General features: G+C 46.8%; 1 protein-coding gene and 1 long non-coding RNA gene across 18 annotated transcripts; one reads left to right on the top strand and one right to left on the bottom strand.

Moving 5' to 3' along the window:
- Window positions 1-654: 654 nt before the first annotated feature.
- On the bottom strand, window positions 655-48,929 carry LOC146357909 (secretoglobin family 1D member 2-like). 16 transcript variants are annotated; one of them, XR_014792332.1, is made up of 7 exons: window positions 48,882-48,929; window positions 44,421-44,489; window positions 37,569-37,655; window positions 31,734-31,900; window positions 28,577-28,893; window positions 25,303-25,493; window positions 24,264-24,521 (listed from the first exon to the last, which is right to left on the bottom strand). XR_014792332.1 is itself a non-coding variant. In XM_084858362.1 (4 exons), the coding sequence occupies exons 2-4, from the start codon at window positions 17,602-17,604 to the stop codon at window positions 877-879; spliced, it is 297 nt and encodes a 98-aa protein (XP_084714488.1). In that variant the 5' UTR covers window positions 17,605-17,622; window positions 48,882-48,929; the 3' UTR covers window positions 656-876. The 16 variants fall into 16 exon arrangements, 2 of the variants coding, with proteins under 2 accessions (XP_084714477.1, XP_084714488.1); XR_014792330.1 differs by lacking the exon at window positions 44,421-44,489; XR_014792335.1 differs by lacking the exon at window positions 44,421-44,489 and having other exon boundaries at window positions 37,538-37,655.
- LOC146357910 (uncharacterized) lies at window positions 43,811-48,564 on the top strand. 2 transcript variants are annotated; one of them, XR_014792341.1, is made up of 3 exons: window positions 43,811-43,917; window positions 47,072-47,250; window positions 48,294-48,564. It is a non-coding gene; the product is annotated as an uncharacterized LOC146357910 (long non-coding RNA). The 2 variants fall into 2 exon arrangements; XR_014792342.1 differs by lacking the exon at window positions 43,811-43,917 and adding an exon at window positions 44,094-44,405.
- Window positions 48,930-52,863: the final 3,934 nt, after the last annotated feature.

Genomic DNA, 52,863 nt, shown 5'->3' on the forward strand with positions numbered 1-52,863 from the left:
AAACAAGAGGTAAAACATGAGCCTTCTTAAGCCATGTGCCTGTCTTCTGTCACTTCGAGGTGTATACTTTTCCTCTGTTTGCTTTGGCTTGTCATCTGATAAATTGTCACACTTGCTCTGTGTGTGTGTGTGTGTGTGTGCGCGCGCGTGCGTGCATGTGTGCGTGTGTGTGTGTGTGGGGACGGAATATAGAAAAGTTGTCCAACATTAGATCCTCTGCTTTCCCTTCCTGCTGAAATCTTGTATGGCCGTACATGCTTGAACACTGAGGTGTCCTTGGGGGGACAGGCGGCAGCTCAGTGGGAGGGCACATGCCCTGCATGCCGAAGGTCCCAGCTTCCATCGCTGGCCCTGCCAGGTAGGGCTGGAAAAAAGCTCCTGCCTAAAACTGCAGAGGCCCTGCCAGTCAGTCCTGCCAGTACAGGGCGAGATGGTCTGACTCCGTATAAGTCTCCTTCCTTCCTTGTTCCTTCCTTCCTTCCTTCCTTCCTTCCTTTTCTGGCAGGCAGAATTCTCTTACTCTCTAGTTTGATGCTTTACTCCACACGTGGGCAACCTGTGGCATGCTGTGCCCCACCCACTTTTCCCATCTCGGGCAGCAGGGGAAGATGAATCACTGTTTCCCCACTGCTAAATCCACTGGGAACCATAAAAAGCCATTGATTTGCTTTTTCTTTATTAAGAAAACAGGAAGTGAATTTAAAGAAGCATCTGAAGATTTGAGATCTTGAAGAAGAGCATCATTTTTAAAAGCGGCGACTCAGCAACGACTCTTGACGCAAATGATCAGACATATTTCTGCAGAACGAAGATCAGCGAAAGGGAACCGCAAGGAGCCAACAGCTTAGATGATCACCTTGGATGATTTCTCAAGCTTCAGGCTATCTGAACTTGTGGTTCCTCTGCACACCTTGCCAGGATATTTTTCTAGAACAGAGATTCCCAGTATACAAGTATGAGTTGTATTATCTCAGTAAATATAAAGGGCTGGATGCAAACCTAAATGGTATGCGTATGTCAAGCCTTGCCCTGTCAGGGACTGGATGGGTTTCTTCAGCTCTAGCATAGAAGATGGTTCACTCTATGCTGCCCCCCCCCCCCGCCATGCCCAGTGGTCCAAATGGGTCAGGGGGGCAGAACCTCTTTCAGCCCAAGGGCCAAATTCCATTTCCAAGGAGCTGTTGGGGGCCACATTCCAGGGTGGGGGGCGGCCAAAGGTATAAGGGGTGAGGCCAGAAATACAAAAAATATCAGCATATTTTAGCTTAAAGCTCCTTCTGCCAGTAACTAAGGCTTAGGAGGGGTGTTTCAAGCTTTTAGAATGGGGGGGGGAAGTTGCACAAATGGTGGGAACCCACCGAATGATTGTTGGTCAGGGGAAGGGGAGTGGGGCCAGGGGAAGAGGTGAGGCCATCTAGGGAACCCTGGAGGGCCAGAATGGGGCACCAGGTGGGATGGATTTGGCACCAGGCCTGAGGACCTGCACCCCTGATTTCAGGGATTGGTGACTGTCCTTCTCAGATTTCACGTGCGGTCTTGCAAAAGTGCAAAAGTCTTGCAAAAGTGCGCCTTTGGCACCCTGGCACCCTCTTCCTGCCAAGACACCCCCAGTGCTTCCTTTGCCAGCTGCTGTGTGCCAGGTGCAAATAGCTTTATTCTCCTGGTCCAGTGGTGGTTTTAGCTAGGCACATTGGGGGCTTTGGCTAAAAGGCTGGATAATGCCGTCCATTGTGCCATGCATGCATATGCTGGAGCCATGAAGTGATACACAGACATGTCTAAACAAGCCTCAGTGTGTGGCAGATGACCATGGGCCTGGCCTCTACTGAAACATACTGTGCTTGCAATGGTGTGAGGGGACCTGAGAATGACATAATGGGGCATTTGAGCTGTCCTGGTTTTTCGGACCTGCACATCTGAACCCAAGTTTCATGAGGAACCCTTGGGATCCTACGAGGAACAGGCTAGTTTAGCCTCGAGAAAAGAAGATGAAGGGGAGACGTGACAGCTGTCTCCAAATATCTGATGGGCAGTCATGCATACGATGGACTGGGCTTGTTCTCTGTAGCTCCAGAGGGGTGGAAATGGCAAGGAAGCAGATTTCAGCTAAAATTTAGGAGGAGCTTCCTAATGGTAGGAGCTCTACAACCCAGGAGGTAGCGGGCACTCCTTCGTTGGACTAGAGGGCCACCGAAGTCCCACCCACTTCCAAAACCTTGTGATTCTTTTCAGTCCTCAAGTGATAGAAAGGTGTGAATTCGCTGTGAGTTGACCCCAGGCTGTGATCTAAGTGTTGGGGTGTTGGGATGTGAAAGAACGTACCATCACTTCGCCTTTTGCCTCTAGGTACTTCTGTGGAAGTCCAAGTGTGCAGTGCTTCATCTGAGAAGCAGATTCTTTCATCAGAGGAGTGGTTGCAAAAGAAGCAATCGCCTTCATGTAGTCATCATGCGAGGCAAAAATGTACTTGGTGAGAATATCAATGAGAAGAGGGCAGGTATCAGCAGCAGTAGCTGGAATGCAATAGTTTGAAATAAGAGGTGAGCAGCAGCACATCCATATACGTGACTGCCTATGGCTAAGCATATTTCTTCCCCAGCCTGGTGCCCTCCAGATTTGACGGGCTACAGGCCTATGCTGGCTGGGGGATTCTTGGAGATATAGTCCAACATACTGCATTGCAAAACAGAATAAGCCCCAGGATGTCGCAAACAGTGCTCCTACACACACACACACACACACACACACACACGCTCACTCACACATACATCCTGCTGATTGCAATCCCCACTGCTACCACTAGGAGTCCAACTGGAACCTTTCAAGTAAACGCAGAGGCGCGGGGGCCAAATCCAGCCTTCCAGGTCTGGCAATCAGAATGTATCCAGAAGGCTTTGCCCCCTTTCCCTCAACCACTGATTGGTACTTTTCTAGCTTTTGTGCAGGTTTTCTTTCCACTTTGAAAGGTTGAGATGCCTTTCCTGGCAGTAAAATCTTCAAGCTAAAATATGATAGGATTTTAGGGGGGTTGGCCCCACTCTTTTTTACTTTGGCCCCACCCTCCACTGGAATGTGGCCCCTAAGAGCTTCTCCAAAATGGAATTTGGCCCTCAGGCTGAAGCTCTAATAACTCAATCACTTGCATTTTTACTCAAAAGCAAATCCCATTAGGTTCAAAGGGGTTTGCTCTCAAGTAAATGTATTATTTTATTGTTGATCCCTCTGTCCAGAACATTTATGTTTCAGTGGCCCCTGAGGCACCCTCTGCTTTTCTCTCCTAATATATCTGCAGGGGCAGAAGTAATGTTCCTGGGGTCCCTGCAAGCTTAGCAAAATTATACAAAAGCATCAAAGAATGGTATTTGCTCCCTACAAATGTTATCCTCACCCCTATATTTCCATGATTCTATATCTGTAGTATAGCTTAAACTGGTAAATTCAAGTTAGCAGAGACTAGAGACCACACAGCATGAATTTTTCTTTAAAAGACACAAGCTTTTGGAGACTTCCTTTGGGTAATGTGAGCTCCCGCCCTCTCCCTCAAGTAGATCCACTGAAATAACAAAAGACTGAAGCTATTTACATGCCTATGGACATCCTCTCTGCTTTGATTGAGATGATCTCTCCAAATAATCCAGTACAGCTGCTTTAGGCTAGCCTCTAAACATAAAGAGACCTGGTTTGCACATGGGTGGCAATTCCTGGATTGTTGTGTGGACAAAACTCAGGAATTGTGTGGACAAGCAGACATTTTTGCTTGTTGTTTCTGCTTTTAATTAACAACCCAGAAATGCCCCCTTCCTGTTAAACACCCCAGAGTTTCTGGGTTCACACTTCATGAAACAACCCAGGAACAAAGTGCATGTGGCTTGCACACTCTGCTCATCCCTGCAATTCCTGGGATAAAAAACCCAGGAATTGCAGCCATGATGTGTGAACTGATCACTGACTGTAAAACAAAACATTGCCAATAACAGTATTAGAATGGCTCAGATTTCTTGTGGGGTACAGTATATTTTACCATGGCAAGTACAGATAGAACAATCAAGAGTAGGTGCAAAAATGAACACATGTACAAATTCACACATGAGACTAGATTTAATATCCATTGTCCCAAACAGGTAATTAAGGGTGCAATCCTATGCATATTTAGACATAAAATTGTCCTACAACTCCCAGCATGCCCCAGACAGCTGTGTATGCTACCCAAGGGAATGGATGCAGGATCTAACAAGGGGTATTTATGTATTTTTATTTTAAAATGCAATGCCCTACCTAATTTTGGAAATTCGATGATGCAGATGTACTGCTACACCCAACAATTAAAAACATGTGTCAGATGTAACTTTGGCTGGATTGTACCCAATGTAATGTCATTGTGGTGTCTGTGAATGCAGGACATGGAATAATGGGCTCAAGTTACAGGAAGCCAGATTCTGGCTGAACATCAGGAAAAACGTCTTGTCTGAAGGATGCAGACAAGCTGGAGAGGGTTCAGAGGAGGGCAGCAAAGATGATCAGCGGACTGGAAACAAAGCACTATGAAGAGAGACTGAAAGAACTGGGCATATTTAGCCTTGAGAAGACTGAGGGGAGATATGATAGCGCTCTTCAAGTACTTGAAAGGTTGTCACAGAGAGGAAGGCCAGCATCTCTTTTTGATCATCCCAGAGCGCAGGACACGGAATAATGGGCTCAAGTTACAGGAAGCCAGATTCTGGCTGAACATCAGGAAAAACGTCCTGACTGTTAGAGCAATACGACAATGGAACCAATTACCTAGGGAGGTGGTGGGCTCTCCCACACTGGAGGCATTCAAGATGAGGCTGGACAGCCATCTGTCAGGGATGCTTTGACTTGGATTCCTGCACTGAGCAGGGGGTTGGACCCGATGGTCTTGTAGGCCCCTTCCACCCCTACTATTCTATGATTCTATGTCGGGGAAGCTCTGATGTGGATTCCTGCATTGAGCAGGGGGTTGGACTCAATGGTCTTATAGGCCCCTTCCAACCCTACTATTCTATGACTCTATCTTCATCCTTAGCTGCCTTGAGCACATTTGGTGGAAAGGTGGGATACAACTACACAAATAAATCAGTGAATGCATAAATAAAGATGTCAAGTGTCTTAATATTTCCTATTTGGGGTGGGTCCACAGTTCAATCATAGAGCATATACAGTGCCTGCTGAAGGTACTGGATTCGATGCCTAGCAAATCTAGTGAGAAGGGTTGTGTGGTAGCTGGTGGGAAAGACCTCTGCCTTGGGACCCTGGAGACCCTTTGCCAGTCAAGGTAGGCAGGAATTAGTAAGACGAAGAAGTAGACATGCCTGGAATGAGACAGCATCCTGCTTTCCTACTTGCTTAAAGCCACTTGTCTTATCATCAGGAAACATCTCAAATGAAAAGAATAACATTTGAAGGTCAAGTATATGCCTAGATTCTATGGGGCTCAAGGCAGTATCTATTGTCAAGCGCACACAGCCAATTTTATCATCTCAATAACCTCATGTGGGATGTTCAGCTGAGAGATACTGTTCACCATGGTCACCCAAATAGCTTCATGGGTGAGCAGGGATTTCAAGATGAGTCTCCCCACTTCTAGTCTGACACTTTATGCCCTACTCAAAGTGGTTCAGCAAATGATATTGAGAAGAAAACTGATAATGTTTCTCAAGCTAAATACATCTCAACCTATGTGCTGTTATTCTAATTTATTTTTAAAGAACTGGCAATTTTGTTTTTAATTTTTTTGGCAGAACTGGATAAACATATCTGTAATAGTTGCCCCTTCTATTCAGGTGGATCAGGCCTGCAAAATTTTAGAATGATATCCACAGGGGACTTTGTGCAAGGGGAACCTGTACATTTTGAGGGTCTCCAAAAGAGGACTTGTTTATCCTCCTATGTTCCTTGTGGACCATTGTTCTGAAAATTATGGGCAGCCTAGAGGTGTCCTAAATAAGAAATCTGGAGATTTTCAGAAGGATAGATGCAGCGGTTCATGTAGAAGGAGAATTCTCCTATTTTGCAGGGGAAGTAATTCACTTCCACTACCATTCCCGCCCCCAACTCCCCATGATTGTTTTGGTCAATTTGTATGAAAATGGCACACATCCTAGAGATATCCCAAGGCAATAAACCCACAATGTTTCAGAAGGATGGGTGCAGAGGATAGGGTGTTATGATGCTTGAAAACCAGTTCATGGCTTTTTCATAGTGTAGCATGGTGGCATTAGAAGAATGGCCATCTCACGGTTCCATCCTTGCCCTCCTGCAAAGCACCGTGATTGCAGCCCATGCTAAAATGTGCTCTAGGAGTAGAAGGTGGACCTGTAAATCAGTCAACCCCATTCCCTCCTTCCTCTCCCTTCATCAGCACTTAAAGAAAGCACAGGACACTGCTTGGAGACACACAGTCTGTGGGTGTGCATCGTATCTGAAACACGGGTCACCAGCACAGCTGCATTCTGGAGCAGCTTCACTTGTGTTTGCTTTGAAGGGAAGCCTAATTTTGCCTTGTCACCTAACAGAACCAGAGTGAAGTGACCGGATTCTCCTTGGGCTTTGGACGTTGTAGGAATCCAGTACACAGACCTTATTATATTACTAGCTAATTTGAGCAGCAATTGAGAGTTACAAATGTAGGTATTCAAAGACAGTTTTGAATACTAAATTCTCTGGTTGTGGAGCTCCGTTATATGGAGGAGCATATGCTTACCCACAGATGATCCAGTGACTTCAGAAAGTAACGTTCCTTCAAGCGACTCACCTGAATAGCAGCCAAGCATCAGAGCGACTAGCAGAAGGACAGTTGTCAGTTTCATGGTGGAAATGGATGTTTATTGCATACCAGATGGGAACAGGCAATGGACTCACTTAGGAACCTCATGGACTGAGCTTAAATATATATAGGAGGGTACAGGTTGTGATCCACCCAACTGAGTCTCTGCCAATTTACATAATTTCTTCAGAAATCCAGTGTAAGCCTTATTTGCCCATGAAGTGGACTCCAAGTGGAGGAAGGAAACAAGGACAACTATAACTCTTTTGTTGCTGTTCCTTGAGAATGGAGTGGCCCAAAGAATTTAAACATACCAGTTCCTGTTCTGCACAAACATAATGCAAAATAATAACATTTTGCAGACTAGGTAAATGATATGTACTCAAGTGAATCGATTCGAACAATTATAGGAAAACATAGTTCTTTCAAAATCCCCTACACTTTTAATCAGTGGAGGCTGGTGGTTCCAATGTCAGTGGGATAGTAAATCCACTCTGGGTTTCAGTCAGAACCAGTCAGAACTCTAAAGGAGCTATCCAAGGTGCAACTGAGACCTGGAACAGATTTAGTACCCCACTGACATTGGAGCCACCAGCCTCCACTGCTTTTGATATTATTTTGTGCTTTGATAGCTGCTCCGAGAGCCTGCCCTATTGGGTAGCATGTAAGTCCCATAATACATAGTAATAATAATAAATGCAATATGTTGGCTCTTTGCTGATATTAGCAGCTGATACAACTTATCCACTATGTCACATCAAGCCTGATCTGTTGATTTCTACATAGAAGCGGGGCGGGATGGGGGGGGGGGGGGTTAATCAGTTTGCAACACTATCTTGGCCTTGTATGCTGCCTGTTTGCTTTTTCATACTTCTCAGCAGAAGATTGTTTTTGCAGAAACAATACAATCCATGACCGTCTCAGCGTGTTGGTCTGACTGAGCATTATGTCAGCAGCACCTGTGTTTTTCTTTGCAGCCAAGAGACTCCGTAGGCAGACATAAGAACATAAGCAGAGCCCTGCTGGATCAGACCAAGGGTCCATCTAGTCCAGCATTCTGTTCACACAGTGGCCAACCAGACCTGGCACACTGCGCCACGGGAGGCCTTAGGGTTTATCCGCCAGCCTCTGATAACACCTGCAGCTCTTTCCATGTAGAGCGAGAAGCTTCAACTGCAACTAAGGGCCAGAAGCCCCTGCAAAAAAATGCAACTAAGGTGCCAGGTGCTCGTGCTGGCTATGAGTTAAACAAGAGGTAAACCGAGAGCTTCCTGAACCTGTCTGGCTATCTTCTGTCATTTCTCTGCGTACGCTTCTCTTCTGTTTGTTTAGCTATTCATCTGTCAAAATTTGACTGTTTGTACGTGTGAATAGAGTGTGTGTGTGGGTAAGAGTGTGAGAAAGATACACACAGTCTAAAAGAAAAATAGAAAGAAAGGTAATACTGCTGATGTTCAACAATGAGATCCTTCTCTCTGTTTATACTGAAGGTTTGTAGGAACATTAAATATTCTGGTTTGAAACTCTGGAGAGCCGTCAACAGTACTGAGCCAGATGGACCAATTGTCTGACTCAGTATAAGGCTGCCTGCTTTGTTGCTATATTACCAGGGAGGATTTTTCTTGCTTATGGTTTGATGCTTTAGTTCTCAATGAATTGCCTGAGAAAGACAGAATGATGTGACATTCCTTGTCCCCCCACTCCCCACCCCACCCACCCACACTTTTTTGCCCATATCTTGTAGACAGATATGGGCCAAATGAATGCTCCGCTGAAGGGCTTCTATGGCTTGCAGGGATTGAGAGCGCTCAGTGAACATCAGAGGGAAGGATGGGTAGAAATGACACAGAGAATGAGAGAGAGAGAGAGAGAGAGAGACTAGGTTCACACTACATGATAAACCACACTCAAAGGTTGAGTATGGGTTGAGTGTGGGTTGTCGTTGAACCATGTGTTGTTGTTGAAACATGGTTATCGTGTTGTCTGAATCCAGCCATGGTAAGAAACCATGGTTTGTTAACCACAAACAACCAACAGTTTACAACCCAAACCATGGGTTCTCTTCATGGGTTGTTCATGGTTAACAAACCATGGTTTGTTAGCACAACTGGGTTCAGACAACACAATAACCCACATTTCAACAACACCCCACAGTTCAACAACTGTGTGTGAACCCTGCTATTGTGTTGTTTGAACCCAGTCAGAGAGAGCTGAAGAAACCAGGCTGGAGGGAGCTGAACAGAGCCAAGAATAAGCTGGGGAAAATTTCGCAGATGTCTTGTGGATAACAGAGGCTTTGTGCTGTTGGGGGCTACTGACATGTGGACTAGGACCTAGGGATGGGAGAGAAGTTCATTTCAGTTTGGTTTTGATAAGAATTTAGATATCTCTCATGCCTATTCCAGACAGATATAGATATAGATATAGATATAGATATAGATATAGATATAGATATAGAGAATGGTGATTTTATATTTGTATTATTATATTATTATGTTCTGATTACTGTTTGTACACTACCTTGTGAGGGCTTGGTTAAGAAATCTGAAAATAAATAAATGAAGTCTGAAACCAAGTCCTGTGAGGAATTATTGAAAGAGCTGGGCATATTAAGCCTGGAGAAGAGAACAGGATAAGGGGAGACATGATAGCAGTCTTCAAATATCTGAAGAGCTTTTATTCAGAAACTGGACAAGACTTGTTTTCTGTTGCCCCAGAGGGCAGGAGCAGAAGGAGGCCAGAAACGGCAAGGAAGCAGATTTTAGCTAAATATTGATGGTAAGCTATTTGACAGATGAACAGGCTGCCTCAGGAGGTAGTGTGTTCTCCATTCCTGGGGGAGTTTAAGCAGTGGCTGGGCAGCCCTCTTTTAGGGATGCTGTAGTGCAAGATTCCTGCACTGAGTAAGGGTCAGACTACATGATCTCCAGCCCCTTCCAGCTCTAAAACTCTGAGCCCAAAATTCGAAATCCTCAAGCCTTGAATGTGTGAATTTGCTCTGAGTTGACCCCAAACTGGTATTGAAAGGTTGGTGTGTGTGTGTGTGTGTGTGTGTGAAAAGAATTACCACCAATCTGCTGAGTGCTACTCGAAACAGCTCCAGAAGATCAAGTGCATATTTCTTCACAAGAGTAGAAGCTTCTCTCGTAAGACAGGTGGTTGCAAAGGGAGAGAGCTTCTGCATATATTCAGCAAGTTCTTGGTCACAGAACACATTGAGTATGTCACCAAGAAGAGGGCGAACCTCAGCAGCAGTAGCTGGAATGCAAATGTTTGAAATAAGAGGTCAGCAGCAGCATTTCCACATACATACTTGCCTTTGCCTAAAAAAAATTCTTTGTCCTTTTGCTGAGATTTTGAGTGAGAAAACCTGAAGTGATGTCATAAAGTTATCACGCTTTGAAGAGGTTAAGATTACATGGAAAAACACAGCTTTGGAAACTATGCTCCTTCACCAGGTTCTCAAACCATCACAGAGTTCACACACATACACACACACACACACACACACACACCCTGCTGCCTGCCACTGTCACCATGTGGAGTGTGATGGGAAGTTTTGGTTAAAAAGCAGATCTGGGGCACTTGTGGCCCTTTGGATGTTGTTGAACTACAACTCCCATCAGCATGAGCCAGCATACCCAATGGCCAGGGATGATGGGAGTTGTAGTCCAACAATATCTAGAGGGGCATAGGCCCCACAGCCTTGCTATAAAGCCCCTGCCCACTCTCTCTATTTGCTCCCCACCACCCCTATGTTCCCCTATGATGTGGTGTAGCATAGTTTCAACCTATGTATTCAGATTAGCAGAGGCTAGAGATCACAGAGGCAGGGTTTTCTTTCACTATACATATACGCACGCGCGCGCGCGCGCACACTATTATATGAAAAAACCCAAATATATAATTTGTTGTTGTTTATTCGGTCAGTCGCTTCCGACTCTTCATGACTTCATGGACCAGCCCACGCCAGAGCTTCCTGTTGGTCATCGCCACCCCCAGCTCCCCCAAGGTTGAGTCCGTCACCTCCAGAATATCATCCATCCATCTTGCCCTTGGTCGGCCCCTCTTCCTTTTGCCTCCCACTTTCCCTAGCATCAGCATCTTCTCCAGGGTATCCTTTCTTCTCATTATGTGGCCAAAGTACTTCAGTTTTGCCTTTAATATCATTCCCTCAAGTGAGCAGTCTGGCTCTATTTCCTGGAGTATGGACTGGTTTGATCTTCTTGCAGTCCAAGGCACTCTCAGAATTTTCCTCCAGCGCCACAGTTCAAAAGCATCTATCTTCCTTCGCTCAGCCTTCCTTATGGTCCAGCTCTCGCAGCCATAGGTTACTACGGGGAATACCATTGCTTTCACTAGGCGGACCTTTGTTGTCAGTGTGATGTCTCTGCTCTTCACTATTTTTATCAAGATTTGTCATTGCTCTCCTCCCAAGAAGTAAACGTCTTCTGATTTCTTGGCTGCAGTCAGCGTCTGCAGTAATCTTTGCGCCTAGAAAGACAAAGTCTGTCACTGCCTCCACGTTTTCTCCCTCTATTTGCCAGTTCTCAATCCAGCTGGTTGCCATAATCTTGGTTTTTTTGAGGTTTAACTGCAACCCAGCTTTTGCACTTTCTTCTTTCACCTTTGTCATGAGGTTCCTCAGCTCCTCCTCGCTTTCAGCCATCAAAGTGGTATCATCTGCATATCTGAGATTGTTAATGTTTCTTCCAGCAATTTTAACTCCAGCCTTGGCTTCCTCAAGCCCAGCATGTCGCATGATGTGTTCTGCGTACAGGTTGAATAGGTAGGGTGAGAGTATGCAACCCTGCCGTACTCCTTTCCCAATCTTAACCAGTCCGTTGTTCCGTGGTCTGTTCTTACCGTTGCTACTTGGTAGTTATACAGATTCCTCAGGAGGCAGACAAGATGACTTGGTATCCCCATACCACCAAGAACTTGCCACAGTTTGTTATGATCCACACAGTCAAAGGCTTTAGAATAGTCAATAAAACAGAAATAGATGTTTTTCTGAAACTCCCTGGCTTTCTCCATTATCCAGCGGATATTTGCAATTTGGTCTCTAGTTCCTCTGCCTTTTCTAAACCCAGCTTATACATCTGGCAATTCTCGTTCCATGAATTGCTGGAGTCTACCTTGCAAGATCTTGAGCATTACCTTACTGGCATGTGAAATAAGTGCCACTGTTCGATAGTTTGAACATGCTTTGGTGCTTCCCTTTTTTGGTATGGGGATATAAGTTGATCTTTTCCAATCTGGTGGCCATTCTTGTGTTTTCCAAATTTGCTGGCATATGGCATGCATCACCTTGACAGCATCATCTTGCAAGATTTTAAACAGTTCAGCTGGGATACCGTCATCTCCTGCTGCCTTGTTATTAGCAATGCTTCTTAGGGCCCATTCAACCTCACTCTTCAGGATGTCTGGAGTGCCTAAAAACCCGCTTCACAGGTCAAACAGCACTTGGAGCTGCTATACTTCGGGCTTGGGTGGGTGGAGTCTAGCAAGTAGAACTGAATGTCACCACAGCGTAGGTGCTGCTTAGCAAATGGGAAAGGCTTGTTCCCCACCCCTGTCCATGCTCCCCTGCTCAGGGAAGTGTAATGAAAGTGCTGTATTAAGCCCCTGGACTTTGCCCCACACCTCTCCCCTCTCATCCACCTTTGGGATATTGTGAAAGATTAAAAGATACTATGCTATTGTGAATGGGAAAAACAGGCTACATAATCTGAATGGGTAAAGCAGCTACTGCGCTATTGTGAATGCTTGACACAGTGCTACTGTGCTATCATGAATGGGAAAAACAGGCTGTATACTGTGAATGGGTAAAGCAGCTACTGCACTATTCTGAATGACTGAAATAGCACTACTGCACAATTATAAATGGGAAAGAAGGCTGTATACTGCAAATGAATAAAGTGGCTACTGTGCTAGGCTACATATTGTGAATGGGAAAACAACACTACTGCAATACAGTGAAAGGATGAAACAGCACACAATAGTGTTAAGTGGGAAAGGAAGGCTTCGTCCAAAAGCACCCTACTGCAAATGGGGGTAAAGAGGGAATTTACTCCCCCACCCCTGACCACATCACTGCCTGGTCACAGCCAGGTCACAGAGGCACGCCCAGGATTTAATGCAGGGGAACGGGGTGCACTGCAGCAGAACCGCACGTGAGCCACATTTAAGGAAAAAAGATGCACTAAAAGGACTTTCTAAAAATGCACCTTTTCCAGAGGGAAGCTGTGGGGTTCCTGCTAGGGATGTCAGAGAATTCCGCCACGGACTCCAGTGAGGCCAGATTCTTTAGAATCCGCCCCCCCGGAATCCGTGGTGGAATGCCCCCCCCGCCACCCTGCGGAATCCCCCCCTGGACAGAGCATACCTGGCGGCAGATGCGGCGGCTCCAGTGGCTCTGGCGGTGGCGGATGCAACGGCTCCAGCTGGTCTCCCAGCTAGGGATGTCAGAGAATTCTGCGATGGATGTCGGTGAGGCCGAATGCCAGTGCATTCAGCCCGCCGAAATCCGTCGCGGAACGAAGCCCCCGCCGCCCCACCCCACGAAAGGTGGCGAAACGGAGCACTTACCTGCTCCCGTCCGCGCTGCTTTGTGAATGGCGGCCGTCCTGCGGCCACCATTCACTTCCTCCTCTTCAAGCAGTCATAGGCTACATAAATACTTACGTAGCCTATCACGGCTAACGCAGGGACACCATTTGCATCCCTGCAGAGGCCATGATAGGCTACGTAAGTATTTACATACCCTATCATGGCGGGGGGGGGGAACCCAGCATACGCAAATGGCGGCGGCTACCGCCATTTGCGTACACTGGGTTTTTTTCCCCCCTGCCATGATAGGCTACGTAAATACTTACATAGCCTATCACGGCAGGGGGGAAAAAACCCAGCATACACAAATGGCGGTAGCCACCGCCATTTGCATAAGCTGGGGTTTTCCCCCCTGCCGTGATAGGCTACGTAAATATTTACATAGCCTATCACAGCTCAATACAGAGACACAAATGGTGGCGGCTACGACAGCTGCCATTTGCATCCCTGCAGGGCTGCCCAGCGGCCGGATGTCTGGCTGCGGGCGGCTGGAGCCAGCCGGCGGCTCCGCAGCTTGGCCGCGGAGCAGGGCCAGCCGGGCAGGATTCCGGGGGGAGGGACAGAGCGCCTCCCCCCCACCACTGATGCCCCTCAGCGGACCAAGGTAAGGGATTCATACATCCCTACTCCCAGCTGCTGCCGGGCTGCTGCGGCTGAAAATGGCGGCGGTCGTAGCGGCTGCCATTTGCATGGCTGGCTTCGTTCATGATAGGCTACGTAAATATTTACTTAGCCTATCACGGCAAAGAGCAGGGGCACAAATGGCGGCCACTACACCATTTGCGCCCCTGCTCTTTGCCGTGATAGGCTATGTAAGTATTTACGTAGCCTATCATGGCAAAAGGCAGCCACACAAATAAATACTTACGTAGCCTATCACAGCTTAATGCAAGGACGCAAATGGCAGCTGCTACGACAGCCGCCATTTGTGGCTGCATCCAGCCCTGGCCGGTGGCTCCACAGAGCCAACGCGGAGCGAAGCCGGCCGGGGACGATTCTGGGGGGAGGGACGGAGCGCCTCCCCCCACCACGGATTGCCTGGCACGGAGCCAGATAGGGGTTTCGTACATCCCTAGTTCCTGCAGACTGGCGACAAGATCATCTATCATGAGCGACCATGATGTGATCTCACTTCACACTAAATCATCCACATACATTGCCCCTGGCCATTTATAAGGAGGAAATAGAGACTGGATGTCACCCCACCCGGTCAGAAACAGGTAATTAAGGCTGTCAAAGTAGGTCATTTGTTCACTGCCACACATATGGTCCCACTCCAGTAGAGAGAGCAGTATATGCAACTAAAGGGGATGGATGTGAATTCCAACAAGTAATATTTATCTCTGCATTTTTATTTTGAAAGTTAACACCTTTATCTCATTTTGGAAATTCTAGGCACCTCATGTAACACTAAAATAAAAAAGTGAAAACGTGTGTCAAATGTAACGTTGACTGGATTGTATCCAATAGGATTGCATTGTTGTATCAACATATCGTATTTGTATTATTGTTGTTAGTTACTTTAAGCTACTTTGGGTGGGATATAAACTTAAGAAATAAATGAATGTATAGGGATGTCAAGTGCCTTGAGATTTGCTATTAGTGGAGGGACCATAGCTCAGTGGTAGAGCTGAGAAGAAGGTCTTGCAGAAGAAGGTCCCAGATTCAGTCCCTGGCATCTCAAAAGGGCCAGGTGCAGTGGTGACTGCTGAAGTGCAGGCACTCATCCTGATGGTCCCCAGAGCCGCACCCTCAAGGAGACTCCAAAAATCCAGGCAGCTGTGTTGATCCACATCAACAAACCAGCTCTAGCAGTTTTCATCTCCACAAGGAGCAATTTTTTTATAAAGTGAATGGGTCTTTAGTGCCCATTCAAGACCAAGTCACCCCAAAATGCTTTGCACTACAACAGGAGTAGCTCGCAACAATATATTCTTGCTGGGAAAATACTGTGAGGATTGCAACGAAGGGGATAGGGAAATCTAAAACAGATGATATGACTGTCCCTGCTAATCAAAATGTCCAGGTGCTTTGACCCTGTGAGCCCTGACTCCACTACACCACTGGTCATAGAATCATAGAACAGTAGGGTTGGAAGGGGCCTACAAGGCCATCGAGTCCAACCCCCTGCTCAACACAGGAATCCAAGTCAGAGCATCTCTGACAGATGGCTGTCCAGCCTCATCTTGAATGCCTCCAGTGTGGGAGAGCCCACCACCTCCCTAGGTCATTGGTTCCATTGTCATATTGCTCTAACAGTCAGGAAGTTTTTCCTGATGTTCAGCCGGAATCTGGTTTCCTGTAACGTGAGCCCATTATTCCATGTCCTGCACTCTGGGATGATCGAGAAGAGATCCTGGCCTTCCTCTCTGTGACAACCTTTCAAGTACTTGAAGAGCGCTATCCTATCTCCCCTCAGTCTTCTCTTCTCAAGGCTAAACATGCGCAGTTCTTTCTGTCTCTCTTCATAGGGCTTTGTTTCCAGTCCCTTGATCATCTTCATTGCCCTCCTCTGAACCTTGTCTGCATCCTTCTTAAAGTGCGGTGCCCAGAACTGGACACGGTACTCCAGATGAGGCCTAACCAGTGCTGAGTAGAGGGGAACTAGTACTTCCCGAGATTTGGAAGCTATGCTTCTATTAATGCAGTCCAAAATAGCATTGGCCTTTTTTGCAGCCACATCACATTGTTGGCTCATATTCAGCTTGTGATCGACAATTCCAAGATCCTTCTCGCTTGTAGTGTTGTTGAGCCACGTATCCCTCATCTTGTAACTGTGCATTTGGTTTCTTTTTCCTAGGTGCAGAACTTGGCATTTATCCTTATTAAATGACATTCTGTTGTTTCCTGCCCAGCGCTGCAGTCTATCAAGATCACTTTGAATTTTGTTTCTGTCTTCCAAAGTATTAGCTATCCCGCCCAATTTTTTGTCATCTGCAAATTTGATAAGCATCCCTTGCACCTCCTCCTCCAAGTCATTAATAAAAATGTTGAAGAGCACTGGGCCCAGGAGTGAGCCCTGCGGTACCCCACTCGTTACCTCTCCCCAGTTTGAGAAGATCCCATTGATAAGCACTCTTTGAGTCCGATTCTGTAGCCAACTGTGGATCCACCGGATCGTTGCTTCATCTAGCCCACTTTGAGCTAGTTTGCTCATCAGGATATCATGGGGCACTTTGTCGAAAGCTTTGCTGAAGTCGAGGTATATTATGTCTACAGCATTCCCACAGTCCACAAGGGAGGTGACTTGGTCAAAAAAATGAGATCAGATTAGTCTGGCAGGATTTGTTCTTGACAAATCCATGTTGGCTTCGTTCAGGTGGCAGATGGTGTGAAAGAGCTCTGCCTTACGGCCTCTGCTCATCAAAATAGACAGGAACGGGCAAGATGAACAAATGGCTGGGCCTCGTCTATGGCAGCATCCTACGTTCCTACTTGTTTAAAGCCACTTCTCTTATCATCAGGAAACGTCTCAAATGAAAAGAATCACATCTGAAGAGCAAGTATATGCCTAGACTCTATGGGCCTCAGGGCAGTATCTATTGTCACGCATACACACATTTTATCATCCCGATAACCCCAAGAGGAAGGTTAAGCTGACAGATACTGTTGGCCAAGGTCACCCACAAAGCTTCATGACTCAGCAAGGATTTGAAGATATGTCTTCCCACTTCTAGTCTGACACTTCATGCCCTTCTCAAATTCACTCAGAGAGTGATATTCAGAAGGCAACTGATGATGTAGTCCCAAATCTCAAGCTAAATAGATCCTGACCTACATGCTATTGGATGGGAAACCTACTCAGAACCTACTACCTGCTCACAGTGCTTTCCAAAGAGCAATGTATACATTTTACATGCCAGAAATTGGGCTGGGGAACCTTATTTGGGTTCATTCTTTGATGTATGAAAGTCTGTATATTCAGGCCCATGAAATGATGTATTCTGTGGTAGCTTCATATTATTACTGCACACTAATTTGAGCAGCATGATACTTAAGGGTAATACCTAAATGTTAGGTATTTGTGAAGAGTGTAGAATACTAAATTGTCCAGTTGTGAAATTCTTTTATATGGAAGAATGTATACTTACCCCCAATAGTCCAGTGACTTCAGAAAATAAAATTTCTTTGAATGATGTGCTAAGCAACTCACCTGAATAGCAGCAAATCATCAGGGTGACTAACGGAAGGACAGCTGTCAGCTTCATGGTGAAAGTGGTTGTTTACTGTGTATCAGATGGCAACACTTAATGGACTCACTTTGGAAACTCATGGACAGAGCCTAAATATATATGGGTGGCTGCTAGTGTCCCACCCCTCAGAATCTATACCAGAAGACATACATTCTTCAGAACTGCAATCCAAACCACGTTTCCCCATGAACTGGATCCCAAGAAGAGGAAGAAAACAATGACGACTATATGTCTTTGTTCTTGTTTCCTTGAGAATGGAGTGGCCCTAAGGACTTAGGCTCACTTATTTGTATTATGCACAAACACAAGATAATGAGAAAAGATAGTTTGCAGACAAAGCAACTAATATATGCTCATCTAAATTAATCCATACAATTGTAGGAAGACCCACCATTTATACATGAATGTTCACTTGTCAAACATCTCACTGTTGAATGTTAAGCATCTTTGTAAGAAACCTGTAGATAAACCTGTATTCAGATCATTTATGGTAGAGCAGATGAAGGGCCAAGTCTCAGGGTAGAAGGATTTCTTTCTTACCCCTGGTCAATTTGCAACCCTTTCTTGGCCTTCTATGCTGGCACTGGGCAGAGGGTGGTCGTGTCCACATTTTGTCCACATGTTAATATGAATTTATGTAATTTCACCATCTCGAACCACTATGCAAAGCAAAACTCAATTATCCTTCAAAATTTGCACATCTCCAAATTTTGCAATGGAGTTCTCCAATCACCAAATGCATACAACCATGCAAGTATTAGGGGAAAATGCATACAAAATCTGTATATTAGTGAAAATGATGTTAAAAATGCACTGTCTTAGGAAAATTATGTGGAAAATGTGTATATTCGGCAATTAAATGTGTATATTAGGCAATGTGTGTACAAAAAGAGAAATGTGCACAAAACCTACGAGCCAAAAAATGAGAAAGTGAGAGAAACCAAAATGTACAGATTCATCCATGCCTAGTTGGGAGTTTCTTTCTGAAGCAAGCAGATAGATTTTTTGCAGAAATAATAGTACAAAGCCCCACCATCTCAATGGATTGGTCTGGCTGAGCGTTTTATCTCCAGCACCTGTGTTTTTCTTTGCAGCCAAGTGACTCTGAGGGCAGACCTGGCACACTGGTTTATCCACCAGCCCCTGAGAACACCTGTAGCTCCTTTGTCCCTTTGCATGTAGAGAGAGATGCTTCAAATTGCATCAACTACCAGGGGCCAGAAGGGTCTGGAAATCAGTGGTTTGGCTGACCCTGTATTTTGTTGTACTGTCAACCTGCCCTCACTTCAACTGCACCACCACCACCAGCAACAATCAGGAAAGCAGTACTGATTGCCCATTCTTATAAAGGGCTGTACTTCATTACCTCACTTCTCTAATCCCCTTTCTGCCCTCCCATCCTCCCTGTGTCTTGTGGGAGTATGTGTTTTGGGGTGTGGGGGGTGTGGATTGTAATCCATCAATCAAAGACATATCTGATTAATACTATGGAAAGCACTTAGTTTATTTAAAGTGTTTTACCAGCTAGTAATACCAATAGTAATATAACTATAGACATGGTTTTTGGTGCAGAGTATGCCCTTGTCCTGCAGAAGGATTTAAAGAAGGCAATGAGGAGGCATTTTGATGGTTCTTCGCTATGTGACTGAAGGGGCAGACTTGAGAATACAGCATTTCAAAAGTTGTCACTTGACCATACAAGATGGAAGACTGACGATCGCATGATAGTTCCTCAAAAATAGTTATGTCTTTATGTGTGACAGTTTTATCTTGATCTTCATTTCAGCCAAGGTTTATCAGGATTTATGCCAGAGCTGATTTGTAATTGCAGTGTGAGGTGTTTAAAATAAGGGAGGCAGCATAGTTGCCTTTCCTTCACCACGGAGTTTCAAGAACAAGCTTGCAAATCCCTCAGTGAGCAAAGGGTTCTCATATCAGACTCTGCACAACTCCCCTGCCAGAGATGAAGTACTGCCCTTGTTCTTTTAGGCTGGAGTAGAGATGCCACGAACTCTTGAGCTGTCTTTTAGAAGTCTATGAAACGTCTTGAAAGTAATGTACTTTTGACTTTGCACATTTATGGCTGCTGTCAAAAATGTTACACTTAACTGGGGGCAAGTTCCACTGAACTTAGATGAGTTTACATCTGAGTAGACATGCATACAATTGCACTGTAAGATGTCAACAAAACACACTTTCAGACCTGAAGAGAAATCTTGGTAACTAATGGAGGGCAGAGGAAGAGAGGGAATTAACCTGCCAAAAGCCTTGACAGCTATGGTAAGTATCTTGGAGGAGAAAATAAGGCATGTGAGAAACCTTGGAATTGTGTGCTCCTTCTCCTCTGCTATATAGCTATTTAATTTATTTATTAATTTATTAATTAAATTTATTAATCGCCCATCTGGCCAATCATGCAGCCACTCTGGGCGATGTACACCAATAAAAACAGTTTATACAATAAAATTCAACATTAAAAACATCACATTTCTAAAATTACCCTAGCCCACCCCTAATGCCTGCCTGAACAACCATGTTTTTAATGCATGGCGGAAGCTCATTAAAGAGGGAGCATGGCGGAGTTCCCTAGGGAGGGAGTTCCACAGAGTGGGGACCACCACAAAGAAGGCCCTCTCCCTCGTCCTCACCAGCCTAGCTGTCCTGGCTGATGGGACAGAGAGAAGGCCATCCGAGGCTGATCTTGTTGAGCGGCCTATCTGGTGTTGCTGGAGGCGCTCCTTGAGATAGGCTGGGCCGGAACCTTATAGGGTTTTAAAGGTCAAAACCAACACCTTGAATTTGGCCCGGAAAACAACTGGTAGCCAGTGCAGCTCCTTCAGCACTGGAGTGATGTGATCTTGCCGGCAGCCGCCTTTAATCAGGTGAGCCGCCGCGTTCTGTACCAGCTGCAGCTTCCAAACTGTCTTCAAGGGTAACCCCACGTAGAGTGCATTACAGTAGTCTAAACGAGAGGAGACCAGGGCATGTACTACCGATGGGAGCAGATGGTCGGGAAGGTAGGGGTGCAGCCGCCGTATCAGATGGAGTTGGTACAGTGCTGTCCGGCTCACAGCTGACACCTGAGCCTCCATGGACAGCTGGGAGTCTAAGATGACCCCCAAGCTGCGGACCTGGTCTTTCAAGGGTAACCGTACCCCATTCAACACCAGGTCAACATCCTCAAACCTCCTCTTGTCTCCCACCAAAAGTACCTCGGTCTTGTCAGGGTTCATATTCAGCTTATTCCTCCCCATCCAGCCACTCACCATCTCCAGACATTTGGACAGGGATTCTACGGCCAACCTTGGTGAAGATTTAAAAGAGAGGTAGAGCTGCGTGTCATCCGCATATTGATGATACTGCACCCCAAACCTCCTGATGATAGCCCCCAGCGGCTTCACATAGAGGTTAAATAGCATCAGGGAGAGGATGGAACCCTGTGGCACCCTACAAGTGAGCGGCCATGGGTCCGAAACCTCCTCTCCCAGCGCTACCCTCTGGTACCTGCCGGAGAGGAAGGACCGGAACCACCGCAATACAGTGTCTCCAATGCCCAACCCCTCCAGGCGGTCCAGGAGGATACCGTGGTCAACGGTATCAAAAGCCGCTGAGAGGTCGAGGAAAACAAGGAAGGAGCATTCACCCCTATCCAGAGCCCTCCTCATATCATCTACCAAGGCGACCAAGGCCGTTTCTGTCCCATGCCCAGGCCTGAAGCCTGACTGAAATGGATCTAGATAATCAGCTTCTTCCAAGTGTGCCTTCAACTGCATCGCCACCACCCGCTCAATCACCTTGCCCAAAAAAGGCAGATTCGAGACTGGGCGAAAGTTGTTCAGAACTTGGGGATCCAAGGAGGGCTTCTTTAAGAGCGGTCTTATTGCTGCCTCCTCGAGGACTGATGGCATCACTCCCTCCTCAAGGGAGGCATTCACCACCAAAGCTATAAAAGCTTTGGGAGTGGCCGCAATCCAGCACTATATAGCACAGCAGGGGGAGGTCTCAAGGGGGTCGTCCCTTCCTGGAGGGTTGAAGGAGCCCTATCAACAGTGGGGGTGCTGCTGCGGGGGGCTGCAAAGGGAGCAGGACTAGGCGAAAATTGCTACCACCAACCCACTTTCTGCCAGTGTGAGTGCTCTGAGTGGAATTTGGCTCAGTGATGCTCCCGCTGGCGGAGTAAGAACTCTGGGTCCAACCCGAGATGTGGAAAGTAATATGCAGACCTGGAGCTAAGTGGGGGAACTCAGCTGTCCACAGTGCTTTTAACCAGCTTAGGCTAGTGCGCCAGCTGCAGCCCTATCTGGAGATGGCGGGCCTTGCCTCACAGGTCTGTGCGCTCATGACAACCATTGCTACAACATGCTGTATGTGGGGCTGCCATTAAAGACAGTTCGGAATCTGCCACTGGTGTGGAATGTGACCATCCAAGTGCTGGTGGACACAAGGCGGTCAGTCATGTGATGCCGATACTGCACCAACTGCAATGATTGCTGGTTCATTTCTGAGCCCAGTTTAAAGTGCTGGTATAAACCTTTAAAGCCTTAAGAGTTGGGGCCAAGTGATCTGAAGAACTGCCTTCACCTGTACCACCTTACCCACACCAATTTGCCCGCACTCTGAGGTTATCGGCCAAGGCTTTCTTTTCTGTCTGCCTCTCAGAACAATCAGACTGGTGGGGCTTTTTTGGTGGTGGCACCACGCTTATAGCTCATGATTTATTTTAATGTTTCTATTTGGGTGGCTTGAGTCTTACTGTTTGATTTGTACAAGGTATTAAGGGTGCAATCCTATCGAGATAGACGTCAGCCTCCGAACTTGGAGGCTGAGGCCTATCCAATGCAGGTCGGGCGTAGCATGGAGGGGATCCTCTCCTCCATCCTCCAGCCGCCCTGCCTGTGCACCCACACAATCTCACACATCTAGCTGGGGCTTTGGAGGGGTGGGTGGGAACAGGGCTCGAGACCCCATAGGAAGCAACATAAAGGGGCTTCTGCAGTCCCCTCCCCTCCCCCAAGAACGCCCCCTTTTCACCCTCTCTGTACTCCATTTTACAAGCACAGAGAGGCAGCTGCAGTGGTTCTCCCCACACAGACTACGAGGGGGTGGGGGCAGGGAACGCGGTTTCTTGGCTCTGAGCACTGTCTACAAGCTTGGAACCAGTAAACCAAAAAATCCTATGGCCCTCTAGACAGCGTTTAGCAGCCATAAGATTGCTCTCGAAGTCATTAACTGGACTTTAATTGTGTATTATTGATGTATTCATTTTGTAAGCCACCTTGAGAGGGCTCTTTTGCCCTATTGAGGCCTGTAAGAATCCATAAATAAATGTCTGAAATGGCTGGGTTGAGTAAGGCAATTTCATTGCTCTCCAGTTCATTGTTGCTGATCATGGATTGATGGTGTGCTATTGTGCTTCTCTTTCATTGGTTTTACTCCCCTTTTGACATGCATTTTACAGAAGGTTTTAAGAACATGTGCTTGGGAGATGGTTCTGGTATTATTTATTTATACTACTTATAAACCTCTTGTAATCACCTGGGGAAAGCTGAGGGGACTCCAGTTACAGGTAGAAGGAAGTATAATGTGAGGGACTGACATGCCAGATGAGGAGAAGAACTACTAGACATCTTATGCCTATTGCCTCTTCTAGTTTCTGTGGTTGCCTTACTAGCTTGTCCTCTGGTCTGCTTGTGCTGTGGTTAAATGCCAGGTTGGTCAGTAAGAAGGTCTCCTTCATCCATTATTTAATTGTGAATGAGAAGGTTGATCTGGTATAACTGTATAACTGAGAAGTTGGGTTGGGAAGCTGAGGGTGGGGGGAGTTAGTCTCTCCCAGATATGCTGCTCTGGGTACTCAGTTCAGCACCAGAATCAATTAGGGGGTTGGGGAGGGGAAGTTACTGTGGTCTGTCAGAATTCCATCTCTCTCCTCAAGCCTTCCAGTACACTCATGTGCTAATACAGATTGGTTTTGGTTGTCTGGAACAGAGCAAGGATTCTCCTGGTGAATTCCACACACCACTGCCCATCAATCCCTGAGCCTTAGCTGACAGAGGTGGTCCTGGTCTTGGTGTTGAGGACCAACATAAAGGGGGTTCTGGGGGACCTCAACATCCATGACAAAGCAGCCATGTCCAGGGCACCTCAGGACTTCATGACCACCACAAAAACCGTGGGGTTGTTCCAGCATGTGACTGGCCCAACAGAGGTAGCAGCAGGTCACACTCCAGAGTCATTTTTTCTCTATTGGACAGGAGGATACTAAAGCAAGAAGGAGCAAACCAAACTGTACTGAATCTAATGGAATGCTACTGCAGACATGGCTTGCAGCCACAAAGAAAGAAAGAAAGAAAGAAAGAAAGAAAGAAAGAAAGAGAAAGAAAGAAAGAAAGAAAGAAAGAAAGAAAGAAAGAAAGACGTAGAATGGACACAGAGAACAGCATACACAAACACACAAAAGAAAGCACAGGAACATACTAAGGCAACAAAGGGCAAACCAAATTGTACTGATGTAACCCAACAGAGCACTGTTGTGGACATGGCCTAAAAGAAACAAAGAGAGCTTAGCTATTTTTGATAGCTTCATATCTCCACTGGTGAAAAAAAGTAAAACATGAATAAAATGGAATATACTGAACCAGTCAACAGATCTCACAATAAAAGTAAAACATGAAAACCCACTCATTTCCTATTTGTTTATTAAGAGAACAGTAAGTGAATTGAAAGAAGTATTTGGACATTCAAAATCTTGAAAACAGGATCATTTTTTAAAGTAATAAATGTTGAAGCAAATCATCTGATATATTTCTACAGGATGAAGATCAGCACAAGGTAATCACATTCACAACCAATCAACAGCTTAAACGATCATCGTGGGTTCCTTAAAGCTCAAGAGGCACTAGTCCTTGTGCACACTTCAGCAGGATATTTTTCTGAAAGAGAGATTGCCAGTAAATAAGTATGAGTTGTACTGTATTAGTACATATGAGGCCTGGATAAAACATAGCTGTGAATAAATCTGTCACATGTCACAGTGTGAACTCTGCATAGGTCACGTCTAGATTGGTCTAATCGTAGGAACCATATGCACTTATGCAATGTCAGTGTGTGAGACGTTTCACCCTACACTACCACTCCACACCCTGACACACACACAGTGGTTCATGTAGGTGAATGTGACTTTTCTTCTCAATGTTCATGTGCTAAGTGTAAAATTGCACACATCTTTCCAACCCCAGAAAAAACATTCATATCCTTATATCATAAGGACAGGACAACATGTGATCTTACAACATAGTGGATGTGATTCTATCACACAACTATATTACCTCAACCATGGTAAAGCCATGTGGCGGTGGTGTTTTTTCTAACACTGACCAAGTCCAGATCCAACCCATTGTTCTTGAGGTGGAGTGAGGAGATACAGAGGTTCTAACCATGGTTTTTGCTCTTTTGTAGTTTATTCACACATGTATGCCACCACTTTATGCTGAAGTCATGAAGTGATAAGCAGGCATGTGTCAATGAGCCCTCAGTGTTTGATGGTGGAACATTTGAAACGTGTTTCTGTGGTGTGAGGTGTTTGCTCTGTGATAGTTGCTCAGTCATACTGGTCCTTCCTTGGCGTGACGAATATGAATGGGCAAATTCACTCTTAGTTTGCCCCAACTCAGTAAATGCTCTTCACCCTCACCCAGCAAAAAGCACACTTACAAACACTTTGGCATTCTCCAGTTGGACTGATATTGGGAGTCCAAGTACACATTGCTTCAAGTCAGATGTAGCTTGCTTCATTCTGAGTGTGGTTGCAAAAGGCTCAATCCCCTTCATGAAGTCATCATATGAGCCAACGAGGAATTTGGTGAGAAGTTCAATGAGAATAGGGCAGGAATCAGCAGGAGTAACTGGAATGCAAATGTTTAGAATAGGGGGTCAGCATTTGCACATCCACATGCATAAAAGCCTTCACTAGAAACTCAGCCAGTGTTGGAACAACTTAGTCCATCCAGCCCCTGCCATGTGCCTTGCCTCCTGAATCGTGCCCTGTGATTGATGCTCTGTTTACTGACCTTCTGGACTGCCTAATGACCCTGCCTCTGGACTGTGTAATGTACCAGACTGATTTACTGTGTTTGAGCTCTTGCTTGTTACCTTGACTACTCCTGCTGCTGCCTGATCCTCACTGCCTACGTTCTTACCTCTGCCTGGATTTTGATCACTCCTGCCTTAGCCTAAGCCTCCTTGGTCTGAAACCTGTGTGCTTTACCATTTGCTTGCCAACTTGACTATTCTATTGCGTCGCTCCCTGTATTTGCTTACAAACAGCCAAGACTCAATCTAGAGCAGGGCAGTAGGTCAGTAAACAGAGCATCAATCACAGGGCACAGTTCAGGAGATAAGGTACATGGCAGAGGCTGGATGGACCAAGTTGTTCCAACACTGGCTGGGTTTCTGGTGTAGGCTCTTAAGCCCAAACCCAGCTGGACCCCACCCAGAGCTCAGCTGCAGCAATCAGAGCTGCTTTTCCAGAGCCTACTCCTGAGGAGTCCCTTTTTCCTAGGAAGACCTTTTCTGGATGCAAGCACCCCTTTCCACAGAATACCTACTAGCCTGTCATTTGAGGCGATGACGCTCTCAGGGATCAGGGGGTGACTCAGCCTCTGCCTCAGAGGCAGAGTCCTTTTCTCCTGAGAGGAATGGCCCTGCAACCATTTCCTCTGAGTGTTCAGGCTCCTGTGGGTCTGGTGGCAGTCCCTGGTCTGGGGTACCTTGGGCTTCTGGGGACTCTAGCTCCTCCTCTGAGGAGGAGTCCTCCAGTCGGGGCATGACATAGAATCATAGTATAGTAGGGTTGGAAGGGGCCTAAAAGGCCATCGAGTCCAACCCCCTGCTCAATGCAGGAATCCAGGTCAGAGCATCCCTGAATATGCAAACCAAAGAGATGAAGGTGGGATCCAAGTATAAAACCAATAATAAATAAAAACAATAGTAGAAACACACATTAAAAATAACATCCTGTATAAACAATTGAACATGACATACTTAAAAGGGGTTCAGTCTCCCAAATTAAAAGCTCTCCTAATTGATACATCACTTGAGACATTTTGTTCAATGGCCACCTTTCAGAAACAATGGCCATGCCATGATCCAACAAAGTTATGGACATTGATTGAAATAGGGAAATTAAGCATATGCTTAATTTTCTCCAGTTGAAATCAGTGGGAAATTGCAGGCAAGTATCAAATCTAATTTTGGCTGAATTGTGCCCAATATGATTCCCCTGTGATATCAGCCAAGGAATCAGATACTTCAACAGTCACTCAAGAACATAAGAAGATCCATGTTGCATCAGATCAAGGGTCCATTGAGTCCAGCATTCCATTCACACAGTGGCCAACCAGCTGCCCACGGGAAACCGACAAGGAGGACATGAGTGCAACAGCACCCTCTACTTGGGTTTCCCAACAACCAGCATACAATCAGTTTCATGAGATGATCCTGTGTTCTAGTATTATGAGAGAGGGGAAAATATACCTCCTATCCACTTTCTCCACGCCATGCATAATTTTGTACACCTCTATCACATCTAGGGATGTCTCAAGTGCTGGGTCTGGGAAGCCCAGAGGTCTCCCCTCAGTCTCCCCCTGTGGGCCCCGCTCACTGAGCCCCAGGGTTCAGAGAGTTGCTGGTGCCTGCCTCAAGCCTTCATGGGCTCCTTGCAAGGAAGGGAGAGAGCACAGTTGGTAGGTGACTCCTGCCCTCATGCCTGTCAAGCCTGCATGGTCTCCTTCTCTGGTTCTTCTTCCCTCCTTGCAAGCGGCAACAGGGACTCTGGCCGGCTCATGCAGCGGTCCAACTGCCTCCTTAAGCTGGTTTCTTGCTACTGATATATGTAGGTTCGCCTGGCACCTCCATGGTATTCCTTCCAGCACCAGTTGAAGACCTTTTTATTTTCCCAGGCATTTTAGCATTTTAGCTTCCTAGACTTTTAGCTTTGCTGTTTAAAATCTGTACTTTAAATCTCTGCATTGCTGCTAGGTTTTACTCTGGTTTTATTCTGGTTGTGTTGTTATATTGTGGTTTTAATGTTTTTATATTTTATATTGACTGGCTGGGGTATGCTGGGAGTTGTAGAACTTTTTTCTGTCTAAACATGCATAGAATTGCGTCCTTAGTGCTGGGCATGCCCTGGAGGATAACGACATCATTTAAAGGGCCCACAAACTTTCGTGAGTGAGCAATCTCAATAGGTGGATAAAAGCTCTGTGTGAAGAAGGCATTTATATCCAGAGATGCAAGATTTTGCAGGGCTCCCAACCTGGGACTAAGCTCCAACCTGTAAGTTTGTAAAGGGTTATATATCCCAGAAAGGGAAACCCTTTCTGGGATATATAGCCCCCTTTGTTTTGTGCTAGGTTTTGCTTCCACTGATGACGTATCAGTTTACATAACGATCTGAATGAATTTAAGAAATCAGTACATCAGTAAGTAGCACTTACCTTCTCCTTGCACAGATGCATAACTCACTTGTCTGCTTAACTTTTTACCTTGATGCTTTGCCACTTAGGCTGAGATGCTTTGTCACAGGGGCTCCTCGTGCTTGGTGAGCGAGGCAAGCGGAACTTACTTGAGCAGTGCTTTGGATCCGAACCATAACGTGTAGCCCAGCCTTCCGCAACCTGGTGCCCTCTAGCAGTGTTGGACTGAAAAATCCCAGAATTCCCAGCCAACATGGCCATAACTGGGTTGTGGAAGGCTGGTGTAGCTCATGAAATGACCTCTGTGCTATCTTCAGAAAGTTATTCCACACTGATTTGAGCAGCGTGGTACCTACAGTTTACAAATGTGAGGTGTTTAATAGAAAGGGTGTCTAGTACTATGCTGCCCACTTGTGGAACCCTTTTATATGGAGGAGTGTGCACTTCCCCAAATGGTCCGGTGAGTTCAGGAAGTATCATTTCTCTGAATAATGTGCTAAGCAACTCACCTGAATAGCAGCAAATCACCAGGGTGACTAGCAGAAGGCCAGTGGTCAGCTTCATGGTGGAGGTGGTTGTCTACTGCGTACCAGATGGCAACAGGCAATGGACTTTCTTTGGAAACCACGAACCAAACTTATATATGTGAGGCTGCTGGTTGTGTTCCACCCAATTGAGTCTATGCCAGTTTGCATAAATCCTTGAGAAATGTAATCCAAGCCATGTTTGCCCATGGAGTGGACCCCAAGAGGGGAACATGCAAATATGACTCGGTTCCTCTTTCCATGAGATTGGAGTGGTTCAAAGAATTTAGGCCCACTTGTTCCTGTTAAGCACAAACACAAGATAATGAGAAAAAATGTTGTTCATAAAAAGCAAATCATGTGTTTTCGGCTGAATTGATCCATACACTTCCCTTTTGCTGGCTGGTATCACAGAGACCTGGCTGGGTGAGACTGGGGGAGTAAATCTCTCCCAGTTTTGCTCACCTGGAGTCTTTTTGCTGCAGAAATACACAAATGTTCCCCTGTCCAACCTCCCACAATAAAACAGAAAGTTAATGCATAAGAAACCTGTAGATAGCAAAGAACTCCAATGTTAACATGAGTAAATATTATTGTTAAAATGCTTAATAATTGCTTTTTGCCCGAAAGGGCCTCCAAGGCAGTATGAAACCACAAAACTGTTTAATGAAACAGACCAAAACTATCTTTAAAACAAACAGGAAAGCAAATTAATCCCATCTTAAAACCCATCAAAAGCCAAAGGGAGCAGAATAGTTACTGCAGCCTGCCTAAAGTTAGGCAGTCATGGGGCCAATATGAGGGAATACTCTCTTAGGGGGAGAATTCCACAGTTGGGTTGTTGACACAGAAAATGTCCTGTCCGTGAACCAGCCAACCAAACCTCTCCTGTGGTGGGACATTCAAGAGGGCCTCTGAAGAAGATCGTAGGTACAGTCAGGTTGTTGGGCAGGAGGCCGTCTTCCAGATATCTGGGCCCCAAACCATTTAGGGCTTGACAGGTAAGAACCAGCACTTGAATTGGGCCTGGAAACAAATTGGAAGACTGTGCAATATGGATAAGACTGGAGTGACAGGGTCTACAAAGCACGTAGACAAAAGCAATCTGGCTGCCCACATTTTGCACCAGCTGCAGTTTCCAAACACCCTTCAAGGGCAGCCCCACATAGAGTACATTGGGAGATGGTTAACACATTGATCATTGTGGCCAGATCCACCTTTGCCGGGAAGGGGCACAACAACTGGCACAGCAGTCAAAGGCACTCCTGGCCACAGCACCCACCTAAACCTCCAGGAGTAACGCCAGCTCCAGAAGCTGCATCCCTGATCCCTTAGAGGAAGTGGAGCCCCCACTCGGAGCAGGCTGTACCCCGGTCTTGGAACAGGAATACCGAGTCTCATGGTGTATATCCACAATCTGGATATACACCATGATTACTGCAACAGCCACGGTGTGTGTGTGTGTGGGGGGGGGCTGCCCTTGAGGCTGGTCCAGAAACTGGAGCTAGTGCAGAATGCAGCAGCTTGGCTGTTGTCAGGAGCTGCCCCTTTTCAGCATGTAACTCCTTTCCTGAGGGAACTGCACTGGCTGCCTATCCGCTACCGGGCCAGGCTTAAGGTATTAGTACTAGTGTACAAAGCCCTAAACAACTTGGGACCGGGATACCTGAGAGAGTGCCTTCTTCCTTACCAACCTGCCTGGTCAATGAGGTCATTGGAGGGCTTGCTCCTGCTACTTCCACATGGACCTATGGCCCGGTTGGAGTCCACCAGAAAGAGAGCCTTCAGTGTGGTGGGCCCCTCCCTGTGGAACTCCCTGCCTTTGGAGGTCAGGCAGGCGCCAACGTTGTGCTGCTTTTGGCGCCTCCTGGAGACGCTGTTATTCTGAGAGGCTTTGCCTGAGTGACCAGCCGCAGTTTATTATGTTCAGAATCTGTTCTTTTAAAATGTTGGAGGGAGCAATCCTATGGCCGCTAGTCAGCGACTAGACGGGCATAGGATATCTGGTTGTCCAGGAACCAACCTCAGAGCCCGTGCTCCGAGGTTGGTTCCCGGAGAACCGCCCCCCCTGCGCTGCCTCGCAAGCAGTGCAGAACAACTCTGCACCCCATGTTCGGAAGAGGAGTGCACAGCAGCCAAAATGGGGCATTCCGGGGGGCGTTCTGGGGTGAGGGAGGCGGAAATGCCGGTACGATACATCCTACCTGTTGTCCGGCAGCCTCCTCCCCTACTCCGCCTTCCTGCAGCTAGACAGCCGCAGTTGGCTGTCTAGCTGCAAATGCAGGGCAGGAGAAGTGCGGAGGGAACGATCCCCTCTCTGCTTCTCCTGCCGTGCGTTGGATAGGTGGTTGCCTCTGAGTTCGGAGGCAGCCGCCTATCCCCATAGGATTGTGCCCTTAATTGTTTTAATTATGGGACTTTATTCTTTTATCTTGCTGTTCACCGCTCCGCAATTTTTTATGTGGAGTGGTATATAAATATTGTTAATAAATAAATAAATATGCTCAACACCTGTATGCCTGAGTCAAAGAAGAATTTTATTTATATATAGGCTTACAATCTCTAATTGAATAGAGGGAGAAAACAGAGCAAGGGATAGAAGGGAAGGCAGGAGTAAGCAGGGGGGGGGGATTTGTGACATCACATGCCATTACATTGTAGGCCAGGTTTGCACAACACGACAACACACCATGGGTAATCATCCATGGTGGGTTGTCCTGACATCCAAACTTGGCATGGTTTCCACATGGCGGCTTATTTTCTGACTTGGATTCCTGCATTGAGAAGGGGGTTGGACTCGATGGTCTTTTAGGCCCCTTCCAACCCTACTATTCTATGATTCTATGATACCACAAACAAGCCACCCTGAGAACATATGGCTTGTTGTTGGGTTGTTCAGAATGGCTTATTTTCAGGGTGGCTTGTTGTGTCGTCTGAACCCACCAGGGCAACTTTCATTGTGGGTTGTCAGGAAAGCATAAATAAATATGCTCAACACCTGTATGCCTGAATCAAAGAAGGACTTTATTTATATATAGGCTTGCAATCTCTAATTGAATAGAGGGGAAAAACAGAGCAAGGGGAGAGAGGAAGGCAGGAGTAAGCGGGGGGGGGGGTTGTCTGTGACATCACATGTCATTACATTGTCAGCCAGGTTGAGTCTATGCCAGTTTGCATAAATCCTTGAGAAATGTAATCCAGCCATGTTTGCCCATGAAGTGGACCCCAAGAGGGGAACATGAAAGTATAACTCTCTGTTCCTCTTTCCATGAGATTCGAGTGGATGAAAGAATTTAGGCCCACTTGTTCCTGTTAAGCACAAACACAAGATAACAAGAAAAAATGTTGTCCATGAAATGCAGATCATGTGTTCTCGGTTGAATTGATCCATACTGTGGGAACAAATCTCTCCCAGCTTTGCCCACCTGGATTCTCTGTGCTACCGCATGCAAGAACTGGGGGCCAGGGAGGCAGAACTGTGGTGGTCTATTGTGATTCTGTTCCTTGGACCATGTTACAGTTTTCCAGTTTTGAGTGTGTGTATCTGAAGGTGGGTGCTCAGGACAGAATTGGGATGCTTGAGGGTGGTGCTTGAGTCCTCCCAACTTGTTCTGGTGGGGGACCAACAGATATGCAAAGACCACCCAGGCGGGAGTGGCTCAGGACTTCATGGTCTCTATGGCAACCATTGGTCTGTCCCAAATTGTATCTGGCCCCGCTCATTCAGCTGCACACACCTTAAATCCATTTTTTTGTGTTGGGTGGTAGGATGGTGATCTTGGGGTGGAGGAACTCACTGTAGTTCTGTTGTCATGGAGAGATCACTACCTGGTGGCCTGTAGATTTACTGGGGCTCAAAGCCTCTGCAGGTGTGGGGGACTGATTAAGATGGGCTACTCCAGGAGGCTGATGGTCCAAGTGGTTTTCATATGTCTCTTGGGGACAGGGCCACCCAGAGGAATCTAGGGGCCTGAGGCAATGGAATTTTCGGGATGGGGAGGCCTGTCACACAAAAATTACAGTCATTTTGAAAAATATATATAATTGAAATACCATAAATCCAATAAACCACATATACAATAAATTCAACATATATACAACATATTGAATGAAAAAAAAAACTAATGTGCCTGGTCATCTGGTCAGGAAAACTAAAAACTAAACCAAAAATACATATAAATACCTACATAATTAAAAAGTAACTATCAGAATATTTTTACCTAAGAACTAATTATTATTACGTTTAACCTTTCTTCAACAGTGTCAGGGTGGACACTGAGCCCATAGAATCCCAGAGTAGTTCTGATTCTGAGGAAGAGCAGTTGCTCCTGGGAGAGGAACGTGCTCCTCTTTCCCAGGGCCCGCAGCTGACGGAGATTCCTCCCACCAGCATTCCTAGATTAGAAAGCAGTCCAGGGAGTGATCGCGCACGGGAAGCAGTCTTGGTGGACGCGCGACGCCGACGCAGTGAGCGGCACCAAATGGAGGGCACAGAAAGGAGGCATAGTGCCCGGTTGGCGCGCAGACAACGGCTGTGCCCCGAGGATCCAAGGGAAAAGGGGAGGGACTCTCCCTAGTCCTTAAATTCAGGGGTCTGCCAGTAATTCCCTTTCAAATGGGGACCAGCTGTTCCAACTTAGGGCATAGGTACTGTGCTGCTCAGATCTAGTTGCTACCTGTAGAGTTGTTAAGTTGTAAAAGAAGAATAAAGCTTTGAAAAGAATCCCTTTGTCTGTGTCTGGACTTGGCTACTGGATTAGACTGAGAGAGCCCTCCAAGGAGCCCTTGACAGCTTGGTCCCCGTTCCTCTTTTTTTTCTCTCTCGCCTCTCTCTCTCCCTTCTCCGATTGCCTTATGGAGGGTGCCGGGGACCCAGCGTTGCAAGCTCTGGCGCAAGAGAACCAGATACTCCGTGATCAGATGGCTCAACTGACGGCTGCCATGCAGAATCTACAGGCAGCGTTTCAATCCCCCCCACCTCCGATTCCCCCACGCCGCAAGTGCCCGGTGGCATTGCCAGATAAGTTTTCTGGTGAGAAAGGACTTTTTCAGATTTTCAGGGCCCAATCAGAGCTGTACATGCATCTTAGACCTGAGGATTTCCAGACGGAACAGGTTCGTGTGGGTTTCATCATTAACCTACTGTCAGGCATGGCAGCTAAATGGGCTTTGGGGCTCCTACTCGCTAATGACCCCCTGCTCGGGGACTATCAAGGTTTCATGACAGCCATGGCACGTTTTTTCGGTGACCCCCTGCGCACGCAGACGGCTTCTCGGGAGATTCGCCGCCTCCAGCAGGGCAACAACTCAGTTTCCAGCTACGCGACAACCTTTTGCTTGCTGATGCAGGATTTACAATGGAATGATGCCGCGCTAGTGGCTCAGTTTTTGGATGGTTTGAATGACGAGATCTTAGATGAGTTGGCATGCACGTCCAGCCCGCCTACTTTGGAGGAGCTCATCCAGACCTGCCTTCAGATAGATAGTTGGCTGGAGGGGCGCTGGCAGACCCGGCGGGGTGCCGGGGACAGGGATTTCTGTCCTCCCATTCCCCCACATTTCCTGCCTCCTTCCCCACCCCCCGCTCCGGTGCTGGAGGTGGAGGAGACCCCGATGCAGCTGGGGGCTACCTGAGCCTCACTGCCGCCAGAGGAACTTCAGTGCCGGCGAGCTGAGCACCGATGTTTTTGATGTGGAAACCTGGGGCATTTCGCCAAGACCTGCCGAGTTAAATCCACGGCTCCATTGACTCCTCCTCCTCTCCTTCCCCCTCCTCCTCCTCCTCATCCCCAGGCTTGACTAGACTGCCCCCCAAGCTTGTTGGGGGCCTCCAGTGTGGGGGTCAGCTCCCCACCGGGTGGGTGCCTTCCCCAACCCCCCCGTACCCTCCCATCTGCGGTTGCATGTTCACCTCCGCTCCTCACAGCGGGGTGGGGTGGAGGCCCTAGCTTTAGTGGACTCGGGGGCTACGACTAGTTTCATGGATGAGACCTTCGCCCTCTTCCACAGAATTCCTACCCTGCCCCTTCCTGCCCCCTTCGTAGTGCAGACCATTGATGGGCGTCCTCTCTCTTCGGGCGAGGTGACCCGTATTACAGTTCCGCTCACTCTGCGCACCCAGTCCCACGTTGAGCAGATTCAATTTCACTTAGCCAAGGTTCCCTTATACCCAATCGTGCTGGGTTTTTCCTGGCTCTCTAAGTACAACCCTCAGATTTCTTGGGGGCTTCGGCAAGTGGAGTTTGCATCTCCCTACTGCCGGGAGCATTGCCTCATGGAGGAGGCGCCAGTCCCGGCCCAGGCATTAACCCTTCCCCCCCCTCCTTCTCTGCTTCTGGCAGTCCTTCAGCTACCGTCATCCTCCCAGAGAACTATGCAGTTTTTCGGAATGTATTTGACAAGAAGGAGGCTGACCGGCTTCCCCCCCAAGGCCTGGCGGCAGCTGCGGTGCCTCATTCTTGGGAGGAGCTCCTTCTCTCTGCACAGGCTCAGGATGCTTTTGTTCGCACAAAGGTGGAGGAATTGGGGCTAGCCTCTGCCCCCCCCACTCTACCCCCTTTTCTTTGCGAGGTGGCCTGCTTTACCATTCCGACCGGGTCTATGTGCCTTCTAAACCCCTCCGCGAGAGGGTCCTCCATCAGTGCCACGACTCCCCCACAGCGGGGCATTTTGGTGTCGCCAAGACCCTGCATGGAGTGACGAGGGATTTTTGGTGGCCTCGTGTGTGTCAGGACGTCAAGTCCTATGTCGCCTCCTGCCCAACCTACCAGTGGGCGAAGGCCCCCTCAGGCAAGCCCACAGGCTTGCTTCACCCCCTGCCTACCTCCTCAGGACCTTGGAAACTGCTCTCCCTTGACTTCATCACTGACTAGCCTCCCTCACACGGTAAGACCACTATTCTGGTGGTGGTGGATTTGTTTTCTAAGATGGCCCATTTCATCCCCTGCTCGGGGTTGCCCACAGCCAGGGAGACGGCGGAGCTGTTCGTGACGCATGTTTTCCGCCTCCACAGATGGCCCGAGGGCCTCATTTCCGATAGGGGGGCCCAATTCACTGCCCATTTCTGGAGGGAGCTACTGGCGTTGCTCCATGTGACGCTCCGTCTTTCCTCCGCCCACCATCCACAGACAGACGGTCAGACCGAGCGCACCAATGCAACTCTGGAGCAGTATTTGCGCTTTTATGTCTATTACCAGCAAGATGACTGGTTTTCCTTGCTGCCTCTCGCAGAATTTGCTTATAACAATGCCTGCCATGCTTCCACCCGCCAAACTCCATTTTTTGCCAATTTTGGTTACCACCCCAAGGCCTTCCCGTCCACCCTAGCTCCCTCTTCAGTGCCAGCGGCCCAGGACTTTTTAGCGGAGTTGCGAGCGGTACACCACCTCTTACGGGACTCCCTCGAGCAAGCCAAGACAGCCTACAAGGCCTCTGCAGACCGGCGGCGCCAGCCGGGTCCGTCTCTGCAACCGGGGGACTGGGTTTGGTTGTCCACCCAATACCTCCCCTCTCACTCGCCCGCAAGGAAGCTCGCGCCTTGCCGCACGGGGCCTTTCCAGGTTACGGCCCAGATTAACCCTGTTGCTTTTCGCCTGGCTCTCCCCCCCTCCATGAAGATTCATCCTGTTTTTCACCGGTCCTTGCTGTCCCCCCTGGTTTCTGGTGACCCTCATCGCTTAGTCGGCTCCCCGCCACCGCCAGTGCTGGTGGAGGGGGAGGAGGAGTTTGAGATCGTGGAGATTCTGGACTCCCGCCTTTCTCGTGGCTGCTTGCAATATCTGGTGGACTGGAAGGGGTACGGGCCTGATGAGCGATCCTGGGAACCCGCAGAAAATGTGCATGCTCCGTTGCTGCTGAGGCGCTTCCACCAGCTGTACCCCCACAAGCCCGGGGCCCCAGGGGAGGAGCATGAGGGGGGGCCTCATGGGAGCGGGGATGATGTCAGGGTGGACACTGAGCCCATAGAATCCCAGAGTAGTTCTGATTCTGAGGAAGAGCAGTTGCTCCTGGGAGAGGAGCGCGCTCCTCTTTCCCAGGGCCTGCAGCTGACGGAGATTCCTCCCACCAGCATTCCTAGATTAGAAAGCAGTCCAGGGAGTGATTGAGCGCGGGAAGCAGTCTTGGTGGACGCGCGACGCCGACGCAGTGAGCGGCGCCAAATGGAGGGCACAGAAAGGAGGCGTAGTGCCCGGTTGGCGCGCAGACAACGGCTGCGCCCCGAGGATCCAAGGGAAAAGGGGAGGGACTCTCCCTAGTCCTTAAGTTCAGGGGTCTGCCAGTAATTCCCTTTCAAATGGGGACCAACTGTTCCAACTTAGGGCATAGGTACTGTGCTGCTCAGATCTAGTTGCTACCTGTAGAGTTGTTAAGTTGTAAAAGAAGAATAAAGCTTTGAAAAGAATCCCTTTATCTGTGTCTGGACTTGGCTACTGGATTAGACTGAGAGAGCCCTCCAAGGAGCCCTTGACAAACAGGTAATTAAAAATATTTCAGACCTAATGTTAAAGTGGGGTGGGAGAGCAGCATCCCCTCTGTTCTTGGGCCGAGTATGTTCATGTTTAAATATAAGTTGTTTATCTCTTACAAACTGACAAGTTTTAAGGACATTTTGGTGAAAAAAAATGTTTTAAATGTCCTATTTTGATTTAGTTAAAATTTAAGATTCCATATCAGGTGCATCCTGAGTAACTTGGTGACAAAGTTTTATGGGGCACTCCGACCTTACTGTAGAACGCTGTCATTGTTACAGGAGCAAACAGGACGGTGTCGGCACGTCAGGGAGATGGGTCTCATTCGCTACCCAGGCAATCACAATAAATCGGGTTTGGGGGGCCCTTTACACATTTTTTTTACTTTCACTTTTTATTTTGTAAGTTAAGAACTGGAAATAAAAGGTGGGGCCCTTACATACAAATGAGCAAAAGTGACTGGGGATGGCCAATGCACCTCAAGCTCGAGGTGGATAAGGAGCCCCTACCGGTCCAGAGCGGCCCAGGCCCCAAGGCTCTCAGTCTGCCATAGGTATGTTTTCAGAATCAATGCCGGATCAGATTCAGATGCGGTGCTAACATGAAACGGAAACGGAAACAAAAAAATCAAATAAAGCCTTTTTAACAATATTTAACAGCAACATTTCCTAAAATAAAATTATAGGATATCCCCCCCCCCCGCCTCCATACTGCTATACTAATCCACCACTAACAATGAGTAGGTAAACGTAATTTTCCTTTGTGTTTTTCTTTTGTTTTTAATAGTTACAAGATGGTACTTACTTGTTCATGGACCTGAGCACGCTCCGGGAGAGAGCGCAGGACAGGAAGGCCTGGCGTGCTATGGTCCATGGGGTCATGAAGAGTCGGACACGACTGAACGACTGAACAACAACTTACTTGTTCATTGTTTTATCCTCAATAGGCTCAATCCATGAATACTTTTTTAAACAGATTAATATTGACTGAAACTGAACGCATAACAGATGGTTGTATACAGTGAAAATTGGAACCTGAACTGTGTACATAGATGGAATTAGGGAGATTTGAGGAAAAAAACAAAAACCCAGGGACTTCTTTGAGTTCTAGGAAAATCGATGAAAGGGTAGTTATAGAGTGTCTGGCTTCAAGGAACATAATCACATGCTAAAGTGGAAATTTTTACCTTTAACAAAATGATTTTTTTTTAAATCCTCAGGGTTTTTTTTAGTTTTTTAAAAAATGCTCTCCTTGTCTCGCTTCATGTGAATGGCTCGCATTTTATTTTTTTTGAAAAAGCTTGCCAGCCCCGCAGCCTCCCCGCTGTGCAGGGGCCTGGGGCAAACAAACTGCCCCATTGGCTTCCCCTTCTGGGCAGGCCTGCTTGGGGATTTTCCTGTCATGGTGGCAGCCAATTCTGTCAAAGCTCTGCTTGACATCTGGAATGAAGAAATGGCCCAGGTGTTATTGTTGTGTTTTAATTGTGTTTTAATGTATTTGTTTTATTATGCTTTTTATCAAGTTTTCTTTTCGATAGTAAGCCACCTTGAGTGCCATTTTTCTTGGTAGAAAGGTGGGGAACTAAATCAATCAGTCAATCAGTCAGTAAAATCACTCACATCCATGCTGATTTGGATGCCATATTTGATGGATGTCTGGGGGATGTAATTTTGGCCTCTGCTTGTTCACTTATAATTTATACCTTTCAATTGCCCAGGGCCGATTGCATGGAGCACGTGATTCCCTTGTTACAACCACTTCACTGGCTATTGGTCTGTTTCCAGGCACAGTTCAAAGTGCTGCTTATGACCTGCGAAGCCCTCCATGGCTTGGGACTGGGCTACCTCAAAGACCACCTTCTCCCCTATGAGCCTGCCCAGGTTTTCCAGGGTGCCCTTCTCTCAGTCCCGCCACCCTCAGAGGCACATTTGGGTGGGGATGCAAGAAAGAGCTGTCTTTGGGGCTTCTCCCAGGCTCTGGAACTCCCTGTCACGGGAGGGTAGAGTGGCTCCCTCTCTGGTGTCCTTCTGCCAGCCTTTTTTAACCAGGCAAGCCTTTGGCATGTAAGCTGGTCTTTTGCCGAAGCAGGTTTTATGGGGTTGGGTGCTGTTTTTATTTCTTTTAGTGCTGTGTTTTGAATTGTGTTTTAATCTATTTAAATTAGGTTAATGTAAACAGAGCACACACCTTGTTTTAAAGCAAAATGGCCCTCCCGGAAGCCCTAGGGGAGTGCCCCCAGAACAGCCTGTTCTAAAGGGGAAATTTGGAGGTGTCAAATGCGATGGTGTGGTGGCAGTTTCAGGCTTGGTGGGTGTGTGGCCATGGTGGGTCCCAGGGTGGGGGGAATTGGCCCCTGGATGGCTGGAAGTTGCCCACCCTGGCTTTAAGGCTTCCACTTTTTAGGAAGGGGAGGAATCTGAGATAAGGCTTCTGGACTGACCCATAAAGCCTGGGTTCAGAGCTTGTTGGAGCACGGGGCTCACTAGGAGTGCTCCTAGGTGCAACCTTGCTGCACTGAGCCCAGAGGCTCCTGCTTTAGCCCAGAATATGACACAAAGGGGTGGAAGGGTGGGGATGTTGCATGATCAGAGAGAAAATAAGCCACCATGGCTTTCCTCCCCATGCATGCCAGTTATGCGCCACCTAATTAACATAATCACCCTTGCTGGGCACAGCTTGTCATGATGCCCGAATCCAGTGGGGGGTGGCTGGCTGGGCTGATTTACAAATCTCCCAGCAACCCTAGAACAAGCCCTGGATTTCGGGGTGGTTTGCAAAGCCTCACCGGGTGCTGGCATCACAACAACCCATGCCCAGAAAGGGTAATTATGCTAATAAGCCACGGTGGCTTATTTTCCTTCAGTGATTATGTGAGTGAGTAGGCGAGTTTGCACGTCACACTAAGCCACCTTGATAATAAGCCACTATGGGTTGGTTGTTCGCTTGTTAACCCGACAGACAATTAGGTGCTTTGTGGCTTTCCATGGCTTGTTTTCCCCCTTGGTCCTCCCATTAGCGCCCAGCATGTAACCCAGGTGCCTTTGCAGCAGAACTCCTAATTTCCTCTGTCCCTACATCAGCACCCTTTCTGCAATTGGTCCACTGGTAACTCACTGGTAACTCAGCTGGTAACTGAGGGAACACTCCCTGCATGAGATCACCAAATGGACTTAGTTTTCTGTGTCATTATGAACGCAGTAAGGCATTCACAAACGGTTTTAAAAAACACGTGTGTGTGCGTGTGTTGCCCAACTGTGCAGGAACTCAAGACTGCCTGTCAACTATTTAGACCAGTGTACTGATATCTCCCTCTTTTCAATATCCTTGTCACTCTCATCCTCCGCTTCAGCACTTGCCTTGCTAACAAACAGCTTTTTTTCCTTAAAGGCTGCTTACCTACTACCGATGACACCCACCCAAAAAGCTCCTTCTCCTGCAGCCACTAGCTGCTTTTCTCTCCCCCCACTCCCTGCTTGTCACTTCCCTCCACTGATCTCCATTGTCAGCTGTGAAATATATATATGAGTTACAGAACAGTGATGGGATCAGTAAAGATATGCAAATTTCAAGGCAGACAAGTGAAGGGGATCAGTAAATATATGAACATTGCATGGGAGACTAATGAAGCAGAGGGGGAAATTACACAAATTTCATTACAGTGTCATTTGGATATGCGCACTTGCACAAGACCATTTTTTAAAGGTTGGGAATGAATTCAGGCCACTCTCTGGTGTCCTTTCTTCTCGATTTTTAGGAGCACAGGGTGGAGGACACTGAGAAGGGATGAGGGAGGATGGTGGTGGCACTAGCGAGAATACAAGGAGTGGCAGGGATTTTCGCCGCTCTTGCTGGGTGGTTCTCTAGCCTTTCCTGACAACCCACAATGAAGTTGCCCTGGTGGGTTCAGACGACACAACAAGCCACCCTGAAAATAAGCCATTCTGAACAACCCAACAACAAGCCATATGTTCTCAGGGTGGCTTGTTTGTGGAATCATAGAATCATAGAATAGTAGGGTTGGAAGGGGCCTACAAGACCATCGAGTCCAACCCCCTGCTCAATGCAGGAATCCAAGTCAGAAAATAAGCCGCCATGTGGAAACCATGCCAAGTTTGGATGTCAGGACAACCCACCATGGATGATTACCCATGGTGTGTTGTCGTGTTGTGCAAACCTGGCCTACAATGTAATGGCATGTGATGTCACAAATTCCCCCCCCCCCTGCTTACTCCTGCCTTCCCTTCTATCCCTTGCTCTGTTTTCTCCCTCTATTCAATTAGAGATTGTAAGCCTATATATAAATAAAATTCTTCTTTGACTCAGGCATACAGGTGTTGAGCATATTTATTTATTTATTAACAATATTTATATACCACTCCACATAAAAAATTGCGGAGCGGTGAACAGCAAGATAAAAGAATAAAGTCCCATAATTAAAACAATTAAGGGCACAATCCTATGGGGATAGGCGGCTGCCTCCGAACTCAGAGGCAACCACCTATCCAACGCACGGCAGGAGAAGCAGAGAGGGGATCGTTCCCTCCGCACTTCTCCTGCCCTGCATTTGCAGCTAGACAGCCAACTGCGGCTGTCTAGCTGCAGGAAGGCGGAGTAGGGGAGGAGGCTGCCGGACAACAGGTAGGATGTATCGTACCGGCATTTCCGCCTCCCCCACCCCAGAACGCCCCCCGGAATGCCCCGTTTTGGCTGCTGTGCACTCCTCTTCCGAACATGGGGTGCAGAGCTGTTCTGCACTGCTTGCGAGGCAGCGCAGAGGGGGCGGTTCTCCGGGAACCAACCTCGGAGCACGGGCTCTGAGGTTGGTTCCTGGACAACCAGATATCCTATGCCCGTCTAGTCGCTGACTAGCGGCCATAGGATTGCTCCCTCCAACATTTTAAAAGAACAGATTCTGAACATAATAAACTGCGGCTGGTCACTCAGGCAAAGCCTCTCAGAATAACAGCGTCTCCAGGAGGCGCCAAAAGCAGTACAACGTTGGCACCTGCCTGACCTCCAAAGGCAGGGAGTTCCACAGGGAGGGGGCCACCACACTGAAGGCTCTCTTCCTGGTGGACTCCAACCGGGCCATAGTTCCATGTGGAAGTAGCAGGAGCAAGCCCTCCAATGACCTCATTGACCAGGCAGGTTGGTAAGGAAGAAGGCACTCTCTCAGGTATCCCGGTCCCAAGTTGTTTAGGGCTTTGTACACTAGTACTAATACCTTAAGCCTGGCCCGGTAGCGGATAGGCAGCCAGTGCAGTTCCCTCAGGAAAGGAGTTACATGCTGAAAAGGGGCAGCTCCTGACAACAGCCAAGCTGCTGCATTCTGCACTAGCTCCAGTTTCTGGACCAGCCTCAAGGGCAGCCCCCCCACACACACACACACACCGTGGCTGTTGCAGTAATCATGGTGTATATCCAGATTGTGGATATACACCATGAGACTCGGTATTCCTGTTCCAAGACCGGGGTACAGCCTGCTCCGAGTGGGGGCTCCACTTCCTCTAAGGGATCAGGGATGCAGCTTCTGGAGCTGGCGTTACTCCTGGAGGTTTAGGTGGGTGCTGTGGCCAGGAGTGCCTTTGACTGCTGTGCCAGTTGTTGTGCCCCTTCCCGGCAAAGGTGGATCTGGCCACAATGATCAATGTGTTAACCATCTCCCAATGTACTCTATGTGGGGCTGCCCTTGAAGGGTGTTTGGAAACTGCAGCTGGTGCAAAATGTGGGCAGCCAGATTGCTTTTGTCTACGTGCTTTGTAGACCCTGTCACTCCAGTCTTATCCATATTGCACAGTCTTCCAATTTGTTTCCAGGCCCAATTCAAGTGCTGGTTCTTACCTGTCAAGCCCTAAATGGTTTGGGGCCCAGATATCTGGAAGACGGCCTCCTGCCCAACAACCTGACTGTACCTACGATCTTCTTCAAAGGCCCTCTTGAATGTCCCACCATAGGAGAGGTTTGGTTGGCTGGTTCACGGGACAGGACATTTTCTGTGTCAACAACCCAACTGTGGAATTCTCCCCCTAAGAGAGAATTCCCTCATATTGGCCCCATGATTGCCTAGCTTTAGGCAGGCTGCAATAACTATTCTGTTCCCTTTGGCTTTTGATGGGTTTTAAGACGGGATTAATTTGCTTTCCTGATTGTTTTAAAGATAGTTTTGGTCTGTTTCATTAAACAGTTTTGTGGTTTCATATTGCCTTGGAGGCCCTTTTGGGCAAAAAGCAATTATTAAGCATTTTAACAATAATATTTACTCATGTTAACATTGGAGTTCTTTGCTATCTACAGGTTTCTTATGCATTAACTTTCTGTTTTATTGTGGGAGGTTGGACAGGGGAACATTTGTGTATTTCTGCAGCAAAAAGACTCCAGGTGAGCAAAACTGGGAGAGATTTACTCCCCCAGTCTCACCCAGCCAGGTCTCTGTGATACCAGCCAGCAAAAGGGAAGTGTATGGATCAATTCAGCCGAAAACACATGATTTGCTTTTTATGAACAACATTTTTTCTCATTATCTTGTGTTTGTGCTTAACAGGAACAAGTGGGCCTAAATTCTTTGAACCACTCCAATCTCATGGAAAGAGGAACCGAGTCATATTTGCATGTTCCCCTCTTGGGGTCCACTCCATGGGCAAACATGGCTTGGATTACATTTCTCAAGGATTTATGCAAACTGGCATAGACTCAATTGGGTGGAACACAACCAGCAGCCTCACATATATAAGTTTGGTTCGTGGTTTCCAAAGAAAGTCCATTGCCTGTTGCCATCTGGTACGCAGTAGACAACCACCTCCACCATGAAGCTGACCACTGGCCTTCTGCTAGTCACCCTGGTGATTTGCTGCTATTCAGGTGAGTTGCTTAGCACATTATTCAGAGAAATGATACTTCCTGAACTCACCGGACCATTTGGGGAAGTGTACACTCCTCCATATAAAAGGGTTCCACAAGTGGGCAGCATAGTACTAGACACCCTTTCTATTAAACACCTCACATTTGTAAACTGTAGGTACCACGCTGCTCAAATCAGTGTGGAATAACTTTCTGAAGATAGCACAGAGGTCATTTCATGAGCTACACCAGCCTTCCACAACCCAGTTATGGCCATGTTGGCTGGGAATTCTGGGATTTTTCAGTCCAACACTGCTAGAGGGCACCAGGTTGCGGAAGACTGGGCTACACGTTATGGTTCGGATCCAAAGCACTGCTCAAGTAAGTTCCGCTTGCCTCGCTCACCAAGCACGAGGAGCCCCTGTGACAAAGCATCTCAGCCTAAGTGGCAAAGCATCAAGGTAAAAAGTTAAGCAGACAAGCGAGTTATGCATCCGTGCAAGGAGAAGGTAAGTGCTACTTACTGATGTACTGATTTCTTAAATTCATTCAGATCATTATGTAAACTGATACGTCATCAGTGGAAGCAAAACCTAGGACAAAACAAAGGGGGCTATATATCCCAGAAAGGTAACCCTTTACAAACTTACAGGTTGGAGCTTAATCCCAGGTTGGGGGCCCTGCAAAATCTTACATCTCTGGATATAAATGCCTTCTTCATACAGAGCTTTTATCCACCTATTGAGATTACTCACTCACGAAAGTTTGCAGGCCCTTTAAATGATGTCGTTATCCTCCAGGGCATGCCCAGCACTAAGGATGCAATTTTATGCATGTTTAGACAGAAAAAAGTCCTACAACTCCCAGCATACCCCAGCCAGTCATGCTGGGATATGTTTTTCTGTCTGAACGTGCATAGAATTGTGCTCTGAATGACCTGTATTTGAAAGAGATCAGAGATAACGAGGTATCAAATTACCCCGCTTGTGTTCTGCTTGAGTTCCCGCTATGAAAAAGGAAAAGCCTCAAGAAGATAAGCTAGACCAATGAAACATATGGAAGACTCAGACACGGGGGAGAAGGAGGGGGAAAGTGGTGGGGGGGAAGGAAGCACGTGTATAGGGAGTCCGTTTTGATCCTGCATTTAAAACAGAAGCAGAAAGGCCCATTTTAAATGTGGGATTTTAGGCTGGTGTAGAGATGCTCATAAACTCTATAGGAAGGACAGGAAAAGGCATACTGGAGGTGGTGTCACTCTGTACGTCAAAGAAGGCACAATGTCAAGCAGACTAGAAAACCTAAAAGGGACAGACCCCTCCTCAGAAGGGCCATGGGTGACAATACCAGGGTCCAAAAGTAATTTAGTACTGGATACATGCTATCATGCCTCGGACCAGAATACTCACGTTGATGTTGAAATGGAAAATGAAATCTGGGAGGCATCCAAAAGAAGAATTGTGCTAATAATAGATGACTTCAATTACCCCCATGTTGACTGGAGGAATGCATGTTCCAGCCATGACAAAGAGGTTACATTTCTTGGTGCACTAAATGACTGTGCCCTAGAACAGTTGGTCATGGAAGTGACCAGAGGGGAGGTGACCTTGGGCTTAATCCTAAGTGGTGCTGCCCAGGACCTCCATATAAAAGAGTTCCACAACTCGGCAATTTATTACTAGGCACTCTTTCTGTTAAATGCCTAAGATTTCTAAGCCTTCGGTACCATGCTGCCCAAATCAGTGTGGAATAACTTTCTGAAGATATCACAGAGTTCATTTTATGAGCTACACCAGCCTTTCCCAACCTGGTACCCTCCAGATGTGTTGGACTGCAACTCCCAGTATCCCCAGCCAGCACGGCCATGAGCTACACTCTGTGGTTCAGATCCAAAGATCTGCCCAACCAAGTTCTGCTTGCCCAAGTGAGTGTTGAAGTGTCAGGTTCTTCGCCTGATATCACAGTGGAATCATAAGGGGCGCAATTGAGCCAAAGTGACATTTGAAACAAGCCTGCCCTTTCCCATTCACTTCAGCTGGAGAGAATTAATTTTATTTAAGCACATGCTTAATTTCCTGTTTCAGTCTCTGTGCATAACTTTGTTGGATCATGGCCATTGTTTCTGAAAGGTGGCCATTGACCAAAATATCTGAAGTGATGCATCAATTAGGAGGGCTTTTAATTTGGGAGACTGAACCCCTTTTAAGTATGTCTTGTTAGACTGTTTATACTGGATGTTGTTTTTAATGTGTGTCTAGCGCTATTTTTATTTACAGTTTGTGTTAATGGTTTCTATGGAGTTTCCAGAATCAAAGTTTTCAAAACATAGCTTTGCACAGAATAATTAAAATTAGATAAAGTATTACTTCTTAAACAAAAATGCCTAAATAAATGCCCCTCTGGATCCCACATCCATCTCTTTGGTTTCATATGCAGCTCCTATTCTTGGAATGGGACCACATGTACAAGGGTGCACAGATGATCAGCACTGTCTTCTTGGGCAGCATAAGTCTCTGTTTGGGCCAATGAAGCCTATACTCCCTTTCCTCCTAATAGGTGGCTAGCATCATGTGGCTGTGTGCATGCATGGTTTCATTTATTTAATTCATTCATTATATTTCTATACCACTCCATAGCCAAAGCTCTCTGGGCAGTTCACAAAAATTACCTATGTATTCTTCTTTTGGTAGAATACATAGGTAATACATTTTGTTTGGTACCTATTTATTCTTTTTTTCTTTATTTTTTTGGCTCCGTCCTTCTACTCTTGACTGTTCTCTTTATTCTTGCAGTGCTCTGTTTGCACTTTCATGTCCATAATTCCCCATTTGATTTTCGATTACTTCTGCAGTGAGGGCACCACTTTTTCCACATGATGTTTAACCAAAGCCTGTTGGCTCTCTGACTACACTTCAGGTTTTCATGTCCAAAATCTCAACACCAGAAAAGTCAGTTATGCAGGTGGATGTGCAAATGCTGGCCCCTTATTCCAGAGCTATGTTGCCTATGTCCACCAGTTGCTGGAGAACATGTGTGGGAGGGTGCTGTTGCACTCATGTCCTGCTTGTGGGTTTCTTGTCAACAGCTGGGTGGTCACCATATGAACAGAATGCTGGACCCTTGGTCTGATCCAGCAGGGCTCTTCTTATGTTCTTATGTTCAAACATTTGCATTCCAGCTACTCCTGCTGATGCTTGCCCTCTTCTCTTCAATGTTCTCACCGACTGGCTTTCTGCTTCACATGATCATTTCATGAATGTGACTGCACCTTTTGCAACCACTTTAAGTATGAAGCAAGCTATGTCTGACCTGAAGCAATGTACAATTGGACGTTCAGAAGAAAATTTCCAGATCTATGTAAGTATGCTTTTTGCTGAGGGAGGGTGAAGGACAATTACCCAGTTGGAGGACAACTAAGAGTGAATTTGCCCACTCATATTTATCACACCAAGGAAGGACTGGTATGAATGAGCAACCATCACAGAACTATCACCTCACATCACAAAAAAATATGTTTCCGCTGTTCCTCTGCCAAATTCTGAGGACTTATTCACACATGCCTGCTTATCATTTCATGACTTTATCATAAAGTGGTGGCATACGTGTGTGAATAAATTATGATGGAGCAAAACTACAGATAGAACTTCCTTATCTCCTCCCACTATCTCAAAGAAAATGTCTTCCGGTGGAGTTAGTTCACACATTCAGCAGAGGATCATCCAGATTTGGTATTCAAGTAAAATAAAGTTTTCTTTGTGTACATTTGTTACTTTGTTGACTGATGTGCTGAAGTTCCCACCAGACACACTGGGGGGTGGGGCGCAAGGAGTGAGCTATCATTTAGATGACACATGATGGGACCAGAACTCCCTCTGCCTTTGTTCAGCTTACAAAATATGGGTTGAATCATGACACGATGAGCCTGATCTCCCAGCATGCCAGAATATTCCACACCAAAAAAATCCACACCATATGGTTTCACCATGGCAGGCATAATAGTTTTCTGACAGAACCACATCCAACATTGATGTAAGATCACAAGCTGTCCTGCCCTTATTTCACTAGGATATGAATGTATTTCAGAGGGTGACAAGATGTGCGCAGTTTTACAAGCCCATTTAGCATATGAACATTGAGAAGGAAAGTCACATTCACCTACATGAACCACTGTGTGTGTGTGGAGTGGCAGTGTAGACAGGCTGTGTTGGATGAAACATCACACATGCTGACATTGCGTAAGTGCATCCAGTCCCTAAGATTAGACCAATCTAGACGTGACCTATGCACAGTGTTCACACCGTGACATATGACAGATTTATTCACAGTTATGTTTTATCCAGGCCTCCATATGTACGAACACAGTACAATTCATACTTATTCATTGGCAATCTCTCTTCCAGAAAAATATCCTGGAAAAGTGTGCACAGGGACTGCTGGCTACAGAGGGCTCACTGCTGATTAAGGTTTAAAGAATCCACGATGATCATTTAAGCTGCTTATTGGTTGTGAATGTGATTTCCTTGTGCTGATCTTTATCCTGCAGAAATATATCAGATCATTTGCTTCAAGGTTTATCTCTTTAAAAAATGATCCTGTTTTCAATATTTTGAATGTCCAAATGCTTCTTTCAGTTCACTTACTGTTTTCTTAATAAACAAACAGCAAACCAGTGGGTCTTTGTGTTTTGCTTTTATTGTGAGGTCTGTTGACTGGATCAATACATTCTATTCTATTCATGTTTTACTCCCCCCACCACCAGTGGGGATATAAGAAACTATCAAAATGACTAAGATCCCTTTGTTTCTTTAAGGAGATCCCCAGACCAGCACTCTATTGGGTTACATCTAGTGCTGTACCAAAAATTTCTCCCACATTTTTTTCAACCACTCTCATTCAGTCTGTTAGAAAAGAAATTGCTTTCAAAAAGAAATAGTCAAGAAAATTCTGGAGAAATTCTCTTGAGTTGGAATTGAGCTTCTTTCACTTACCTTACTTAGGAGGTGGCTGAGTGTGTGCAAGTGTCATTTTTTTTCACTGTACAATCATCTCTCCAGCAACCTTTATCCTCTTCAGGTTCCCATGCTTCAATTGCCCAGGGGAAGACTTCATGAGATAATTGCTCCCATAGGGATTTTTTTTCCCTATCAGGAAGCAGAGGCAGCCTGAGAAGCTGCAGAACAATGGAGAGAAGTGTAATGAAAAGAAAACAAGCACACACACACACAGCACTCTTGGCTGCCTGGCAGTGATTAAGTAAGTTCAAAAACACCTCAAAAATAAATGATAAAACATTCTGATAGTGAGGCAAAACAATGGAAGCCTCTTTCATGGGAGAAGGAAACTTTCAGGAAATTGAAGGAGAGATTTTGGCACAGCACTAGCTCCACCTCTTCCCTGGAGCTGGACGCAAGACTGCCGCCCTCACCCTTGCATAGTGATGGATGCAAAATGAGACCCGGCCTGCCAGAACAGTTGATGCTCTTGCCCCTTGCGCTGGCAGCATAAAAAAATCCCCAAACCCCTATGAAAAAAGGAAAGAAGCTGTTGGACAAGCCCTGCCAAAGGTGAGCCCTACCTGTGAGAAAGTGCTGAGAATTTCTCCTCCCCCTGGAAAAATTCAGTGAAATTATCTCCCCATTTTCTCTGCCTACATATAGGGTGGAGAACTTCAGGAGGGCATTTGCACACAACTCTAGTGATATCAGTACGATTTGGTGCCCCTTGTTGCCTTAGTATGTTCCTGTGCTGTTTTGCATGTTTGTGTATGCTGTTCTTTGTAGCCCACACCAATAGCAAAACCTGCATTTTTCCTTCTTTCGTGGGTTGTTTGTTCTGTGTTAGTATTAAGGCCATGTCTGCAGTAGCGCTCCATTAGATTCAGTACAGTTTTGTTGGCTCAATGGACATTGTTAGAAAGGGGGCACATTTCAGGACATGCACCACAGAACCTTTGAGAGGTGCTCTGGATCTTTTGAGCTGCCTAAGTGGTATCATCTGCCTTAACACAAGCCTCCCTCTTCCCTCTGAGCTCAGTAACCTTGCAGGGACTCATCTTAAGACTCACTCCCTTAGCAGACCAGTAGGGGTGTAGCATGAAGGAAGCAGCTCTATAATAGAGGACATTGTCAGCTTTCTTTCCACTATCTGCTCACTGTTTTTTTTCTCTCCCTGACATACTAAAAACATAACAGAATCACCACACCTCATAAAGTTCATTAAGGGCTCAATCTATTTATGTTTAGACAGAAAAAGGCCTATAACTCCCAGCATGCCAGCAGACAGCATGGCTGACTGGTTGACTGGGGCATGCTGGGAACTGTAGGCCTTTTTCTGTCTAAAGATGCATAGGATTGTGCCTTAAGGTATGTACAATCTTCCCACCCCCTCCAAAATTCCTCTGAAGCGCAACCCCTCTGAAAGAAGCCAGTTCTCTCCCCTGCCTCCATTTACAATCACCATCCTTCTTTTCTTCCCTCCCCTATCCTGGTCTTTCTTCCTCTTTTTTATTCCGTCTAGAGCAAATATTGGGAGTGTCCCCTTTATAGATAAGGGGTTTGTGCATGCACGTGAATGTGACCCTCTGGGTGTGCTCCTCATCTCCCTCTCCCTCTCTGGCTTCCTTCCTTCCTTGCTTGCTTCCTTCCTTCCCTCTCTCTCTCTGGCTCCCCACATTTCTCAATTGATTTGCATGGGGCAAGAAAATCGGCTGAAAAACAGGGGGGGGGGCAGTTAAATCCACCCTCTCACCAAGGACCCTGTTGCCCCAAGGTTCCTTGGTGGGGATGGTCTTTGCCCACTCCCGAACCATTTTTAAGCAAGGAGGACTCCTCCCCTGCCCCCACTACACAAGTGAATGGAGATATAGTTCCATTCACTTGCAGAGGGGGGGAAATAGCTTCGTGGGCACCTCAGCCTGGTCTTGTAGGCACAGTGGTTTGCACAGGTGCTACATTGGAGACCCCCAGATCAACCCCATCCACCTCTACCCATCCTTCCCTCTGCTTCTTCCCTCTCAGTTTGCTGGATATCATATGACATCTAATCCCTGGAAGCCATAGAAGCCCTTGAGCTGAATTTTCTCTTGGGAAGGGCCATAGCTCAGTGGCAGAAGAGCACATGATTTGCATGCCCAAAGGCCACAGGTTCAGTCCCTGGCACATCCAGATAGGGCTGGGAATGATGCTTGTCTGAGATTGTCCTAGAGCAGAGCTTTCCAAACCGTGTGCCGCGACACATGTGTCGCCGGCAGTGTGTAGGTGTGTCGCGTGAAATGTAGAAAATTGTGCGGAAGGGCACCGCGGAGCTCCCTTACTCGCGTTTGCTTCCCTTGGCCCCTTCCCCGGAACTTCCTAAAGCAGCCAGTGTTAAAGCAGCTGAGGCTTAGCTGCTTTAACATTAGCTGCTTTAGGATCATGTGGCGTCTTGACGTAGGATGCACATGATTGGCGGTGTTGGAGCAGTATGGCGAGGTAGAGGCGCGGGGCGAAGAGAGGGGAGGGGAGGCGCCATCCTGGGAGCAGAGCTTGGCTGACGCTGGCGCGAAGTGGCAGCGGCCCCCGGCCCTGCGAGATTTCGAGCGTGCCCGTCGCAGACTTCTGCACCTCGCTCCTGCGCGGCCAGGCCAGAGTAGGGCGTGGGTGGAAACGCCGCCTGGGACTGCACCAAGCGGGCCGTCCGCCATCTTGGCCAGTCAGAACGGAGCTCAGTGGAGGCCAGAAGCCTCGGAATCAGCGTGCTCCCAATCACCCGGGCGAGCGCAGCTGCAGGCTGTCACCCAGTCAACCCACCTGCTGCTGGCTGAAGGGAGGCCACCCTCCCAAACCCAGTGTGGCAAACAGCAAGCCACCCACCACGTGGCACTTATGATTTGATTTCTGCCACTTATTTTTATTTTTACTCTGCTGTAATTGTGGATTAACCACCCACCGGCAGTATACCACCAGAGAGTGCTGGAACTGGACTCTGGACATAGGCATTGCAAATATTTACAGCAATATAGCCTTGTAGCGAGACATATATATTTACAACATTTTCGTTGGACTTTTGCTTCTCTACTTCATGTGTTTTTGCAGCTGGGCTCCTACCTGGGCCTATGTGTCCTAATATGTATTGTAAATACTTTAGTTAATTTTGTTTATTTTTCACATTTTCTTGCACTTATTTACATACTGTTACTCATAAATGACAACAATGTATGTTAGCTTACAAATCATATATTTTTAAAAATATAAATGAAATATTTATATATTTTAAATAAATATATTTATTTAATATATTAAATGAGATAATAATATCTCATGAGATATGAGATATCTTATATCATGAGATATCTTCTGTCCCCATACATTTCATTATTACAATTTATGTATATGTCTGTATCTCTTATAATGGGTTAGTTTAACCTCCGGTTTGCTAGTAAAACTGAATTACTGTGTCACAAAATGATGCATGTCTAAAAAGTGTGTCACCAACATGAAAAGTTTTGAAAGCTCTGCCCTAGAGAGCTGCTGCCCCTCAGTACAGAAGACAATACTGAACTAAATGGACCAGTGGTCTGTCGTGCTATAAGGCAGTTCCCTATGATCCCTTGTCTGTCCGAGTGGCAAACAAGGGCAAACGCAGGGCTTATTAGGGCAGGAATCTCACATAATTCTGTCTTTCTGATCTATTTGTTTCCAGTCTAGCACTAAAGCAAGATAAATCCTCCCTTCAGACACAATTTAATGCTCATGATTTTATGGTCATCTAAATTTTCAGTATAAACGGAAAGCATAGAAATAGCACTATCAGACAATCTCCATGTTCTTAGCTAGTCTCAGCCCTGTGTCTCCTTCCTCCAGTTCCCTTGTATCTCTCCATTTTCTTATTTTCCGGGAGTAATGAGGGTCCAAGGTGAGGCCTGATTTTTAGGCTCTCCATTTTAAAATCTATTTTTGCAACCAGGGTCTCAAATAATGGACTAGCCAGCTC

The sequence above is a fragment of the Heloderma suspectum genome, chromosome 1 (assembly GCF_057233095.1).
Source record: "Heloderma suspectum isolate Gila_16-S chromosome 1, 16-S_ref, whole genome shotgun sequence".
Lineage (NCBI taxonomy): Eukaryota > Metazoa > Chordata > Lepidosauria > Squamata > Helodermatidae > Heloderma > Heloderma suspectum.

What these genes read in the sequence shown, in the direction of transcription:
- LOC146357909 (XM_084858351.1), bottom strand. Translation starts at nt 6,827, where the DNA reads ATGAAACTGACAACTGTCCTTCTGCTAGTCGCTCTGATGCTTGGCTGC. An exon ending in GATGCTTGGCTGCTATTCAG is followed by an intron (nt 2,514 to 6,772) that starts GTGAGTCGCTTG and finishes ATTGCATTCCAG; the next exon opens with CTACTGCTGCTGATACCTGC. An exon ending in AGGCAAAAGGCGAAGTGATG is followed by an intron (nt 928 to 2,322) that starts GTACGTTCTTTC and finishes TCTCTGTTCTAG; the next exon opens with AAAAATATCCTGGCAAGGTG.